Raw genomic sequence first — 61,116 nt, forward strand, 5'->3', positions numbered from 1 at the left:
TTCATGTCAATGAGTCACGCATATAAGTTCTTTGGCTTCTCCATTTCCTATACTATTCTTAACATCTCCTGTCTATTTTGCACCTAGCAATTATGCTTTTTAATTCTTGAGCCTTTTCCCCTTTTCTCCCCCTTCCTCCTCCCAGCTGATAACTTTCCAAATGATCTTCATACCTATGATTCTGTTCCTATTCTGGTTGTTTGCTTAGTTTCTTTGTTCGTTTGTTTTAGGTTCAGCTGTTGATAGTTGTGACTTTGTTGCCTTTTTAGTGTTCATAGTTTTGATCTTCTCCTTTTTGTTAAATAAATCCTTTTAACATTCCATGTAACAATGGCTTGGTGATGATGAACCCCTTTAGCTCTACCTTGTCTGAAAAGCACTTTACCTGTCCTTCAATTCTAAATGATAGCTTTGCTGGATAGAGTAAGCTAGGTTGTAGGTCCTTGCTTTTCATCACTTTGAATACTTCTTCCAGTCCCTTCTAGCCTGTAAAGTTTCTTTTGAGAAATTAGCTGATAGTCTTATGGGAACTCCTTTGCAGGTAACTCTGCTTTTCTCTTGCTGCTTTTAAGATTCACTCTTTATCTCTAACCTTTGTCATTTTAATTATGATGAGTCTTGGTATGGTCCTCTTTGGGTCCAACTTGTTTAGGGTTCTCTGTGCTTCCTGGACTTGTTCCTTCACCAAATGAGGAAAGTTTTCTTTCATTATTTTTCAAATAAGTTTTCAATTTCTTGCTCTTCCTCTTCTCCTTCTGGCATTCCTATGATATAGATGTTGGCCTGTTTGGAGGTGTCCCAGAGTCTTCTTACACCCTCCTCATTTTCTTTGAATTCTTGTTTCTTTTTTCTGTTATGGCTGAATGTTTATTTCTTCCTTATGTTTGAAATCATTAATTTGAATCCTGGCTTTCTCCCCCTCACTCTTGGTTCCCTGTAGATTTTTCTTTACTTCACTTAGTGTAGCCTTCATTTCTTCCCTTATGTTGTTGCTGTACTCAATAAGCTCTTTGTGCATCCTGATCACCAGTGTTTTGAACTCTGCATCTGATAGGCTGGCTATCTCCACTTTGTTTAGTTCTTTATCTGGGGTTTTGTTCTCTTCTTTCATTTGGGCCATATTTCTTTGTCTCCTCAATTTGGCAGCCTCTCTGTTTCTGTATATTTACAGCTGCTTTGACTCCCTGTAAAAGGCACCTGTAAATTGTGTAGGGTGGAGATTTAGGTAATTGACAGGGTGGGGCAACCCGCTTCACCGCTTTGTGGCTCTGTGTGGGAGGAGGGTTTGGAGAGGGGACTGTGCCACTGCCTGGCTTCTGGGGGTTGCCCCCCACTTGCCCTATGTCCAGTCCCCATGTGTGACTCTTGCCCTGGTTTTGAATCCCAGAACTGGTAGGGTTTTGTAGGTTTTAAGACTGTGCAGGCTCTTTAAGTTAAGTTCTCTGAAAATACAGCAGTTTCTTCCGCCACCCCAATTCCACTGTTTTTTATAGCCAGCAGTTATGGGGACTTATCTTCCCAGCACTGGAACTCTGGGTTGTGCAATCTGGCCTGGGGATGGGATTGCTCACTCCCAAGGTATGCCTCATGATTTTTATCCACCACACATGAATGTGGGACTGCCTGTGCCTGTTCCACCTCTCCATGCAACACGTGTCTCCTTGCCTCTTCACCCTGTCTCCACATCTCCACCCTTCCTACCTGTCTGGATGAATATGGCTTCTCAAAACTCCTTGGTTGTCAGAATTCCATACTATTTAATTTTCTGATAGTTCTGGGTGTCATCTGTTTTGAGATTAAGTTGTAATTCCATTTTGTAATCGCACAAGGAGGCGAAGAGTGTCTACCTATGCCTCAATCTTGATTAGAAGTCTGCCCTAGTATTCTGATGTTTCCAATGCCATCCAGATCATATATATGGCATTCTTTACTTCTTCACCTTTCTATCCCTGCAAGTTTAGCATAATAAGGAGCCTTCACATCAAGCCTTAGCTCCAGAAAGTTGCAATGGAACAATGAGAACCTAAACAAAGACATACTCAGTTCAAATACAATAATTCCAAGTGAGTATAGCAGAAAATGAGATATGAAAATCTGAAACCACAAATGAGGACTATTCGTGTGATAGTTTCATGACTAAAAGATTTCATACAAAATCTCAGAGATTTTCTGGGCTTTCAGAAATGAGCACTGAGCAATTTTTAAAATTATTAACTAACAGCATCAATTCTGTGCCCAACTACTCTAAGGACTGACTTAGAAGAGAAAGAAAAAATTATCATATTGTTTCAAAGAAATTTACAATCTACTTATGCAGTATCTCATTCAGTCTTCACAACTGCCCTTTCTGGTAGGTACTGGGAAAAAATCATCCTCATTTTAACTAAGGAAATTGCAGCACAGAAGATTGAGCACCTTTCACAATGTGATCTAAACAATAAAATGCTGGAGTTAGTATTTCAGCACCTAGGCTCTTGGAGTCTATTCTGTTTAACTATGCCCTACATTCCACCATAAAAGGTAGCATGAGTTTACTTTAAATGTAATACATAGTGAAGAAAAGCTGCTCCAGTTCAGGTCATCCAAATTGGAAAGGATATATCACTGTTTCTCGTCCCCACCGCCACCTGCCAACAGAGCCACTAGAACTACTCTCCCTGTCGCATAACATCACAAATGTCAGTGGATCCAGGAGGGAACTCAAATGGCTACACCTCGCAAAGAGAACTTGGACCATTCACCGTGACGACTACAAGTGTAAAAATTTCCAAGGCTAGGATTTCCCCCAAGGAGTATCTCTGGTCATCACCAAGAGAAAAGAAGAGAGCCTAAGCTGACCTAAGAGCTCTTCCTCATTCAAAGTGTATTTTTTCATGACTAAAGTGTTGACCAATAAGGATACATACTACCTCTGAGTGATATCGTGTGATCTCTGGCTGAGTTCCTGAATCGATCCATCATAAGGATGATGTAAGGATATCTCCCAATTGCCATGAAAACTAGTTTCAGTTCTCATGGCAATTGTCTCAACCAGCCTGGAAAATTTGCATACATGCTGTCATACAGAGAGAGAAAGTTACACTGCCTTAAACCCAACTGGTTCTGTAGACTACTGTTCTTTGAGGTAACATGGTATATCACATTAAAGTTCTGGAGGATTTCAAACACAACCCTGCTCACTAATCCTTGCACTTTCTCTCACTCACTGAGAATGGCATCCAGCTAAGGAAACAAATGAGAACAACCAAAGGAAAGTGCTGGTGGAGCTGAGTACTGAATTCCTTCCCTGCATGTTCTATAATTACCTTTTGGCAGGATGTTCCTGATTATAAAGGCAACGCCCCAAAGCTTAACCAGCTGAACTTCAGGTTCTGACAATAACCGACCAACCCTTCAGAATCTCAAGATTCATTTCTTCATCTGGGGCCCCAAAATCACTATTGCACATCGCATACTCATTTCCTCTTTGTACAACAGCATGTGCTTTCATGCTATTGCTGAATATCTGTATGCACTTCTCATTCTTTCCCTTCTCTCCTTTATCCAAAGTCGCCAGTCTGGGTTAGTATGCTTGGGTCGTCCATACTGATTTATGGGCAAATAGAATATATAATTTTCCAAAAGAGTGGCAGCTTTCCTTCCTGGAATCCTCACACAAAATGTAATTATGTGCTCAAATATGGCTTTGGAAAAGGCTTTAGTGGCAAAGGAATATCTCAGTTCCACAGTCTGAAACCAATATGTCTAGTTCAGTGGTCCCCAAACTGTAATCAGTATTACCCAAGGGTACCTTGTAAATTCACAGAAGTGCTGTGAAATATTAAAATTTTCCATGGATACATAGGATACTCAACATCTGTTGAATAGTGCACCAAGTCAGTGTTGTTCATAGTGTCAAATTAGACCATGCCACATTCTTTTCAATGATGGCATATCCTTGTAAAGCCATATTTTCAGCAGTTACTGTGATAAAAAGCAAAACAAATCAGTGTGGGACAGGAAGTGAAGGTAGTAGTGTCCACACTGATTTCAAAGGCAGAGGACTTGTACAGTGCCCAAAAGGTGCACACATCCATTAGCAACTGAATAATTTATGAACATGATAAAAAAACATTTTTCTCTCCATTTGTGTATATCATTTTTTCAAATGTCTACTAAAAAGTTGTTAGGACATAAAGACTTATTAAGTTGCTGTATCTAATTACTTAATAAGTGGAATTGTTAGATATTCATTCTGGCCTAAAAGTGCCATGAAAAATACTCACTAAGGGACTTAGGGCTCAGTAAACTGAGATGGTTTGGAATGTCTGGTCTAGTCAGTACTGTTTTACAGTTCCCAAGGACCTCATTTCTGTCTGATCTTATTGCAAAGCATTTTTGGGTCTTGTTTGGTTGTCCTGGCTGTTTTTCCACCTGTCAGTGCTAAAAGTGCCCACAGCATGGGACCTTTCTAACCACAGTGCCTGCTTTAGCCTCGCTGGGCATCTCTGGCCTCCTTTTAGTTCTGCAAACACATTAAGCCCTTTCCCATCATGGGGACTTCTTGCTTGCTCTCCTCCAATCTAGTTTCAGGTCCTATCTTAAATGCCATCAGAAAGGTCTCCTCTGGTCTACTGTAGCTCGGTCTGATATTCTGTGTCTCACTCCTTTTATTTCCTTAATAGTATCTGTCCTCTGCACACAAATATGTATCTCCATGGGCCCAGAGTCTCTGTCTGTTCTGCTCACAGCTGCACCCATACGACTTAGCAAAAGACCTAGTACATACTTGTTGCTCAATAAATGTCAAATAAATGAATGTCTGTTTAAGTCATACAAAGGTATTTTGACTGTGGCCTTGTCAAGCCCAAAGCATTCAGAAGGCTTTTCTGGCAAACAGCCCTTCAGATAGAAATGTGGGCCAATTGCATCACTAGCCCTGGGCAGAAGTGGTCAAGGGTAGTGTGTGAGAGCATGAATGCCAACTCTGCTCACTCCTGGCTAGCAGACCTTGGGCAACTTATTCATTCTGTCTCTACCCCCAGCGTCTTTGCTTGTACAGGGCTGTAGCAAGAACTAACTGTAAAGCTCTTGAATGATGTCTGAAAGAAATAAGCAATCTATATAAATGTTAGCTGCTACTCTAAGGACAGTATTCAAGGACTCCCCATTAATGCTCATAGATCATTTTCAGGGGAAGTTTCTGCCTCAGAAACAGAGTCTTGTTTGTTAGAGAATATATGGATCACTGCCAGTAGCGATACTTGAGCAATGAATACCAAATTCTGTTAGTGTTCCTGGCTCGACTCATAACTGGAACCCAAAAGAATCAAAATGGAACTTTGATTACTCAATAGGATGATAGAAATGGAGAGTATTTGTTGAATTATTGCCTATTTGTCTAGACTTGGCTGACACTACAGCCCCAAGTTCATGGCTGACTGTGTTTGCTTGATCCCCCAACCCATTGCTTGCTTCCGCTTAACCAGCCCTTCACATGTTCAATGCCTAAAAGTAAGCCCAGTGCACCCTGGTATCTGTCCAGTGGTATGTGGGGAGCTCACAGCTATAGAAGCGAAGTGCCCTGTCACTCCCCTCTTTGTAGTGGGAGGAAATGTGAGTGCTGTCTTCATCCACTCACACTGCATTTCCTGAGCCTTCTGCCCCCCGCCACTCCCCACCTGTCTCCCTCATATGTGGAGGCATCGTTGTCCTTTCCAGAGCTATCTGCACTGCTATTTCACAGGTACTCAGAAAACCACTTATCCCTTTGGCCTCCTACAGAAGGCTAGGTAAGGACAATACCTTTCCTGCTACTCTGAGTGGCTCTCAATTTATAAACACAACATAGGGTGGCACTGCATGACAGTGGCACTGATGGACTCAGTCACATGATATGTCAATCCTAGCTTCTCTACTTACCAGTCACATTTGCTATGGCAAGTTAACTTTATCACTATGAGCCTCTGTTTCCTCATTTGCAAAGTGGGCAAGACAGTTTCTACCACAGTTTTGTTGTGAGTACTAGATGAGAAAAACCAAGCCTTTGATTACCCCCTAGGAACTGTGATGATGTCACTAATGGGAACAGAGTTCCTCCTACACTACCATAGGACCTGGCATGAAGTAGCAGCTCAGCAAATATCTGGACAAATGAAAAGTAATCAATTTAAAAAATGACCAAGTAAAGACAAATAATTATCAAAACTTTCCTATGTTATATGACTTAATAATTGTGCATGTAGGGGGATCAGAGACTCACTTCACAACCAACCACATTCACTTTATTATATTATTTAATTTTAATAACAGTTACCATCAATTGATCCACCTGCAAGGCAAAATGAACTTGGTCCTATGTCCACACCCTGAGGTAGGTCCTATCAGGAGCCCCATCTTCCTCAGATGAGGACACTGAGCCTCAGAGAGCTTCACAGAGTATTTTCCCCAAGATCATCCAGACGGTAGAACAGAGCTGAGATCCAACACAAGACTGTCCAACTCCAGAATGTTTGCTCTGGTGCTTCCAGGTATCACTGAGGATGCTGCTGTTCCTTTTAGCTAAATTTCTCAGGCCTCCCAAATATACACAGTGGCACTGCATTGTCATTGGTGCTTATACCCTGAACACAGTAATGCCTGAGGAGTACATTCACTTGGTTACTAATCACCCGCTACCCTGCTACATGTTTGTCTTGGCATCATTTAACTTCCGTGCCTTGTCAAGTCTTCCCAACCTGAGCGAAACCTAACGATGGCGGTGCCCATGTCTTAGGATTCTATCTGCCAAAATCTAAAGGAACATCTTTCATCAAGTCAAAATAAATAAATAAATGAAATTAAGTTTTGTCTATATGGTTGTTACATACCTAAGTAAAAAGGCTGGAGGGTCATTGGCAAATCTGCAGGGTGAGTTTAGGACAGCCTGAGTTGGATCTTGGTGTAAACAACTTTCACACCAGAGAATCTGGGAGGCACCTCAGGAAAACAGACACACTGAATAACTTTTATACTATTTGTTTTATTTTAACCAGGGGCATGAGTTATTTTTATATGTACCATCAAAAATAAAAACAGATAGATAGATAGACAGACAAGAATTTTAAAGCCAAAAATTAGAAATGAAAGGGCATGAGACCTGCATCAACAGTTATCTTCTAGACAAGATTTCTACAGTGAGATACAATAAAGGCCTGGATGAATATAAATCCCATGAATAAAGAAAAGAATGTAGCCTCTATGTAAGTACCAAACCAGCAGTCACAATGGGAGATGCTCCAATTCACAGGCCCTGATTTTGGGTCAAGCTATTTCTTGCCTAGCGAATTCTGTGCTCCAGGGTGAGTAGCAGCAGGAATATGCTTTATTGAATGTGGTTTAACAATTCATCCTACAAATGGGGTGGCCAGTTGATACGCAATAATTGTTTGTTGGTTAAGTTGATGTGGAAGGGACCATCAGACAGATGGTAACCCCAGATGCCTGTCCTCTCCACCTTGTCCCACCTTGCCTTGTTCTGCCAGTCTCTGCTGACAGCAAGACTAGACCAAATGTTTCCACACCTTTCCAGTGTAAACATTTAAACACCTAAGCAATTCTATAGCCTAGGACACACCCACTTCCTTCTGGTTGTCCACACACCCTTTTTTTTCACTAGGATTAACATTCATTGCATTTAGAGAGGAAGAGAAAAAGATTTCCATATGCAAATAAAAAAATCAGTATCAAAGTGGAACATTTCTCTTACTCTGCAATCCATCCAGCCCAAGCCAAAGATGCTGGCTTGGATGATGAACTTCAACAGTGACTGCCTCTGACATTCCCTGTGCTCTTAGCATGGGCGCAGGATGGAAGGATGACAGTGTAAAAATGTGATTAGAGTCATTGTTGAAGAGGAGGAGGTTGGTGAAGACATATTAGTCCCTTGAAAAATGAAAGTGACTTTAGGAGTCTTTTACAAAGGATTAAAATGAAAAATATGTACTTGAATGACACGTGAAAAATTTAATCAGATCACTTCAGGTAGTCCTCTGTCTCCTGGAAACACACTTAGGACAAATGCTTCTCCCTCTCCACTCATAAAGTACTGCCCTGCACCAGTGACTTGGTAACTTTCATTCCAAGAAGAGGTTATAATACAGGAGCATCAATTATATTTGAAATATGAATCTTGGTCTAACCTATGACTGTCTGGTTCTAGAATGCAAATTCCTAACCCTTAAAATTCTGTCTTTTCTGTGTACTTTATTCATCTCTTTTTTCAATACTATTTTTTCAATTAGAAAAGTAATACAAGTTCATTATAGACATTTGGGAAAATTTAGGGAATCACAGAAAAGAAAACAAAAATCATCTACAATGACATCCCTCAGACACACAGTTAATTTTTGGCTGTAGAACTTGCAGGGTTTTTCCCCCGTCAGAAAACACATCTCTAAGATGGCAGATGGGAGCCCCTAAACCAGAAGTATCCCTACAAAAACAACGGATCGTTTGTGTCCTCATCATCTACACATTTGCCATACTTCTTCAATTCATTGGCAGCACTAACCACTTGGGCTCATCTAACAGACACACATAGCCCTTGACTGCCTACCCATTCCTCTGGGATCCTGGTCTTCTCCACAGCTCAGGGGCAAACCTAACTCATCTAACACTTTCACTGCAAGCTCATTCTCCATCTCAGTGATCAGTTTGTGGGAGACCAGGGAAACTTAAGAAGACTATGGAGCTTTGGGATCAAGTCTTTGCTTCTAAGAGCAACACACAAGAAAAGTGGTCTTTTATTATACTGTGTGAATTGATGCCTGGAATTGTGAAGCCATTTTGGGAGCTTGAGAGAAGCTAACTGGAGAACAAAGCCTGACTGATTGTGATAGAATATTCCAGGTGACCTCTAGCAAGACATAAGAAGCCACTGGGCACAAAACAGATTTGCAGAAGAACCTATGTAGTACAATTTCATGTATTTACCTAGATAGATATAAGTACACAGAGAAGGGTTGAGAGCAGGCCAAAATGTTGGCAGTAGTGACCTGTGGATAATACGGGAATCAGGGCTTCATCTTTTTATTCTACATATAGTTGTACTGTTTGATGTTTTTGCAATGGTATGTGTATATGGCTTGTATACTCTTTTAAACATTTCAATTTTATAGACTATACGTGGCTTCTCCTTTATTTGAAACATGTACTAGAACCTCATTCTTTAAAAAAAGATCTCATGGTCAAAAAATCCTTCAACTTATTTTCAGTTTCTAGGGGGATCCACTCCATCTTACAGCTCAGCACACCTGCTCTTTGTCAGTACACCTTCCTTTCCCACACGAAGAGACGCAGGGAGACCCCTGGCTTTGGGTCAGTTTGCATGGGGTCAGGATATGGATTGTGAAGTGGAGCAAAGTGATTAAGCTCTTCTGTGAAGTCATCACAACGGATATTGATGGACATTGCCAGAGTGCTGGCCAGCCTTGTGGGGTTCCAGTGATTAGTAAGGCATAGGATGTATCTCCAGGCAATGAAGCACAGGGTCTGTGCAGTGTGTCTCAAAGTGCAGGCCAGAGGCCCCACATCAGAATCACCTGCTAGCACGTTAAAATGCAGGTCCCAGAGCCTTACCCCAGATCTGAACCACAATCCCAAGAACATGAATTTTTTTATATGCACATGAAATATGAAAATGACTTTCTCAGTGGGTGAACTGGTCTCATCAAAATAGTCTGATGGGATGGGTGCAGGTTCTTTCTCATCCTGGTTACCTGTATGCTCAGAGCCAAATTAGTGGCTCAGCTGTAGCCATGTGGTTGCGTGGTAAGAAGACTATTAAGAGATCTCATGTTAATTGTCTTCTTTCACTCCACTTGTCATCTTCAGTGTTCCCTAGTGAACTAAAGCTCTCTGAACAGGCAGGGCAAATAAGTAAATGAATAAAATCAGACAGTTATTAAGCACTTAGCCGGGATGCTAAGTGCATTACATCATGTCTCACTTAATCTCCACAACAAACCTATGACCAGATACTATTATTTATCCCATTTTACAGATTTGGGAGCTGAGGCTTAGAGAAGTCAAAGAACTTACGGAGCAGTGCTTGAATCCAGGTCACTAACTGCAGATTCCACACTCTTAAACACCTACTGTGTCCATGGTGTAGGTGAACAGTGGTAGCCCCACACTTTTCTATAAGACTGGCCTGCAGCTGCAATCTAAGTGAAAAGTGGGGCCAGGGGATTGATTACCTTGAAGCTTCTTTTGCATAATTAGCATACTATTTTTACTTAGATTTTATGTTCCAAATCAATTTTTTTGATTTTGAAGATGCTTTTATGAGCACATTCATAAAATGTTTTTTGTCTTATCTTATTTTATGGATATGTATGTATTTACCCAGGGTGGGGGGGGTTGCTGTTACAGAAGGGCTCATCTACAGTGGTACTATAGTGGTACTATAAGTTTAATGTAAATGAATTAAACTATCCCATGTCAATTTCATAATTAGTTTTCTGCTTAGTAATCTATGATGATTTGGGGAAAAACAAAGAGTTTTATAGAAATAACTCCTCCCTAATTTGATACATATTTTAGCAAGTGTAAATATCATATAGAACTGACCCTCCCAACAACATGGGTTTGAATTGTGCGAATCCACTTATATACAGACCTATTTTCAATAAATACAGTCAGCCCTGGGAATCTGCTCTTTTCAATCCAAAACAATATTTTGCATCAATGGTTGGGAAGCCTCATATGTGCAGGGAAGATTATATATCAAAGTTTGACACCATTTTATATTAGGGACTGAAGCATCCATGAATTGTGGTATTCATAGGGATTCTGGAACCAATCCCCAGAAAATACAGAAAACCAACTGTAGTTAAGTTTAGGGGAAGTCAAAAGTTACAGGACTGGGGGAGAAGGCATCAGTGCCACTAACCCGGTGTTTTTCAAAGGTCAACTGTAAAAAGGGAACAGTGGGAAGAACCCTTCCCCATCACTCAGGCATGAGCATTTTAAAAAGTGCATGTGCACTGACACACACACAAATGGTATCATACAACCAGTAAACAATGCAATCTACTTTGTTCACGTAATCATGTGTCTTGGATACAGGTTGTTTTGCTTTCTTGTGCAACCGTTTTACTTGAAGCCTAGGTGGCAAAATTTTGGGAAGCCAAGAGGACAGAGGAGATGGGAGAAGGTACTCGGAGCTGGAGGTAACGTCTGGGCTCAAGCCAGGGCACAGGGTCTGATCACCAGTGGGACTGCCAGCTAAGCGCCCCTCACTCCCATGCTCAGGACAAAGGGAGGGAGGAAGTGTGAGACTGGGAAGCTGGGCCGCTCTCGCCTAGGTTTCCCATTCTCACCACCCCCCACCTCGCACCCCCTCCTTGCACCCCCGCACCGAGACCGAACAGAAAGTTATCACGGGAATCTGCGCCCCACCTGAAACTCGCCCAGGCCCCAGGAACTTCCCCCTAGGCATGGACTGGGGTCCTGGCGCTGGGATGGAGAAGTTGCCTCATCCGGGTGAGTTCCCAGAGCTGGCCATTTGGACACTGCCTTGCAGCGGCGCCCTCTGTCGGCGGCTCTGGGTACGGCCCGTTTCTGTCGGCCTGCTCTTGGTGTCACTGATGGTTTAAAGACAATCTTCCACCCTTCTTGGTGATGTTAAATTCCGCTAGGAATTTCTATATAATTCAGCTAATATTGTGCATATGCATAGAGCTCCTGGAGCCACAGATCTTTGTGCAAATGAGTGTGAGGGTATACTCTAGGTGCCTATGGGGGTATGTCGAGGGTGGCAGGCATGAGTTGGCTCTATGTCTGCCTGTGGGTATTTCACTTTCTGCTCCTATTTGTCTGTATGAGCAAGTACCTATGAGTGTAGGCCGTGTCTCTTTACACATTTCAGTCTTATTAGTAATACACACATTTTTATCATCTCCCCAGGTCTGTGTCTATGTGAATGTGCTGGGGTGAATGTACGCATGCACGCACACGTGTGTGTGTGTGTGTGTGTGTGGTGTATGGAGCCACAACGTGTGGTAATTGTATATCCCTGAAATCCAGATGTTAAAGGAAAAATGTATGGTAGGATGCTCCAGATATACTAAGCTCTTTGCCCCTCATCTCATCCTCTTACTTCAAAAATACCACAGACTTTGCTTTGGGGCCCTCTAGCATAAAATTGCTCCATCTTGACCTGAACTCAGCCTCCTGTGTGACCTCATCCTTCTTCATGCCCAATCCTCTGCCTTCCTTCTTCTCTAAGCTGGGGAGCCCAGGGAAGTTGCCTACTGCTTGCTGTCTCTAGGCACCTTGGCTATGATGCCAAGCCAGAGAAGACAGCATCCTATCTCCTTCATTTTCCCCCACCCAAAAGTCATTTCCTCTTAGTTCATTACCTGGGATTTTGATGTTGTGTTCCTTCAGCATTATTAATACACACAGGGAAAAAAAAGGAACTTGTTGAAATTCCCCCAGAAGGTTTTGAGAGTTGTTTTCAGTGTTGCAACTTAGAACAAGTCAGTTTCTAGTTTAAGTTTCCATCAGAAAGCTTGGTAAGAGCAGAGTATATAAGCTCCAGTAGCAGCAGCAACAGAAGAGAAGAAACAAGGGTTTCAGATCCAGTGAACTCTGTGTCTCGGCCAGAAGCAAGGTAAGCACTTCCCTGGCCCCTGCCAGCCCCTCCACAGGACTGTACCATGACTGCTACCCCTCTGTCTGGCATTGTGGATGGGTGGATTCCTGGAAGCATTCCTGGTGAATTACCTGCCAGGACACTTTGGGGACTCATGTATAATGTATCAATTTAGAAAGTCAACTAATAGTAATTGTCTACCAAGGTTTGTGCACTAATGCACATTTTATAGAAAGGTTTGTTTTTTATCTTGTTAAAAAGTGGTATGTATATAAATGTGTTCCTCAATACCAATGCCCATCAGTCAATGTACTGTACAAAGTTAGAGTGTTGCTTGCCTTAGTATGGTAAACTTTTTTAAAGCCTTTCATTCATTAAATAATAATGAATCAATAATTGAATAATTATTTATTCAACAAATAACTGAATTCATACTTTTACCTCATAATTTATGTTACATAGCATACATGCTCCCATATTTGGGATGGGCTTATTAATCAGATTGATATCTGAGGTATCAGTTCAAGTGGATTAACTAACTTGAGCCCACTTAAAAAATGAAAAGCAACTGCTATTATTTAAATCTACTTTTTGAAGAACTTTAAAATCTGTGAGAAGAAAAAATGGTAATCTTTTCTGTGCTGGTGGTATCTTATACTTGCTCAAGTATATTGTGTGCAACAATTTCAGGTTAAAAATAATAATGATCTGAAAAAAATTTTAAATAATAATGATTAGGTTAAAATATCATTTCTAACAAAGAAATTACCAAACCCCAGGTGACTGCCCACTTTTTTCAAATATGGAATTTCAAGATGTTAGAAAGTGGCCTTTTAGATTTATTTTACTGGGACCTGAAATTTTATGATTTCTGTACATTTGTTGCTTTTTCTAATAATTCATGAAATCCCTATATGCTAAAGTCTGGGATACAGTATGAAAAAAGACAGACATGATCTCTAACATCAAAAAGCTCAGTGTGGCAGGGAAGTAACTATACATTAAATAAGTAACTATGTAATTGTAGAAAGTGCCATGAAATGAGGGGTGGGGCTCTGCGACAGCAAATGGCACCATCTGGACACTCTACATGAATTACTTCATTCACTCCTCACCACACAAAACACCCATTTCACAGACTCAGAGTTTGAGGATTCACAAGTGGCCTACCCAGAGTCACATAACTAATGAGTGGCAGAGCTAGATGCCGCTGCAGGGCCTGCCTGGCTCTAGAACCAGGGCCCTTTGAAAGTGCTATGCCTTGTGTGACTATGTCTTTTTGTTTTTCAATAATAATTCTCTCTTCTAATTAAAAAGTAATAAAGTAAAAATTGAGAAAGAGATGCCCAAGTGTTACTGTCATACCCATGTTTGGTACTGGCACAAGGGAGCCTTAACATATCAAAGGCCCTAGATTCCCTGCATCCTTCATACAAGGTTTCAAGAGTTTAGAAAACCTATGAAATGGCATGAAAAGAAAATTAACCCTCAAGCCTCCCGAACTTGGGATGCTGTGGGAGGCAGCCCCCTGCTATCAGCTGGTCCAGGGAACCACGGGGTAACTACAGGTTGGCCCCCTTTCTGTTTCCCCTGGGTCCCACCCCCTGCCAGTGATCTGCGGTTTAAAATGTAGGTGATAACCAAAATGAAAGCTGTTTCTTAGAACGGGCATCAGATCTCCCTCGATCCTAAAGTGCCATTTACCTGAATTCTCAAATGTATCTGAGGTACAGAAAGGAAGTGCTGGGCACATAATAGAAAGGAAAACCCCAGCTTCAAGAGAACATTCAAGGAGATGCCAGGAATCTCTGTCGTTTCCCTCCCCAGAGTGCTGAAATCTGGGTTTTACAGGCCTGTGTGATTGCAATACATCTATGACATTTCCCTATAGCCAGGCACAACTTTTTGTCTCTGCATTATGTATGAAACAAAGAGATGCCAACTTCCTTTTCTCTTCCTTTTCCCTAACCTCTTATTGGTTATCTTCCATAACATATCATCTCACTGCAGTTTCCCTTTGAGATGGGTATTGTGTCCATTTTATATATGAGGAGACTGAGGTGCAGAGAGTAATTTGACCAGCATCACGCAACTAGTGAGTGGTGGGACCAGAACTGAAGCCCATAGCCGCTTGACTCCAAGCCTATGAATGTACTAACTGATGCTCTGTAGCAACTCAAGCTTTGCTACAGTCACAGCTTGAACTAAACAGGCAGACGTGCCCCTGAAAGCTCCCTGCTGCAGTGACAAAAGCACTGACAGTGCATGGGAAGGCCTGCTTCTAGCCCTGTCTCAGCCTCTGCGATCAATGGGAACAGAGTGCATGGCAAGGTTTCCCTAGGATCAGGGGCAGTCCTGACACAGCCATGACTTGTCAATATTCAGTCACATCAAACAAGAGATGCTCATTTTTAAGGTATTGGCTGAAAATTTTGAGTCTTGTTCTTCATATGATTTAGACAGTGGTTTCTGAAACTATGTTGCTGCAGACCATGGGTGATCTCCAAGACAGATGGATGTGTTTCAGCCTGAAACTAAATAATATTCATCTCTATCTAATTCACAGGGCGTGGAGGGGTAATTTTCAGAGTCTAAAGATTTTCATAAATCCTGGGTACTAATCTAGATTGAGTTTCAATATAAGACAGTGCCTGATTTACTAGAAAATTACGTATTTCATTCATTCATGGTGGACATGTCACACTATGTTATGGTCTTCTCCCATGGAACATCTTGATTTTCAGAGGCCCCAGGAACCTGAACATGGGTTAAATAGTGGTTCAAAAGGTGGTCCCTGGACCAGCAACATCAGCTTTGCCTGGAAACCTTTTAGGAATGCGGAGTCTCAGGTCCCAACCCCAGAGCTGGTGAATAAGACTCTGGGGTGTGGGACTCAGCAATCAGTGTTTTAAAAAGTCTTCCCAGTTATGCTGACTTATGCTCAAATTTGAGAACCACTTGGTTACATTATGTGGGAGGGAGTAATCTTTCAGTTTGGAGCAATTATAGTCTAAACAAGGAGAGAAACTAAATCCCGACAAGGATTGGTGACCAGGTCATTGGCAGACTTTGAAAGATTGCCTCTATATTGCCTCTCCTCCCCGGCCGAAGTCCTTTAGCCCTGGTGTCACCGCACACACTGCCTTGTGCTACAGTTCAGTAGCTTATCTCTCCAACCAGAGGGCAGGCATTTAACACCCTGACTTAATAAATATTTGTTGAATGAAAGCATTTGCTCCTAAAAGGCACGATCCAGGTAAACACTTTTTTTACTTCCAAATGCTCTAGCTCAGTGCCCTTTACATAGTAAGTATCAAGTAAATAACTGCTGAATGTTGATCCAGACAAGTTCTTTCTCTGATCCTTAGGTTTCTTATCTTACAAATAAGAGGATTATATCAGAAGGCTGGCTTTAGATCTCTTTCAGCCTCACCTAGTCTATTCTCTGTTTGGAGATGTGCTTGCCCAGAGACTGGCATAAGGGTTCCTATAATTCACTTAGTATTAACCTGACGGTGTAGAGAAGGAAGTAGAAAATGAAGATTAAAGGCAATGTGCACAGAATGTGAATATGGTTTCTAATGGTAACTGAATAGTGATTGACAGTCTCTTTCCTCTTCTTCTCTTTTCCTCTTTCTCTTCCTCTCTTCCTCTCCCTCCTACAGATGCATCAGCAGCAGTTGGTCCTCTCCTGCTTGTCCCTGGTTTTCCTGGCATCTCCTCTCCTGGCCATATGGGAACTGGAGAAAGATGGTAACTAGACTCCCTATTCTCCAAGGAGGCCAGATCTAGGCCAGAACTCTCAGGCAGCCCCTGGGGGGGAAGGGAATCAGACTGAAATGGGCACCTGTGCTTTGGGGCTTCCTATCCAAAGTGATGACTCTAGGAAAACACGGGCCATGTGTCCTTCTTTCACTGGTGAAGGTGTTTGGCTTTCATATTAGATGGCAGAGAAGGAGCTTTCTGTGGACTGTGGTGGGAAAAGAGACAGACAGGGGCTTTGCCAGTGTTACTAAAACCAAATGTGTAATACAATTAAAATTCCAAAGTGAAGGATTTGAAAAGTTTAGCGATAGTGACTGTGCTCTATCATTTCCCACTCCACCACATGACACCGCCTCCTCGGTTGGCACCTAGACGACATACCTCTGACCATGCACTCCGGGGAAAGTATAGCATTTAGGCTCACAGTAACTTGGGTTCGCAGGCTGGTTCTGGCATATATTATGTGACTTTGAGGAGGGTCACCTCTGAGCCTGAGTTTCCTCAACTATAAACCAGGGGTTACAAAGTGATACATTCTCCGTAGACTGTTAATGTATTAACTGATTGTTAATTGTTTCTGAGAGATCCTCAGATGTTTCTTATTGAAGCCAACATAATAAGTTGACAATACTGTCTTTAATTGTATAATAATAATACTTAATATTTATTTGTACATACTATCTCATTTAATTCTCACAACAACCACATGAAATAGGGACTGTTTTTACCCCATTTTATAGATGTTGAAAATACAGGCTACAGAGATTAGGCAATTTACCCAATTTCACACAGGATGGTAAGGATGGAATGGGGACTTGATCTCAATTATGTCTTTCTTCAAAGCCTGTGCCCTTGTGCTTGAAGAAAATTTTAAAAGAAGGATATTAGTCATTGTTTCCTATATCCTCAGAGAACTGAGAAAAAAATAAGCATAAATTAAAATGAAGACTCTTCTACTGGTGAGCATAAATAACTGCTTGATAGGAGAGTACAAAAAGAAACTTTGAACTATTCCTCTATTCTTAATAATTTCAGGAAATCAAAATCCAGCCTTCCTCCCCTCTGCCCCAGGAGGGTTGCCTCCCTGAGGAAGAGCAAAGGTCTGAGCCAGATGGTTACACCAAATCCCTTCCAACCATGGGAGTTTTAGTGAGCTCGGAAACCTTGCCTCTTGCAGAGTTAACCCTTGGTTACTTCTAATTTGGTAAACCACAGAAATTTCTGAAAGTCAGTGTGAGAAGCCCTAGGAGGGCTTGTGACTATGGAGACCAGATGAGATGAAGCCAAGCACTACGTTCCAGAGGCTCCTCACCGGGCTCCCCGTTAAAGCTGTTTTCACCTACTCTTGAGCAAAGGTGCCCCAGAGCTTCTGAGTCTTAGTTATGACAGAAAATAGCCATGATGCTCAGTCATCAGTGGAATAGAGAAAAGCTAGAGAAAGTAGAAAGTGCCACGTGAGTTCATGCCACATAGCCAAAGAGCTGGGCCACAGACGCTTTTTACCTCCTGTCTTTGTTATTCATTCAAGAGTTGTAAATCCTAGCCCTGGCTGATGTAGCTCAGTGGATTGAGCGCGGGCCTGCGAACCAGACAATCGTGGTTCGATTCCCAGTCAGGGCACATACCGGGGTTGCAGGCCGGTTTCCTGAAGGCCAGTTCCCAGCAGGGGATGCATGAAAGGCAACCATACATTGATGTTTCTCTCCCTCTCTTCTTCCCTTCCCCTCTAAAGATAAAAAAAAAAAAAAGAGTTGTAAATCCCTTTGATGTAAAATGAGAACTTTATATTCCACAATGCTTTACATTTGAACACTAATAACAAGAGCCACCAGTTAAAGAGCATTTAAGGGCACTATGTTAAGCTCTTATAGGATAGGCTTGTATAATCCACATCTTAACCTTCTGAAGCAAGTACTAATATTTTGCTAATTTTAAAGACAATGATGCCAAAGCTTAGAATAACTGAAGGCCTTGTCCAAAGCCACAGAGCAGAATAAGAGACAGAGCTGACTCTAAACCCAGACATATGTGACTCCAGGCTCTTAATCCCAGGGACCCTCACGGCAGACATCAAAACCATCTGGAGAGCATGAAAAAACAGATCACTGGGCCCATCCCATAGTTCTCGGTTCCGCGACTGAGAATCTGCATTTCTAAGAGATTCCTGGGTGATGCTGCTTATGGTGGTCTGATGATCATGGTTCGAGAAGTGCCACATTGATTCTATTTAATTAATAACCAATGCATGAGTGGGGCTTTGATGTGAAACCCTCTTTGAAATACTATGTACTAAGCCATTCTTTGAGTGCCAGTTTAGATGCTGGCACTAGATACCCAATGCAAAGCCAAGGAGACAAGACAGTCTGAGATACAGCTCTCGTGCTTCTAACGTGTTGTAACCTTGCTTAGCCTCATGGTCTCAGTACTCACCTCTGTAAAATGGGAAGACTAAGACCTACTGCCTCATAAGAGTGTGAAATAGCTTTTACAAAACTACAGAGACAATAAAATTTCCATTGGTGAGTTTCACGTAGTAGAAAGGAAATACTAAAATCCCCATAGGAAGTGGTAAGACAGTTTCTCTGTGTAGGGGCCTGACCCTTTGGTCTATGAATAACAGTAACAACTAACACTGAGTTTACTGAAGCAGGCACTGTGCTAAATGTTCTATATACTTTTTTTTTTTCCATTTAATCCTCACTGTCAAACCTATGATGTAGTCCTCCAGCCAGCTAGTGGAGATAGGATCTCATTTCTGGTCAGTCTTTCTTGACATTCTGTGCCCTGTCTTATTTCCTATGAGACTGAAATTGTACTCGAAGTGTCTTATCTCCACCAGGCCTTCAGCAAAAGACTCTTGTGCAGTTTGCATTTTCCAGTGTATCAAGGCCTTCTTCATATGCCAGCTAATCAAATGTTGATTATTAACAGCAGCCTGCCATTTAACAAATCGATGGCGTCTACAAAACTCTTATTTTGAGAGAGAGGAAGGGAGAGAGAAAGAGAGGGAGAGAAACATAGGGAAACATTGATTGGTTGCCTCTCATACAAGCCCTGACCAGAGACCCAACCTGAAACCCAGGCATGTGCCCTGACGAGGAATTGAACCAGTGACCTTTTGCTTTGTGGGACAATGGCCAACGGAGCCATGCTGGTCAGGGATTTATAAAACTTTCATAACTTTGGGTCTCTCTTCCATAATTTTGAGCCCATGTAGGGCCCAGTACCAGAAGGTCATTTCAGCAAGCATTTGCTGCTAAAGGCAAGGCTGTGCTTCAGTAAAGCAGATGCCCAGGGAGTTCAAAGTACACAGTCTCAGAGTGTATGGAGCTTACAGCACAGCTCTCCACTCTCTGTGCTCCCCAGTTTATGTTGTAGAATTGGACTGGTATCCTGATGCCCCTGGAGAAACAGTGGTCCTCACCTGCGATACCCCTGAAGAAGATGGCATCACATGGAGCTCGGACCAGAGCAGTGATGTCTTAGGCTCCGGCAAAAACTTGACCATCCAAGTCAAAGAGTTTGGAAATGCTGGCCAGTATACCTGTCACAAGGGAGGCGAGGTTCTCCGCCATTCTCTCCTTCTGCTTCACAAAAGCGAAGATGGAATTTGGTCCACTGATATTTTAAAAGATCAGAAAGGTAATTCCATTCCCTTGGACAGTATCAGTTTTTTCTTTTTCTCCATAAGAAATATAAAAATTAAAAATCTTAAAGATAAGACACTATCAGTATAGCTAGTGAAGTAAGTAATCAAGTTCCTTACTGAAACCACTTAAAACCTACAACTTCCTTTGCTTTGGTTTTCCTCTGCTAGACACCTTGAGTTATCAGCCATCAAAATCTCATGTTGAGAGAGTTTCATGGTGAGTCTGGATGCTTTTACTGAGGTTTCTTTAAGTCACAGTGATATCACTGAGAGAGTAATGAAAGTTAGTTAACCAACATACACAGTGTATAATTCAGTACTGGGTTGACAGCCTTGAAAAAAACTAATACCCCCTTCGGTATGTTAGATGTATAGTATGCCCTGCAGAGTCAACTACCTATTGAGACTCTCCCAGTCCTCGCTGAACTGCCTGCCAGAGAGCAGCATCCTTTTCCATGGACTTTAGTGGAAGATCTTCCCTTTTGCAGTATTTGGTGGCCTGTGTTAATCATAATCAAAATCTTTCTTTAAAAAACCTCCAAATGTTGAATTGTTGTTCTTTTTGATTCCAGAGCCCAAAAATAAGACCTTTCTAAAATGTGAAGCAAAGAATTATTCTGGACATTTCACCTGCTGGTGGCTGACAGCGATCAGTACTGATCTGAAATTCAGTGTGAAAAGCAGCAGGGGGTAAGTGAAACCACTCTGGTTTCTTGGTGTTTTGCTAGAACTACTATTTCATTAAGAAAATAAAGGTGACCTAGCAATGGCCTTTCAGTTAATGCTAAGGGAGAAAACAAAGTCAAATCCATATTTTTTCAATGCCCACCCCCCTGCCTAAGGTGGGGACAGGACATGGAAATCTAAGCTGACTGCCTGAACAAATGTGTGCATTAGAACATGGACACAGCCTCAGCTGTGTTTGAACCCACTCATCCAAACTGCCTGGCAATGCTTCATTAGGGCTTATAGCACCTTGGGGAGGGATGAAAGGATAAATTGAAGCTATAAATGACTTTTGCCAAAACTGCACCTTGAATCAAAAATAGAAACAAAAGGTCTAGGGCACGGATGCACTGAAAGCCCTGAGGCCTCAAGGAATTTTCCCAGGGCCTCTGCAACAACTTCTTCTGCGAACACCACTCACCTCAAGTTCACTGTTTGCCCAGAACACTTGGACTGTCCCTGGGAAATCGAGTCCCATACTACAGAACCTATGTTAGCCCCTCTAACATGTGACCTTACTCATCATCTAAGTTCCCAAACAATGTAGGAGATGGAGTGAACCTGGGTGATCATCCTGGCATGGCCTCTATTCACCTGAGGAACCTCTGGGGTCTCACTACTCTATCTCTAGAATGAAAATGCTTACTAAAGAAATGCTTATTATACAAGTGCACAAAGACATAGAGGCAAACATTCACTGGGATGCTTCTGGCAATCAGCAGGGGAAAGGTCAAATACAGTGTGGTCTATTGCACTCTGCAGCTTAATGTGCTATCTTCAAAATAACTCAAGTGCCTATGGTCTGTCATGGAGCACTCCCCATAATGCCTTCAGACATGGAAAAAATAGTTACAAAAACATATATATATGTATATATATATATGTATAATTTTATCCTTTTATTTCATAAAAATAAAATCTGTTTATATAGACAAAAATGTGTACATATGCATAAAAATGTGAACATATAATTGCTTTGAATATTCACAGAAAAGTTCTGTTGGAATAGAAGATGTATTTATATTCAATCCCCGTTTTAACCCTAATCCCACTCCCCAATTATAAATATCACTTTTATATATTATATATGTATACAAAAACATAATATAAATACTATATTTATTTTATAACAATATATAGCATATATTTACATATAAATATATATAATACATATTTGCATATATGAATAATGTTTATATCTGGGGAATGAGAGTAGAGTAAAAAGGGGGACTGGGATTAAAAGAGGCACACAGGTTTCCTTTATATACATCTCTTTAATTTTTTAAAATTAGCATGTATGGTTTTGTAATTAAAATGGGAGAATGAAATAAAAATTTTAATCAGGAGATGTAACCAGAGGCTCCGGATCCCAAATCTCCCAGATTCATTTTGGCCAGCAGCATCTAAGTGCAGGGTTGTTTCTAGACATTTGCACTACCCCTGAAACACTTGTTCTCAGGGTGCAGGAGGGCAGGTTCTTACTGCCTGGGAGGAAATCAAATGAATCAGAGAAACTGTGACCTCAGACCATTACAACCGCTAGGAACTCGCCCACAACATATGACACAGGATATGTCTGTCTGTGATTTCAGTTCCTCTGACCCCCGAGGAGTGACCTGTGGAGCGGCAACACTCTCGGCAGAGAAGGTCAGAGTGGACCACAGGGAGTATAGGAAGTACACGGTGGAGTGCCAGGAGGGCAGTGCCTGCCCAGCTGCCGAGGAGAGGCTGCCCATCGAAGTCGTGGTGGATGCTGTTCACAAGCTCAAGTATGAAAACTATACCAGCAGCTTCTTCATCAGGGACATCAGTGAGTTTGCTTGAGTCTATGTGCTTCATAAAGAGAGATGACATTTGCCACATGTTCGCAATGCCCCGTGCACTGGGTTAAGGGGTTGCACACATTACCCGTTTTATTCAGCAACCCTCTCCCAAAGTACAATGTAGATACTGTCATCTGCATTTCAAGGAAGAGGAAACTAAGTCTCAAAAAAAGTTAAACAACTTGTCCCAGATCTCACTGCTAGCAACTTAGACCCAGATCTGACCCTCAGGAAAAAGCAGGCTCTTGGCTAAATGTCTGTTCTGCTGCCCAGACAGCTTCCGTGGTGATTCCAAAGCAGCCTCTTCAGCATGACATTCCTATGCAGAACCATTCCTATGCTTCCCTACCAACTTCAATGACTCCAAGCCCATCTTTCGCTAGCATTTGAAAAGAGAATAAAACCCCCTCAAAAATGGACATCATTATTTTTAAATTGGCAGATGGAGACTTTTCATTTCCTTTACCATTTATCCATTGAAATACAGAGTGAGAGAACCACAGAACTTGCTCTAGTGTTTGTGGAGAGACTGCCCTTGATGGGTTGGAGGAAGAGCACTAACTGGGAAATCTCTTACCTAATCTGCAGCAAGAGGCTCAGCTTGGTTCCAAGTCTGGTGCAAAGAGGGGGACTGAACAGAAAGGGTAGGGTGGTCCTTCCCCAATGGCTCAGATATGAGAGTCCTGTCTCTAAGAACTTCCTTCTGAGCACTATGGTGACTGGGTCCACAGCCAGGGTCCACCTGATTATGCAGAGAGGAGGATTCTAAACCTCTCTCAGGTTCAGCCCTGAAGGATGCAGCTGCCTTCCACAGGCACTGGCATGAGCACCAGCCACAGAAGAGCCTCATGTCTGCCAGCCACATGCTCAGAGAAGTTCAATACCTATCTTATGCCCTCACAGCTGGTCATAGGTGCAAGTGGTCCAGAACTCCTTCTCCAAAGTCCTTCTAGAAAAATAATGGGTGTTTTTATCTTCTCCCACAGTCAAACCAGATCCACCCAAGAACCTGCAGGTGAAGCCATTAAAGAATTCCCGACAGGTGGAGGTCAGCTGGGAGTACCCTGACACCTGGAGCACCCCACATTCCTACTTCTCCCTGACATTTTCTCTTCAGGTTCAGGGCAAGAACAAGAGAGAAAAGGTAAGATGTGATTCAGGTGCCACGTATTCTGTGGTCAGGTTTGTGCAGACCCAGCCGGGGAGGAGATGAACGGTGATAACAGCTAGTGTTTATCTAGTACCGTCTCTGTGCCTGAAACTATGTTAAGGGTTTTACACGTTTATCTCAACTAGTCCTCACAGAACTCTACAAAGACATGCAGTATTATTATCACAACTTCACTAATGACGCCAGGAAAGCTCAGAGAGGTTAAGTAACTAGCCCAAGGTCACACAGCTAGGCCATGACAGAACCAGAACACAAACTCAGACTGCCAGACACAAAGGCCATACACCTCCTGTATGGTTGGTTGATCATTGATTCTCGTACTCAGAACTGGCCCTGATGTAGAAGAGCTGGACTTTAGGGACCGAAAATTATTATTTTGACTGAGTAAATATAATGGATGATAGAAGATTTAGGCTATGTCTTGCCCAAAATGTATAATTCTTGGCTGTTCTTCATATTGTGAAGTTATTCTATTACACAGAATGTTGGTATTTATGTAGGCTAGGATGATGACTTTACAGTTTTCTTGCCTTGGCATCAATAATCCCAAGGCCCCAGGGGCACTTTCATTGAGTTTTAGCCTCCTCAGACTCCAGTTTTAAAATCATTGGATAAAGTTCTTATTTAGTATAGCATTTGGCATCTGGTAGAAACTCAGTGGTTCAGTTACTGTCTGAGAATTTTCTTGTAGGAACAAAGGTTATTCTGTAGTTAATTTCACATAAATATTATTTAAAATCTTGATATCTTCCCTTCTTAAAATCTGTATCATTAGCCCTGGCTGGCGTAGCTCAGTGGATTGAGCACGGGCCTGCGAACCAGAGTATCGCGGTTCGATTCCCAGTCAAGGCACATGCCTGGGTTGCAGGCCAGATCCCGGCAGGGGAGGCAGGGGACACATGAGAGGCAACCATACATTGATATTTCTCTCCCACTCTTTATCCTTCCCTTCCCCTCTCTCTCGAAAAAAAATTTTTTTTAAATCTGTATCATTAATAGGTAATATTTACTGAGTGCTTTCTATACAGTTAGAGATTTTTGAGCGCTTTCTATATGGTTAGAGATTTTTGCTATGAGTTTTAACATGATTATTTTAACTTTTAAAACTCTGGAAGGTAGGCATTATTACTATCCCTCTTTTATAAGTGAGGAATCTGAGACACAGAGAGCCTAAGACATATTCTTATGGGCACACAGTAAGGAGCAACACCTGGATTTGAACACGTTTGTCTGAATGTGGTATTTCTGAATATCCACAGGACAATTAGTGCAAATCTGCCCCAGTTCCACCATCAATCTTGTACAAGAGTAAGGGCACAAGGGCCCTTCATACAAGGTGAAAGCTGGACCAATTTCATCCTCACGGCCTGCAAAATACCTGTAGATAGAAAAATTGAATATGTTTAGAGTTTCTGTCAGTAGATGGCGCGAGTTCTACGTACTCCCCTGCAGTCCTGCAACCCGGTGTGCTTGTTTTGGGAGATGGTGCTTTGCAGAAATGTGCCCAGCCTGCCTTGTGACTGTGTTACCAAATATTTCTTGCTCCTTTGCAGAAAGATAGACCCTTCGTAGACAAAACCTCAGCTCACATCACATGCCACAAGGATGCCGTGATCCGAGTGCAAGCCCGAGACCGCTACTATAACTCACCCTGGAGCGAATGGGCATCTGTGTCCTGCAGTTAGGTGAGGAGGCCCAGCCCAGACCTGCATACTCAGTGTCCCCAGGTTCAGGGAAATAGTGCGGGAGGACGGTGCAGGAGAGGAAAGAGGGAATGCCTGGCACAGGTGCCAGAGTCAGAAACATAAGTTTGTTCATTAACAGATACTTATTTGATGATCATATTGTTCCAGGCACTATGCTGGGCTCAGGGATACTGCAGTAAACAGAAAGACATTAAGTCCTGCCTTTCTAGAAGGAAATGCAAAGATGAGAGAGTCAGCCAAGAGTCAGAGCAAGGAGGATTGCAAGCTGTTTCCAGAAATTAGAACCTCATCCAAGGGGAGATGTGGGGGGGGCCACTGAAAGACTTTCAACAAGGAAACGACATGATCAGACATTCTTTTAAGAAAATTTTCAAGAGAGTCTCTAGTGAGCAAGGCACCAGCCAAATCCCAGGCCACATAAGGAAGGGTTGGACCTTTCTGACATGGAATCCCCATGGCTCAATTGCCCAGATAATGTGTCATGTGAAATATGAAGGGCCTGCTTCTACCTTTCTAATCCTCATAAACTTGGGGCATTCTTTTTCAGATTCTGCTCCCAGGATGAAAACTTGGAGGAAAAAAGGAAGACATGCAAAATTTCTTAAAGACACAATGCAACAGACCCAAAGAGATATTTTCTACCTAATTTGCTTTTTTTTTAAGGGTCATAATATATTTGTTGTATTTTTTATATTTAAATGCTGTCTCCTGAAACAATCAGATAATTTATTTATAGAGTTTCCAGCTAGCACATTGCAACTATTATTTAAATATTTATGTATTTATTAATTTATTATGGTTATTTAACATTTTTGCACCAAGATCTGTGTGTTTCACCCTCTTATGACCTGATCCATATGGAATGGGTCCTATTATGTATGCAAAATGTGAATTTATGTGTCATTTATACTGACAACTTCTCAGTTGAGGCTGCAAGTGCCTCAGTTTTAGGACAACCAGTAAGAACACAATGTTCTGATGCCAGTGCCATAGTGTATTTGTGATGGATGGGAACACAAGAGATAATCAAACAGAGAAGGGAGACAGGTGCCCACTGGAGGAGGTTGTGGAAAGATGTTTGTTCTCATATCCATGAAGATTTACTTGAAGTGGTGTTGACAATTCAGGGCCACCTGCACTTCTAAGCAGGTTTAGTCTTTGGATGCCTGAATTTAGAAAGGGTTAAAATTTTTTTTAAAAAGGTAAAATTCAGCTTCAGCGTCGGCAGCAATCCCCACCCCATCTGTCTGTGAGACGTGGAAGAGTGACGCAGGGACATCACAAGCGTCTGGAAGGTAAAAAGATGTTATGATTCAAGAGGAAGAATAAGTGTAGTTATGGCTAAGGTCATAAAATTGTCAGAAGTGCCCGTTATTCCTGAATACCCATACAAGAAAAGCAGACAGATGCAAAGAAATGATCAAGAATCACTCTTACAGGTCAGCGTGAGTGAACCTGACAAGCAGATATGACCAAAAGTGCTGAACCACTTAAGTAATGGTGCTACTTTTAAGTAATGAATGTGCTTTCTGTAAAGTGATTCCATTTGTTTTTATTTTTATATTCCAACTGTGAACTAATAAAAATGTAATTTTCCTTTGGCATAATATTTTGGGCTTTCTCAGCTGACTCGGGTATCCTGTCCCAACATTTACCAGGGCTGCAAATTTTTCTCCTACCAATGAAGAACTGCCCCTCCTTGTAGCAATTCCATTTGCATTTTTGCAGAGTTGCCCTTTCCCTTTATAGGATTCCCAGAGTCAGTGTCTTGCTGAGCTCAGGGACCGTTCCTGCGACCTGACTGTGGGGAACTCTACAAGGACACTGAATTGTGTCATGCCCTTTTTAGGGACTGGATCCTCTTGCTTTTACTTTCTTCATCTCTTATCCTGGAACCACTCTCCAAGTTTCCCAAGCATCACGAAGTAAAACATCAACCTGGTAAAGTCATGAGCCCCCCATCTCATAGGTCCCACTCATGCCTACCCCTGGCACAGCTTATAAGACAGAGCTGAAAAGTTAACTTCTATACCAGTACATGCTAAAATATTTTGTATATATGGTACCCTGGGGGGAGAACAAAGGAGAAGGATCAGTCTGACCTGGAATCACCCGGGAAGGCTCCACAGAGAAGGGTCAGTGGGCAGGGGCTGCCTATTCCCTTCTGGTGCCTCCCACGGAAAGAGCAAGTGGTAGGATCAGCAAGAGTGGAGTCCGTTGTCTGCTATCTCCAAAAGCCAGGTGTGCACATCTGGGCATCCTTGCAATGCCAAAGTAGTCATTATAGGGATGTCTGTTTACATTCCTTATTGTAAGTGTCCCCTGAAACCCTTACTATATTCTCTTCCCAGCCTACAGGATGGTGGGAAGTTACTGTCATCGTACTTAATCCAACAGTGAAAACATGTCATGTTGTGTTATAAGCCCATACTTGATAGCACGTGGTTAGTTAATAACCATTTGTCTCCTACTGGGTCTTTCACTAAGAGATATCAAAACACATTATTGGGGATTGAATGAACAATGCTAATCAAGAAGAAAATGGTAATTAATCACATTTCATGAGCACTGGGACCTGGGGACCTTTCCCAAAACTGCCGACCAGCCTGAGGCAGAGCTCAGATGTTCTGGCCCCTGCCAAGCCCAGTGCTTTGCTGACCTGCCTTCTTAGCATTGTGGTTAATTTCGGTATGCGCAATGGAGAGTTTTTCTCTTAGATTTTCTCCGGGATGGTCTTTTTTCATTGGGAATCTAGCCACCACAAAATGTATCAAATGTCCTGGCAAAAGAGCTTAGAACTGGAAACCAGGAGACTGAGCTATGAGCCTGGCCAGCCCTGCTATGTGACCCTATGACCTTCAGCAGGACTCTGGACATACCTTACTGGCTGTCTGATCCATACCCACCCCCAACTTCTTCTGCCCTAATGCCTCTCCTCAGTTCTAAGGTTGGGAAGCTAAGAATCACTTTTTCCAGCCACCACTGCTACCCAGCAAGGCCACAAGACCCAGTTCTGGCCATTGAGATGTAAGAAAATTCTGCTGGGGGTTTCCAGGTAAAAGACACAGTCATGGATAACATCACCTTTTCCTTCCTCTTTCTCCCTTGAGCAGATAAAATTAAGGACTCAGAGAATACTTTGTACCCAGGATGAACACCTTCATGCTAAGACTGTAAAGACAGAAAGTCTTGGGGACTCTAGTGACATCAAGGAGCTAAACCAATCCCTGTAACTACCGACCCCAGACTTGTTATATTAGATAGACCCATATTTGTGCTTTTTTAATAATTGCAGTAAATATCCATAACATACAAGTTACCATTTTAACCGTATGTAGGTGTAGAGTTCAGTGGCATTCACGACATTCCTACTGTTGGGCAACCATCGCTACTACCCCAAACAGACTCTGCACACATTAAATAATAACTCTCCCCCAATGTTTGTTTTTAAGGTAGATAATAAGCCAAAAATCAAACAAACACATTCTCCTAAACAACCAGATCCCCATTTATAAGAGGCTGCTGGCTGAGTCAGAAAAAGGAGGCAGGCCTGCCCAGGAACAAACTGGCATCGGGACACCTGGCTCTGCCCCATATCGCTGGCATGACCGTGGAGAAGCCCTGGACTACTCAAATTCCAGTGATGCCAGGTGGGGTCCTGGTGATAGCCTCACTTGCTGGTAGACAGAACAATGGCCAGAAAGCCTGTTCCAAGAGCAGTCTGAGCATCAGCAGGACTCACTGGTTGGAAAGCGGGGCCAGGCAAGCAGCTCCCAAAGTCACCACCTCTGTGCCTTCATTAATAACAAACATTTCTTAATGTACTACTCTGTCCCTAGCACCATCCTCATCTTTCTGGATAGAGAGGTGAACAAGACCTTGCCCTCACATGGATTTTAGTATTCAAAGAACAAAGTGCTTGAAATTCTAAGCCCTGGAGGTCTTCTCAAGGGTTAAGGGCATGATGAAATTAGATTGTGGGTTAAATGTGATTGTCACAGCACCTGGTCCACGGTGAACACACAGTAAACAATAGCTATTTCCACTGATTTGCTCTGTGACCTTGAGCAGTTACTTAAGCACCTGGTCAAGCTTCAGTGAGTCCATCTGTAAGATGGTATAATAACAGTGCCTATCTCACAAGGGTAGTTGTGAGATTAAATGGAATAACACTTAGAAAATGCTTAGAAAAATACCTGACCCATAGTTAAGTACTATGTACTCAATCAAGGCTTATTGTTAATATTCATATATTACTTATAACTGGAAAGAAGTATAATTCTGGACACTGTACTTTTAGGGGGTGGGGAAATAAAGGGGTCACTGTTAGCAGGTCCTAATATCGCTAAGGACTGGGTTGAGAGGGGGAGGAAAGGGGTGGCTCGGTCAGTTAAGATTTAAAAGCCTTTTCAGTGTAGAACCCCTTTCTTATGAATAAAATGCAAAAACATCCCCATGCACAGAAATACCAAGATGCAATGAACGCAGTGCGTGCCCTCAGGGATGTACAGCCTGGTGAGAGAGAGAAGGGATGCAAATGTGATGAATAGACTGAAGTATAGCCTGGCTGGGATAAGGGTGTGTGCACCCTGAATATTTCTTTTAACAAAGATTTCCAGCTCCCAGGAAGACCTCTTTCGTTTCCTTTTACCTTCCTGGGTACAATAATTTGGCATGAACCTACCAATTCACCTTGCCTATAAATCATACTTTAATTATCTCTATTTTATTTCAGTATGGCCCCTCTTCCAGGACAGAATGTGTGAGCAAAATCTATTTGGACAAGACTTTCTCCAGAGGGTCATATTATACCAAGGAAATGAATTCCCTATCTCCAGCTCATAAAATGCAAAAATAAAATCAGCATTCTAGCTGACTGGCGCGGGAACCAGGTGCTCACACTGACATTCCTCCCTCTGCAGGAAATGCACTTGGGGAGCTGATTTGCATTTACCTTCACGCAGGCCTGGGTTCCAGAGGCACAGGGTGTCCTGCCAGCCCACCACCACGGGCCCTCATGGACAGCCTCCCCCCACTCCCCTCCCCCCACCTATGTGGATGTCAGTGTGTGATGGGCTAGAAGACAATGCAGCTGCTTGCTAATCTCCCTGTCTCCTTCCAGTAAGGAACACAAACTGTCTCTCCCCTGCCCTTCTCTCAGCCCACGTGGCATCTCAGCCCTGGCTGCCTGCAAAAGGACCATTGCTAACCTGAGTGCAGGGGGATTCCAGGAAACCAACTGAGCATTCTGCCAGTGGCTCTGAGGTCTGGAAGACAGGGAAAGTCAGGGGAAAAATTTTAAACAAACCAGTGTCCAGTCAGCTTCCTGCTCCCCACACACACCACCCATACACGTGGCCTGGAGCTCAAATGGCAGCAAGCAATGCCTGGGAGTAGTCCAGAGCACAGGGATGCACCAGGCCCTGGAGCAAGACCTGCACTCCAAGCCTACTCCCCACTTACCAGCTATAGGCTGTTAGGTAATTCCTTAATATCTTTGTGCCTCAGTTTTCTCGCTTCTAAAACAAGTAAGCTAGCAGTGCCACTACCTCCCAGGAGGATGCTGGGAGGGTTTAAGGAGACCAGGCTCACAGTACAGCACCCAGCCCCTTGCCAGTACACTGCAAATGTTAGTTGCAGTTGATGTTTTTCTAAAGTCAGACAAAAAAAAAAAGACAATCCCATTTCATCTTTCCTCCCCAAGGATATTGAGGGCTGTTTTGGGACATGTGCACAAGCCTCAGGAGAGGGCTGGTGTGGCTCAGGGTACTGAATCCAATAAGTGACCTACCAGCCAAAAGGTCACTGGTTTGATTCTTGATCAGGGCACATGCCTGGGTTGTGAGCTAGGTTCCCAGTTGGGAGCATGAGAGAGGCAACCGTTTCTCTCACACATTGATGATTGTCTCCCTCTCTTTCTCCCTCCCTTCCCCTCTTTCTAATAAATAAAATCATTTTTTAAAAAATTACAACCAAAATATAGGACAATCATCACTCAGAACTGTCAGAAACCGAGTTGAATGGAAGTCTAACAATTACAGAATCAGAGAAATAAAATCCCTCCAGGCTGAGCCAGCAAGCTAGTGCCATATCTGAGACTCCATCAAATTGGCAAACACTGTTTGACCTGTACTGAAGATCCCCAGAGATTCTATCCCACCCAATTTATGGGCCTACCCAAGCTGCTTTTCCATATGAATGGCTGGTCTTGGCTCATGCTTCACAACTTCCTAAATTCTATCAAACAAGCAACAGACTCACTGAGCCCTAAGACCCAGCATTAGCAGTTGCCAGCCTAGATTCACAGCTTGGTTTCACTTGGGAATCTCTAAGCCCTGCACAAGAAGCAGCCATTGCAGATTTATAGCTCAGGCAGGGTGGTGCTGGACAAAACACAGGTGGTGGCTGACCTTGGGCTGTACCATCCAAGGAAATCCCAGGACCAGCACACCAAATGGACAGCTACAGACCTCACTGGAGCACCACTACCCTGCTCCTACACAGCTGATCCTCCACAGAGGGTGGAGGCTTACCAGCAGTGGTCACAGGCAATTCTTGCAGCTGACTGGCCTGGGTAAATCTCTTCCATTGGTCTGCCAACAGCAACCAAGGCTCAACTACACGAGGAAGGTGTACTCAGCCCACAAAAGGGTGTACCTCAAATACCCAGGCAGGGGTGTCTTTGCCAGTGAACTCCAACAGGATACCTACTATATTAGGCCACACTACCAAGACACGGATCAAAGTAGCTCTAACGAACTAATTCATAGAAACAAACACAGGGAGGCCGCCAAAATGAGGAGACAAAAGAAAATGGCCCAAATGAAAGTGCAGATAAAAACTCCAGAAAAAGTTAAGTGAAATAGAGATAAGCAATCTATAAGATACAAGATTCAAAACACTGGTTATAAGGATGCCCAAGGAACTTAGCGAGGACCTCAACAGCATAAAAAAAAGACCCAGTCAGAAATGAAGGATATACTAATTGAAATAAAGAACCATTTCCAGGGAAACAACAGTAGAGTGGACAAAGCTGAGAATCAAATCAATAATATGAAATATAAGGGGAAAAAACCCAACCAATCAGAACAATAAGAAAAAAGAAAGAATAAAAAAAAAGAGGATAGTGCCCTGGCTGGTGTAGCTTGGTGGATTGAGCATGGGCTTGCAAACCAGAGTCACTGGTTCAATTCCCAATCAGGGTACATGTCTGGGTTGCAGGCCAGGTCCCCATTGGAGGACGTGTGAGAGGCAACCACACACAGATGTTTCTTTCTCTCTCCTTTACCCTCTCTCTAAAACTAAATAAAATCTTTTTAAAAAAAGAGGATAGTATAAGCAGCCTCTGGGACAACTTCAAGTGTTCCAACATTTGTATCATTGGGGTGCCAGAAGGAGAAGAGAAAGAGCAAGAAAATGAAAATCTATTTGAAAAAATAATGAAAGAAAATTTCCCTAATTTGTTGAAGGAAATTTCCCTAAAATGTTGAAGACATGCAAGTCCAGGAAGCACAGAGAATTCCAAACAAGAAGGAGGCAAAGAGGCCCACTCTGAGACACATCATAATTAAAATGCCAAAGTTTAAAGATAGAATCTTAAAAGTAGCTGGAGAAAAGCAGTTAGTTACTTACAGGGGTGTTCCCATAAGACTGTCAGCCAATTTCTCAAAAGAAACCTTGCAGGCCAGAAGGGACTGGCAAGAATTATTCAATGTCATGAAAAACAGGAACCTATAACCAAGACTGCTCTACTCAGCAAAGCTATCATTTAGAATCGAAGGTCAGATAAAGAGCTTCCCAGACAAGAAAACACTCAAGTTCATCATCGTCGAACAAGTTCATTATGTGAAATGTTAAAGGGACTTATTTAACAATCAAAACTATGAACAACAAAATGGCAAAAAATACTAATGTATCAACAACTGAACCTGAAAATCAAACTAAGACAAAATCATGGATACAGAGAGCATTTTGATTGGTAGATGGGAGGGGGTGTGGGGGAATGGATGAAGAAGTGAAGAGGTGAGAGGATTAAGAAGTAGAAATAGGTAGTTACAGAATAGCCATGGGGATGTAAGTATGGGGATGCTATAAAAAATGGACAGTATAAGAAATGGACTAGCCAAAAACTTATACCCATGACCCATGAACAGTGATGGGGAGATTGCCTGAGGGAGTGGGGGATGCTAGGTGGAGGAAGGGCAAAGGGGGGAAATTCAGGATAACTGTAGCAGCATAATCAATAAAATAATCTGTTTAAAAAGATGAAGTCCCAATGTACACAGGCCTGGGGAAAATGGGGTCAAAGGGGATTTAATCATACCTGCAATGTTCTGATTTCTTAAAGTATTAATAGATATTAATAATGTAATGTATTAATATATTTCCTGCATAATTAAAAACATCTTATTTTATGTATTAATACATCCATATATGTTGATATATAATATAATTATATTATTTTCTGCATGATTATTAATTGTGCAAGGTATATTAATATATTGCTATCTTAATATTAATGTATTACCAGCACAATTAAAATGAATTTACTATATTATTTTATATAGTAAAGATATATAATCTTAGAATATATTAATATATTTTCTGCACAGTTAAAAACAGTTTTATGAAGTTCCACATATAAAACAGATATAAGCAGAGCTGCTCTAGCTGAAGGCCACTCAGCTAGCGGCCACTCAGTTCCGCCTCCCTACTCACCACTGAGAGCCCTGAGGCCACCTCAACACCCCTGAACTCTGCAGAGTGCAATTTGGGAACCTCTAGCTTCACACATAACGACCCTGCACGCCACAGGAGTCTGGTCCCTTGCCCAAGCACTGACAAACGCAAAGGCTCGGACCTGAACCTGGATTTCCTGACTCCCATTTTGGCCATTCCTGATACGCTGTCATAATTCCCAGATTTTTAAAAGGATAAGCCTGTGGCCCAAGAGGGGAAGTACAGGAAAATCTAGGAGCTTTCCCAAACACGGTCATACTAATCAGCGTCTCAAAACAGTCGCCCAGTTCCTTGGAACAGGGCGTACGTGAATGTGCTCGCTTGCTTGCTCTCTTCTCAAAACATTGTACAGTACTCACCCTTCTTGTGATGACACAAGGCCGACATGACGCAATGAAGTGAGTTGAGTCGTGTACGTTGTGGCTTAGCGGTGGGCTACTATTGACCTGACAATGCATTGGTATCAAGCTATGACGTCATATATTTCCACCTGCAAGTGCAATGTCTTTTCCATCCTAATGAAGCGCTTATCAGTCACACACTGCTGCCCTAATTTTTGCAGTTTGAGGTGCGACAGCAAAACTAGCAGTTTTGTTTTTCTTCACAAATAGAAGATTCGTTCTTACTGTAGATCTCAGCAACTTCCGGCTACGATATTTTTTTCCCCTAAATCGAGAAATTTCACCTTTGCACTTAAGGGAAGCACTTTCCAGCTTCTCTGTGGCACATCAAAATCGCCAGCAACAATACCCTTGGGCTTTTGGGCCTTCATAACGCAAAAACAAGGGTGACTTTAACACAAGCACGTCATACGTCGACAGTCACTCTGACCACCAAAATGGCGACTAACGGCGGAGGCGCGTCGGCTGCGTGGAGACGCCGGGCGAGGAGACGCCGCCGCCAGGCGAGGAGACACCGACGCGCCGCCGGGCGAGGGGCCCACTCTACGTACCGGGCAGGTCCCAGCAGCGCTCAGGAGATTTCATCGCAGCTCCGAATGGCCGGCCGCTGAGAAAATATGCATTATCTTTGGAATTTTCCATGTGGTATTTTTGGACCACCATTGAGAGCAGGTAAGGAAAGCACAGAAAGTGAAACCCCGGATAAAGGGTAACTACTGTTTCGTAAAGACGACCTGCCGTTTCACCAGAATATGCATCTGAAGGAAGTCATTTGGCTCTATGGTGTGTGCCACGTACGAGGAAAACTATATATAACTTCAGGATGTGCTCAGTAAGTTATGAAATGCAAAGACAACCCCCAACTTCCACACTCTGTGAATGTGCTAATAACACAAGCACGGCTGAGCTCGGTAGGCGGACAGTGTTGTCTCAGAATTGTTTCATTTAGCATACCAGCTAGTAATACTTGGTTCGGGCACCACCTAATGGCAAAAATATTTTTAATCCTGTTTTTCGTCCTGAGGCTTGCCAAATTTTGTATTTGTTTATATTTAAGCAATGTCTGCTTAAAGAATTAAAGAAAATACCTGTTTAAAATATCTGTTTAAAGTTTTGTGATTTTCTCTCTTAAAAAGATTAAGCCTTTCCTGTGCCTACTTTGCATAAACTGCCTTTTACAGTGGGAAATGTACCGATGAAATGAATATTCTATTCATCTTTAAATATTTAGTTTCATAATTAAGAAACCCTTTAATTGAATCATTTTAATTAAGGGTTCTCAAACTCTTCTGCACCATATACTCTAATAACCTGTCACAAAGAGAAGTTTATCTTTGTGAAAACATGGTGCTTATTAGAATTAAATAATTTAACAGTTGCTAAAACCAATTCTGAATTCATGAATAGCATACTTTTATAATATTTTATTTATTTTTAGAGAGAGGGGAAATGAGGGAGAGAGAGGGAGAGAAACATCCATGTACAAGAGAAATGATTGGTTGCCTCTCCCACACCCCCAGCCAGAGACCTGGCCTGCAGCCCAGGCATGTGCTGTGACTGGGAATTGAACCAGTGACCTTTCCGTCCACAGGCCAGTGTTCAATTCACTGAACCACACCAGCCAGGGCTAAAATACACACTTTTAAAACCACAAACATTTAATTTTTTTAAAGAGGTCCTTCCCTGGACCTAATGTTTTGTGATTCAACAAAGGCAAGTACTGTATTTGGGATAACACAGAGCAGATAACAGTATTTTAAGAAAAGGTATTTATTATTTACACCACTGAAACAGTCCTGTAAGAATATACACCACGTTCATTTGAAAGGATCAGATTCCTTTCAAATACAAGAACTGTACAAAGCAATACTGTCAACACAAAACAGTGGTCACATTACATATCTGCAGGCTTAAGCAATGCAAGTAATTTTTTTAAGTTTATGGCTAGATATTTTTTACTGAAACAGTGTTTGCACTTAGACAAGATATAGCTAGAACAAAACAATAACTTTTTGTTCATGCTTTTTAGTGCTGAATCAGTGATATGTCCCATTTTAAAATGTATTGTCCTTAACTGCTTGTATGACAATGGTTTTAGGAAAAATGTTTCTACTTAGCCACCAAAAACAAACATTCTTGTTGCTTAGTTCTATACTTCAATCTTACATTTCCTTTCATACAATGACATCAGTATTACAACCGACATTTTCCAGTTTTTTCTCAAAGAACATTGACACACATACAACCAACTCAGCTCAGAATTTAGAGATGTAGATAGTGGAATAAGAAGGAACATTGTGCCTATGACAAAGGAATTTAAAAAAAAAAAACCTCTTGTAATATTAAGCATACTAAACTAGGTTCCTTACTGAGAATAAATTTTTTTTAAAGTCAAAGTTGTAGTTTCAAGATGGGTTTGGTCTTAGATTTAGTCAGACACCAACAAAATAAAGCAGGAGCACAAAACATAACTTGTTTCCAAAGTCACAAAATTACACTGCGGAGTGTACATTTTTGTCTATTTTATGTGGGGGGGCAGGGTCAGGAAAAAGCTCTGTACTCAATGCTGGAGAAAATATTTTTCAAGAGTAACAGTTTATTCATATAGGGAAAAAAGATTATTTTTAGCATATTGCTATGATCTTCAAAAAATATAAAATTAAATTTACAAAAACCGGAAGACCAAGTATAAGCAGTCTGGTATTTGCTTCAGTGTCCAGCACTATTATAATGATTTCTAGCATAAAAGCAAGAGTTCATGGATCTCAAGTATCAATAACTGCCAGCATAACTTGGAACTACTGTCCTTGCTTCTTTGAGAGATACCTGCAAGAAATAAAAGAAAGATGTCTAGGCCATATCATGCTAAAGTCACAATAACAAAGGAAAGTAGTTTATTTTAGTAACAAAACTTTAAGATGAGTAATAACTGTGCATAATCACTACCATTTTTTGACTATGTGCCATGCTCTGTTCTATTACATATTCTAAGTTCATTTAGTCCTCACAACAGCTATATCAAGAGTTTTCTATTAGAACTTACTCCTATTTTACAGAAACAAAGAGGTTAAGCAAGGTCATACAGCTAGAAAGTGACCGAGCTCAGATTCAAAATAAGGTCCTGGAGGCTGCACTCTTATCACTTTATATTGCCTTCCAAATAATTAGTACTGCAATTTCCCCCAAATCCCTCAATCTTCATTTAAAGATCTTATTTTTCTTGCACAAAGACAATGGGTCAAAGTTGCTAAGGGACTCTGATCAAAAGTGCAAAGATACAAAGATGCAAAGACATTAATTTATGAATCAAACAAATTTTCCTTCATATTTTATAGAAATGTACCACTAAATTAAAACTTCTATATCTCTATTTCTCATATTTATAAATTACTATATTCAGTGGTAATGGGGTGAGAAAAGAGTTCTTAAAATCATAACACCTGGATAAGTTTCAATGATGCAAACCTTGTTCCCTTTGTGGCATTGTGGCATTTGTCTCCATCACTTAGTTACATCATCTACAATGTGGAGATGGAGATAAAAATCCGTGCTTACCTTCCTAATAGGATTACAAGACTCTAATAGAACCTATATGTCAGACTGGTATGAAAGCCAAAAGTAAAATTTGAAAAGCCAAAGTGTCGTTTCTACACGAACAATTTTTTCCTGTGGCTATATTAGTGAAATTAAAGATCAAATTCCAAACAATTACTTGTAGTACATAATAATCCTGTCCACTTCTCAGAAGGTTTTTCCTTGCTTCAAAATCTTGATGTTTATATGCAGTTTGTACATATGTGTTTTAAAAAGGCTAGAAGACACCAAGATGGTAATAGTTTTATCTTTGGAAAGGAAAATCAAAAGTAATTATTGTTCTAGTAGAATAAAGTTGTCTAACTTTTCTGCTATACAGAGATTATTTGTAGATTAATTTTAACAGGAAAACTTTTAGTGTATTTTATGCTGACATTATTTTACAGTATGAGAATGGAGATTACATTCCCATATGATTAATAAAAGAGTGACTATTATTAACTAATGTCAAAAAACAATTTACAGGTAGCATCACAAACACGTACCAGTCTCTCAGGCCCTCTCTGTTAGAAGTACTAAAGATTTTAAGATGTGGGTTTCTAAAGAAATTAGAGGTTAAGACAAAAGGTAAAACACTTCGGGGGGGGGGGGATATCAGAGGATTAGAAAATATTCTTAGGATTTACCCATTTTAAATAAAAATTAAGAGTTATGTGTATAACTAGTCACCAATTTTTTCATTCATTAATGAAAAAGGAAATAAACAATTAGCACTTACCTTTCCCAATATTTATGGTTTAGGTCCAAAAAGTCATCTAATTTTGCTATTTCCTTGAGGTACTGAGTTAATTTTAGAAGTTCTTTGTCTTTATCTCGATTTAGGTGCGCTTTCATAAAAGGCCTTATCTATTCAGAAACAAGCATTATCCAACATTTCACATTACAATACAGAAACTAGGGCGAATCTACACAATTCTATTATTTAGAGTTAACATGATTAAAATATCACCAAAGATGTGAATACTAGAAATTAATTTTATATTATCTCAGTTCCATAAACTGACAGTTATGGTATAATGTTTACAGTACAAGTTTAGAGTTCTTCCACCTAATTTACCAGCTTTCTTATAGCACTTGAACCCTACGTGGCTTTTCTTTGCATAACTCCTTAGACTTTTCCCCCTTCTGTCAATCCAGCTGTTTCCTACTCATTGAATAATTTCACTCATAAAAAGTTAACCCAACTACAAGCTTGATCTAACAAGGGAGATAAATTTTAATATTGATGATTTTCACTTCAGTATTATTTCTATGAAATTTTTATATAGCTAAGGTATATATATTTGTAACCTGTTTCCTCTTTCATTTTATCTTAAGCATCTATCATTAAAGTTTGCATAAATATTCTTAATTATCCAAGAGTTCTCCCACAAAAAGTCATAATTTCCAAATTTTACAATTGGTATATTTTATGATAAGAATTTTAAGGTAGATATATATTTTTATTCATTTTAAGTCAAGATGGCAGGCAGGGTGGAGAACTGTAATCAGTAAAGGATATTATATCTCGATTGGCATTATATGTTACCTTTATCACAATTGGCTAAACTATGAATTTTAGTTTAGAAATAAACTTTTCTTTGTTACAGTTCCAATAGAAAGTTTTGCTTTTTTAAATACATTAGCTCAAATAGCTTTATATAACTCAAGATAACCTTCAAAATTTTTATATTAACTTTGCCCCGACCGGTGTGGCTCAGCTGGCATCATCCGCAAAGCAGAAGTCACTGGTTTGATTACCAGTCAGAGCACAAGCCTAGGTTGTGGGTTTGATCCCTGGTTGGGCACATACTGGAGACAACTAATTGGTATTTCTCTCTCGCATCAATGTCCCTCTCCCTTTTTCTCCCTGTCTTCCCACTCTATAAAAATAAATAAAATGTCTTTAAAAATAGGAAAATATTTTTATATTAATTTTAAATAAAATGGTATGTCTGGAATTTGCTTCAAAATATTACAGAGGGGAATGTAGGTAGGTACAGAGCAAACACACTCATCCATGAAGTGATAAGTTGTTTAAACTGGATGATGTATACAAGGAGGTCTTGTTACACAATTCTTTGGAGTTCTATTTATATTTGGATTTTTCTATTATAAAAAATATTTTAAAAACATCTCACATGCTAATGAAAAGCCCATGTAAGGACTGAATAAATAATATTTAGTAAAGTATTAATGGAGCCTTACTGTGATCCAGAGAAAATGCAAATGGGTCATTGGTTGGTTGTTTTACACAGTAACAATGAAAAACAGGCAGCTGTCAGTCTGTGCGGAAGCAAGCACTTGTAGGAGATCCCACTTCCAAACAGGCAGCGTGGGCAGTGCTGTTTCACAACAGCAGTGGACATGCGGAGCCTGGCAGAGCCTCGCTTAAGGGCTGGAGCTGGTAGTAAATAGGTGTGGTACCATGATGTAGTGCAGTAAGTATATTGTAATGTTTTAATGTATTCCTTCATTCAACAAAAGGCAACATATTAACTTTTAAACTATTAATGTACAATGTACCAAAGTGATTCCAAGTTTAAAGGCAGGAAGGAATTTAAACTGAAAGAGAAAATAGAGTCCAGTGGCGGGTAAATAAGATTTTCAACCCAAGGCCCTGATGAGTTACTTTTACTGCTAAAGCATTTGGTCCTGGGCACCATTAAACAACAAACCTCGAATATACAACAATTCTGAGTCTAAAAGTCAATTGACCAGTTAAATAAAGAAATCTATTATTCACCTAATGCACTTCCACATTTCTCCAGTACAGTCACTGCTTACCATACCATTCTTCAAAAATGATCCAAGGGCTCACTAGCAGTACAGGCAACATATGGCCATTGTCACACACACCAAAGAACCATTTTTAGGAACCTAAGAATATCTAGATCATCTGAATTCTTTCATATTATCAATTCCTTGTACAGATAATAAAAACGAAGTTTTCAGAGTATCAACTGATTTATCCATGACCAAAACTCAAGTTCTTTTAGTTCAGTACAATATTCATGATTCACAATGCCTTCTATATATTTTAAATCTTAAGATTAGCAAGCTTACAGTACTAGAAGTTAACGATTTTTAAAATAAGCAGTCTTATGTTATCTGAACTCTGAAATCTTTGAGACTTCTACCAAAAGCATTATGAAACCATGAAAACAAAACATAGTGCTTCAGAATATTTCTCAATTTCAAAACTGCCCTGTCAGTGTGGGCAGATCATTAATAACTACCTTCTTAAGACAGGTTTTCAAAAAGAGACATTTAAGAAGTTCTTGTAGATTGCTTAAAAATACCTTTCCTGAATTAGAATTTGGGAAGTGGAGACTTATGTACTTATAGGAATTCTTTCAGTGATTCTACTGAGATTCTACTCTCATTTTTTTTTAAATTCTGCTCTAAAAACATAAAGACCTAGAAACGTGTATTACATCTCTGCATCCAAAGATGAGGAGGGCCTAAATGTTGGCTGGGAAAATAAAGATTTTGTAAAACAGACATGAAACCAATTACACACACACACACATACATACATACATACATATTTAACCGTCACCCGAGGATATGTCTACTGATTTCAGAAAAAGACAAAATGTGAGAGAGAAACACCGACCAGGTGCATCCAACATGGGATCAAATAAAGCCCAACATGGGATCGAATAAGCACTCAACCTTTTGGTGCAGGAGACTACATTCCAACCAACTGAGCCACCTGGCCAGGGTATATATATATTTAAAGTTAAAGATCTTCTCAAAAGTCATTCCTTGTCTCACTTATATGTGGAATAAGAAAATTAAAATAAAATAAAAATAAACCACCAAGCTAGTTCATAGATCCAGAGAAAATAGACTGGTGGTTGCCAGAGGCAGAGCCAGGGATAGGAGAAAGCTAGTTAAAACTAAAATACCTGAATGAGTTAACTAACCAAAGACAGAGTGTTCAATTTTATACAAACTTTTCTAAATATTTAAGCTTTTCTTGTGCAACCACAAGAATATAATAGTTTCAAAAATTTATGAAACTCAACAATGTTGAAGTTCTACCACGTATTCTAGGTTACATAAGCAAAGCAAGTAAAATTATGTCTTACCTTTAGTCCATTTTGTGGGTTCATTAGAAAATTTCTTCCTATGTCATCAAACATAATGGTGTTCTTTTTGCTGTAAAACTCTGAAAACTTTCCCCATATAACACCAAGCGGCTTTACCTTAGAATAAAAGTTTAGATTTAACTCGAATTGTATCAATGGTTCACCCTTTCTTAAAAGCAGAAATAATGCAGAATGCCCTGCAGAACTACGCAGTATGTCTCTCTTCTCTGTAAGACAGGGACAGCTGGCTGTGTGAACGGACCAGAAATGAGATGTAATGCACTTTAAAGCAAAATGTAGCTAGAAATGTTTATTTCCAAAAAAATACATTCATGTCTAACTGAACTAAATCACATGATAAGACTTTTCCATAATTTCAACATGAAGATTTGGGGTCAAAGGAAGTGTAATTATTAATTTTTTATTATGCAATGATTTTATAATTAATTTCTTTTTATTTTTAGCTCTCATTTTTTAATCAAATAATCTAAAATTCTTTTTTACCCCATTACCATTTAGTCCCCTTACATCCCTCTCCCCCCAGCAATCACCACACTGTTGTCCACGTCCATGAGTCCTATTTCCTTTTTGCTCAGTCTCTCCAACCTGCCACTGGCTGTCGTCTGCTCTTCATCTATGAGTCTATCAGTAATTATTTAATTTAAAAATTCTCAGGCCCTGGCTGGTGTAGCTCAGTGGATTGAGCAGGGGCCTGCGAACCATACAATTGAGGTTCGATTCCCAGTCAGGGCACATGCCTGGGTTGCAGGCCAGTTCCCAGCAGGGGACTCACGAGAGGCAACCATACATTGATATTTCTCTCCTCCTTTCCTTCCCTTCCTCTCTAAAAATAAATAAATAAAATCTTTTTTTTTTTTTTTTTAGATTTTATTTATTTATCTTTAAAGGGGAAGGGAAGGAGAGAGGGAGAGAAACATCAATGTATGGTTGCCTTTTGCATGTCCCCTGCTGGGAACTGGCCTGCGGGGAACCGGCCTGCAACCCAGGCATGTGCCCTGACTGGGAATCGAACCTCGATTGTCTGGTTCACAGGCCCGCGCTCAATCCACTGAGCTACACCAGCCAGGGCAAATAAATAAAATCTTAAAAAAAAAAAAATTCTCAGACTCCCAGCCAAGATGAAGGCACAGGTAGACACACTGCCTCCTCCCACAACCAAAATAAGGACAGCAATTCAGAAACAAAATAACCAGTACTGACAGAAAATTGAACTGTATGGAAGTCAGACAACCAAGGAGTTAAAATAGATACATTCATCCAGACCTGTCGGCAGGGCGGAGTCAGGTGGCCGAGCAGAGGAGGTCACGGCACAAAGAGCAGTGGCATCGAATGCACAAGGCACACTGAGTGCACATGATGGCAGCGGGCAGACCCTGGGCACGCAGATGGCGGCTAGCAGACTCCGGGCACAGAGTGGCAACAGGGAGACCCAGGGAGGTGGTGATTGGGAAGCAAGGCACTGCAAGCAAGGTGGCTGACCGGGCGGTCCCACATAAATCAGATGAAGATAAACCAGGCACAGATAACCAGGCGCAGATAAAGCAGGCAAAACTGGGGAGCAAAAGAGACTGCACAACCCAGAGTCTCAGCACAGGGAAAGACTCCCAGCCTCACAGGAGAGTGTATTGGAGAGTCCCACGGGGTCCCAGGATGTACACATGCCCACCCACCTGGGGAACCAGCACCAGAAAGGCCTAGTGTGGTTGAGGGAAGAGGAAGAAGGGACTGAAATTCTACAGAGACCAGAGCAAGCGCCATTGTTCCCTCTCTGACCCCACCCCCACCTACTGCGTCACAACCCAGCAACTGGGTTGACCTGCCCTGGTGAACACCTAGGGCTCTGCCCCTCATACATAACAGGCACTACAAGACCAAAAAAAAAAAAAAAGGCCCAAATGGAAAAACAGATCAAAGCTCCACAGTAAATACAACTAAGCCACAAAGAGATAGCCAACCTATCAGATGTGCAGTTCAAAGCTCTGGTGATCAGGATGCTCACAGAATTGATTGAATTTGGTTGCAAATTAGATGAAAAAATGAAGGCTACACTAAGTGAAATGAAGGGAAATGCACAGGGAACCAATAGTGATGGGAAGGAAACTGGGACTCAAATAAATGGAGTGGACCAGAAGGAAGAAAGAAACAACCAAACAGAAAAGAAGGAAGAAACAAGAATTCAAAAAAATGAGGAGAGGCTTAGGTACCTCCAAGGACATCTTTAAACGTTCCAACATCTGAATTATAGGGGTACCAGAAGGGGAAGAGGAAGAGCAACAAGTGGAAAACTTACTTGAACAAATAATAAAGGAGAACTCCCCCAATCTGGCAAAGGAAATAGACTTCCAGGAAATCCAAGAAGCTCAGAGAATCCCAAAGAAGGTGGACCCAAGGAGGAACACACCAAGGCACATCATAATTACATTAGCCAAGATTAAAATGAAGGAGAGAATCCTAGAAGCAGCAAGAGATAAGGGGATAGTCATATACAAGGGACTTCCCATCAGACTGTGAGCTGATTGCTCAAAAGAGACCTTGCAGGCAAGAAGGGGCTGGAAAGAAGTATTCCAAGTCATGCAAGGCAAGGACCTACATCCAAGATTGCTCTATCCAGAAAAGTGTTCATTTAGAATGGAAGGGCAGATAAAGTGCTTCTCAGATAAGGTCAAGTTCAAAGAGTTCATCATCTCCAAGCCCTTATTATATGAAATGTTAAAGGGACTTATCTAAGAAAAAGAAGATAAAAAAAGATGAACAGTGAAAGGACAGCAAACTCACAGTTATTAACAACCACACCTAAAACAAAAGCAAACTAAGCAGGTGGCTAGAACAGGGGCAAAGCCACAAAAATGGAGATCACATGGAGGGTTAGCAACAGGGGAGTGGGAGGAGGAGAAGGGGGAAAAGGTAAAGAGAGTAAGTAGCATAGATGGTAGGTAGAAAATAGACAGGAGGAGGGTGAGAAAAGTATGGGAATGTAGAAGCTAAAGAACTTAAGACAAATGGACACAAACTAAGGGGGAGGAATGTGGGTGAGAGAGGGTGTAAAGGGTGAAGGGGAATGAAGGGGGGAATGGGACAACTATAATAGCATGATTAATAAAACATATTTAAAAAATTCTCTATAATTGTATAGATGTCTGTTGAGCAGTCATATAACTTCCTGGGCAAATACTACTCCCCTTAGAGTCCGAAGGTCACATGAGTCTGTTTTTAAAGTAGCTCAGTAGATTGAGCGCAAGCCTGTGAACCAGAGGATCACGGTTCAATTCCCAGTCAGGGCACATGCCTGGGTTGCAGGCCAGTTCCCCAGCAGGGGATACATGAGAGGCAACCACACACTGATGTTTCTCTCCCACTCTTTCTCCTTCCCCTCCCCTCTCACTAAAAATAAATAAAATATTAAAAAACAAAAACAGGCCCTGACTGGTGGAGCTCAGTGGACTGAGTGCGGGCCTGCGAACCAGACAATCGCGGTTCGATTCCCAGTCAGGGCACATGCCTGAGTTGCAGGTTGGTTCCCTGCAGGCCAGTTCCCAGCAGGGGATGCATGAAGGGCAACCATACATTGATGTTTCTCTCCCTCTCTCTTTCCCTTCCCCTCTAAAGATAAGTAAATAAAAAATCTTAAAAAAAACAAAAACAAAAAAAACGAAGAACCTTAGTGATGGACAATGTACCTGGCCCTTTTAATACATAATTTAAATATTCAAATATTTTAATACAGAACTCAAATATTACAGAAAATTGATTTTGTTTTTAATTCAGTGGCACAGGTGCATAATTTCTAGGGCATTGGATTGCTTAACTTCAAAACACCACAATTTGTTGAGTTCTTGTTTTTATTTCTGAATACTTAAAATGAGCCTTCAAAAAAATTAATTCCTTTATACATTCATATCTGTTGGTGCTTGCACAAGGTCTATAAGACCACATAAGAAATAAAACTGATTTCCTGTGGGAAGTAGAATTAAGTGGCTAGAGGGCCCAAGTGGGAGGAAGACTTCTCATTATGTACTTTATTTTGAATGTGAATGTATTTTACACATTTAGAAGAAAGTTTTTTAAATAAACTAATTTTTAGTGGCAAAAGGACATTTTGATTAAGAGTCTCATTTATAATATGATGCATATGGTAATACTAATTATATGAGATTAAATGATAATAAGTAAATGGTGCCAAGGGCTGTCATTTAAAAATGTTATCTTGCCCTAGCTGATGTAGCTCAGTGGATTGGGCACAGGCTGCAAATCAAAGGGTGCCAGTTCAATTCCCAGTCAGGGCACATGCCTGGGTTACAGACCAGGTCCCCAGTGGGCGCCAGGTGAGAGGCAGCCACCACTGATGTTTCTCTCCCTCTGTTTCTGCCTCCCTCCCTCTCTAAAAATAAATAAAGTCTTTTTAAAAAATGTTTTCTTTTTCTCCTTCTATAATTTATTTTAATGTGAAGAAAGCCTATTTTCTTCTTTGTGCTCTATGTATGACAAAAATGTTATTGAAATATTTTAATTTTACTAAAATTGTATTTGCCTGAGTTTATTTGTACTACTTGTTTACCACTGAAACAAAACCCTCAAATACTTAAAGACAAATATACAGGAGCTGACATAGAAGCCAGATTCTTGGTTTTCTTGGCCAACAAGGTCTCAAGAAATGTGACGAGCTTTATGACACCTAGGGTTAGGAAACCTACATCATCCTAAATAGTGTTGTCATTTTGTGTTTAGGTCAAGTACCAGTTGTTCTCCAAACATGGACTACTTTTTCTTAATTAGAGAAGTAGAATTGTCAACTGTAGAAAAAAATCAAAAACACCTAAAAGCTCAAAAGAAAATTTGCCATTATTTATAATCCAGTCAGTACCAAAGATAACAACTAGATACTCTGATAACATTATTTACCTTCAGCCTTTTTTATAAACAGCAGCAGCCACAGTTAAGCTAATGGGGAACCTGAACCAAACAAAGGTTAAGAACTACTTTCTGCATCATATGATTTAGCTGTATCCCATTATATAAACGCAAATTTACATTCCAATTTCCTCTTGTCAGTATAGTGAGAATTTTTACTCCTGATTTGTCATTATTATAAACACTACTAAGTTTAACATGTCCCAAACTTTTTACCATTTAGATTTTGTAAATGTACCATCTCATTTATAAATTTATTATTCACTAAGTAATAATTATATTTCCCCTTTGATATATATAGTATATTTTCCTTTACTAAACAAATCCCCATGCACTTAAATCTTCTTATTCATGATTTTGACAATTTTAGTACTGCCTCCCCCTAAGCTTTCCCAGCATGCTAGGTTCTCCCCAATTCCTATCAGTCTGTGTTTCCAAAAGGCACGGACCATGTTTCTTCCTCTCTTTATTCCCTGTGATAGTGCCTATCACAAGAACTTGCAGATGGCAGGAGTTCAATAATATGACTGACTTGACAAGTAAATAAAGTGAAGAACCCTAATATTTTTAGCCCAGTCCGTTTCTCTGATGGCTCTTGTTGCTCTTCTCAGGGGCTTCACACACATCACCCCAAAATGCATGCAGCATGACATGTTTTTTTTTACTTATCAGTTTCACATAGGGCAGGACAAGCATGTTTTGGTTTGTTTCCAGTATCTCCCTTGAGGACAGTCAGTATTTTTTCTCATCTACTACTCTGTCTTCAGCAACCCTGTGCTGTCATCATCATGGGACAATTATCCATCACCTTTCTTGACCTTTCCTACATCAAGACCCTTAATTTTATAATTAAAATTCAAATGTAAAAAAAATAAAGTCTACTAACCTTAAATTCATCTTCCCATGTCAAAACTCAGATACTCTGCTGACCACTCAGATGTAGTTCTAAACTCTATAGTTTATTCCATCAACATAAATACAAAAGTACACTGGAAAACAGACAACTTGTTAAATCAAAGGAAAGTGACTTCTTACATCTATTAATCCTCTCCGTGGTGTGTGCACTGTTATCATAGCAGCACTGTCCAACATGAAGGTAATCTTATAATTTGCATTTGTACTCACTCCCAGCTCCTATAAATACAAATATTCATGTGGTTAAAATATAATAATGTGGAAAATCCAGGCTTTCTGAAAATTCCAGCTATAATTTCCCAGAATGCCAACTTTCTATCCCCTGGCCACCACTTCTTACTTAACTGGCCAGTATTTTAGTTGCACTTAGCTGAGTCAATAAGTGGCTGAGTCAAGTCATTACCAATGAAAATAAAGTAAACATTACTTCCCCATTCACTATTTCAAAAGAGCACCACTCCTTCAAGTATCAAACAGCAGAACAATGGAAAGGAAGGCACTACAGTGAAAGGAGAGGAAGGAGAACCAGGAGCTCTGCTGTGCTTCTTCCTGAAAAAGGCGTGGTGCTCAACCCCTCCCGCCCGTTGGACTTCACACAGGCCTCTACCTCCTGACACTGTCCACTGAATGCCCTCCGATGAGAATAAAAGTAATTCAATTAAGAACTTTTAAAAAGACAAATGCAGTTTCAAAGCATTCATAAATGGATTATTTTCTAACACTTACTTTCATTTTAGCTTCAATCCACTTCATATTTGTGGCAGCTAAATCATGAGGAATGATAATACAAGACATGAATAGCTTGAATTTCATTTAAAAAACCTTTCTTCTGTATATATAATAAGTTTTCTAAGCAAGACTGACTAAAAATTCAGTAAATTATACATGTATGGTAATTTTAAGTATTTATAAAAGTAAATTTATTTTAGCATGTTTTCAAGACAAAGTTTAAACAACTTGTATCTAAAAAATAGTAACAAATGCTCAAAACACTCTGAATTTAGGAAATTTATAAATAAACACCTAAATTATCTAAAACAGCTGTAGTACTATTCTGTATCAGTTCTAAACTTAAAGTTAGGGTCTCTGGATTCCCATATTCTTCTATCCAGCCAATGCACAAATATATATGTCAATATAAGCAGATTAATACTGTGTTGAACCCTGGCCAAGTAGTCCAGTTGGTTACAGTATCTTCCTGATACACCAATGTTGCAAGTTCGATCTCAGGTCCGGGCACATACAAAAAGCAACCAATCATGGATAAATAAGAACAAATTGATGTTTCCCCCTCATCCCCGCCTTCTATCTAAAAATCAATTTAAAAAAAGACATAAATATTGTGTAGAGAGTTACTGTTAAAGATTAGCTAGGCTCCATGAATTCTGCTAAGCTCAGCAAGCTCAGTGTTCATTGAGTGTAGCAGCTTTTAACAGAGGGTCTGAGACAACTACATTCATGAACTAATGCATGTTGTGTATCTGCTCATTATCAGACACCAAAGAGTTTTGAAATTGCTGATACTAAAATTTAACCCTCAGCTTTGTCCGACCTCCTGTTCTCAAGTTACTAGACTACAAATTACAAATAGGTATTACAAAGTAAAATGTTTAAAATGGGAAAAAGGAGTTCAATTTTTTTAAATGTGTATTTTTAAAAAGATTTTATTTATTTTTAGAGAGAGGGGAAGGAAGGGAGAGAAACATCATCAGGCATATATATGCCCTGATTGGAAATTGAACCGGTGACCCTCTGGTTCGCAGACTGGCACTCAATCCACTGAGCCACACCAGCCAGGGCTGTAGGTGTATTTTTAAAGAGCAGTAAAGGTACCTGCCTTCTCAAGCACACACACACAACCACCAGAGGAATCGCCTCCCATGCAAAACTGGCCAGCTAACCTAACAGTTTAGAGAATGATGCATCTACAATGACAACAATCTTGAGATGAAAAACAATTTTTAAATTCAGTATATATTTTTGTGTTTATGTTTTTTAGATGAAAACCAAAAAGATTTACAGATAACAAAATAGGTTTCTAATTATTAAGTAACTATTACATGCCAGACACAGTATTAGGTGCTATACTGGTATTTTCATTCTTACAACTACCCTGTAATATAGGTTTATTTATCTTCATTTCTCAGATGAACAAGCTAAGGTGCAGACAGATTAACTAACCTGCCCAGGATCACATAGTCAAAACAGAGCCAGAATTAAAACCCTACTTTATTTAGCTTTGAGGTGCCCTTTCAACATATAACCATGAAATATCATAATTTATAAAAATAACATTTTAAACATATTATTATAAAGTTCTCTAATTTTTTAAGTTTATCTTAATAATGTAGAGTATAAATTTTTTTCTCAAATGTCATCTCAGATATCAGAGTTACTGAATAAAAATCTGTGTCACAGGAAGCTTTCTTCTGTGTCTTATAAGCCAAAAAATTAAGTATTTATTCTTTATTTTATTACTGTTCTTTTAATCCTCACCCAGGGCATATTTATAGATTTTAGAAAGAGGGAAAGGGAGGGAGGGAGAGGGAGAGAAACTGATGTGAGAGCTGCCTCTCGCATGTGTCCTAAGGCCAAACCCGCAACCTAGGTATGTGCCCTAGGGAATCCAATCTGCAAACTTTGGATTTACCAGATGACGTTCCAACTAACTGGGCCACAGTGGCCAGGGCAGAAAATTATGTATTAAAGTCATTAATCTTAGTGACTGTGAACTCATATTATCACGAAACAACAGACATAACTCTGATTACAAGGAAAAATACAAAGAAAATTTATAGACTACAATACAACCATGTGGCCTTTCATAAAAAATCCAGTACACTTAGCCCTGGCCATTGTGCCTCAGTTGGCTGGGCATTGTTCCACAAACCAAAAGGTCATGTGTTTGATTCCCAGTTGGGGTACATGCTTGGGTTGTGGGTTTGGTCCCCGATCGGGGTGTGTTTAAGAGGCAACCAACTGATGTTTTTCTCTCAAACCAATGATTCTTTCCCTCTCTTTCTCCCTTCCTTTCCTTATTTCTAGAATCAATAAAAAAAAACTGTTTAGCCCTGGCTGGTGTAGCTCAGTGGATTGAGCATGGGTTTGAGAACCAAAGGATCATGGTTCGATTCCCAGTCAGGGCACATGCCTGGGTTGCAGGCCAGTTCCCAGTAGGGGACGCACGAGAGGCAACCACACATTGATATTTCTCTCCCTCTCTCCTTCCCTTCCCCTCTAAAGGTCAATAAATATAATCTTTTAAAAAATACACACTTGAAAAAATTGAACTCGAAAAAGGAGTTTTCGAGTTTTCCCATTTTAAACATTTTATTTTGTAATATCTATTAGGTTTATTTAGTCTAGTAACTTGAGAACAGGAGGTCAGATAAACTGAGGATTAAATTTTAATACCAGTGATTTCAAAATTTTGCTTCCCTTTTCAAGAAAGTCTTACCACAAAAAAAAAATTGCCATTTAAACTAAACGGTATGCTCAGCAACATAGTAAATTGACTTTTTGGAGCCAATTCATTACCTTTATCTTATCACAGACCTGTACGTCCCTGGAATAATCCAGAGACCACAGTTTGAGTTAGACTACTTTAGTCCATTCATTACCTTTCCTTATGCAGTATCACACTGCCTCTCTTTATTTCTGAAGAACCACATTACTCTGATTTTTAAAAATATGTAACTTTCTCCAAGTGTTTTGAAAGCAGAGTGAGAAAGAAAGAAGAAAGCAACAATATCCTAATATACTGAAGCACCAAAGATTCTACAGTAAAGATTAGAAAGGTTCCTAACCCAGGTGGGGAGGGGTCTTATAAAAATGAGGACATTTTACTCTCAAACCATAGTCTACTCTCTTCCCATATTTAACTATTTCAGTGGTATTTGGCAACCATATGTACAAGCTTATATTATGATACAAGAAAGTCAAACATGATTATCAAAAATTTGCTAAAATGAATGAAAACTGTCTCATATTTAAAAGTAGGTCATTTTAAGTGACATTTTATTAAGGCAGAATAACATAAGGAACAACCTTATTTCCATGAAAATCTAAACAAAAAAAATGTGTATATAGCTTACACCAAATAACAATGTCATAATCCTCATATGCAGATGTTAGGAATTCATGAAGATATGGCCGCATTAATTCTACCCCGGTCTCTGCACAAGACCTATGGTCTAAAAGGAAATCAGTCATAGATGAGTATTAGTTCATTATAGTGGACAAGTACCTAATGTCAATTAAGCATAGGAAATGTAATACAAACACTCAAATGTAAGCTACTTACGAATAAACTACATACATTGGCTGACAAAGATGTCTTCAAAGCACAAAATTTAATACCCTTGGGATCCAATTTTAATTGATTGGCTCCATTCAATTTGTGAAGAGCAGAAAAGAGAATTCAGGCTTACACAGTGAAGTGTAAATTGTTTTTGTCATCTAATCTTTAAAGTGTAGATGCTACTTTACAGTTTGAAAAACAAACTAGGGCAACTTACACTCACTTTTAGCCATTCACCTTCCAGATACAATCACATTTCACCAAAACGAGAGGTCCAATTAACTTATAATCAAATTTTAAAATAAGCGTACACTCACTTACAACATGTACTCAAAGATTAAGTAGAATTAGAGGTAAGTCAACTGATCATTTATTGACAATATCAGAGGATGTAATGAACATCTTTCTCTGTTGAACATGAGAGATTTTAAATTCAAGAATCTGCCCTGAACATAATACAACAGAAAACCAGAAATGAAATATCAAAAATGATGTGTAAATAACCCACATTAAAATTCAAATGTAAATCAACAGGGAAGGACTTGGTTAAATTATGACACACCCATAAACTAGAATTCGGTGTGATTAAACAATATAGATATTTAATCCACAATGAATAATATTAAATGAGTAAGATGTTCAGTATATCATTAAGCAAAAGTAATAAAGGTATACATACAAACACACCCTTGAAAATACACAAAAATAGGTCACCGGGTAGCTCAATTGGTTACAGCATCATCCTGATAAGCCAAGGCTGAGGGTCTGATCCCCAGTCAGGGCACACACAAGAATCAGCTGATGAATGTATATATAAAAGGGACAATAAATCAACATTTCTCTTTCTCTCTCTCCGCCCTCCTCCCTTACAGTCTCTCTCTAAAATCCATAAATAAAAAATTTAAGAAGTAAAAGAAAAGATATACAAGAATATTAGAGTGGTCACTTTGAGTCTTGGGATTACAGATGACTTCTTTTTATTCTTGTATGTGTGCTCTACAATCAATGATTTACTTTTGGAATAATAGGAAAAGCTTTCAAATATTTCATAATGCAAGGAAAACATAAACAAACAAAAGGATAACAAAAGATAAAGCACAATTTTAGCTGACTTACCAAATAATGTATAATCAACATCTAGTACCAAAAGCTTTTTCCCTTCCCTGGGTGGATTCAAAATTTCCACTTTGTACTCTTTTACTCTGCGAGAAATTTTCAGGAGGTTTTCTTCCCTAATGAAAAAATAAAATCAGATGCAGCATTCACTTTTTCTCACATTACAACAACCAATTTGCTTTGGTAGTGAAAAGCACTTACCTATTTTCTACTTCAACCACTTCATCTTCAATATCAAAGTCATTGACAACATCATCGTTGTCTGGAGGCGGACCTAAGACGTCTTCCTATGAAGATGAAAATGTCTTGTTTTACTACGTTATCTTTAACATAACAAATACATTCATAGTAAAAAAAGCAAATGAGAGACTGAGTATAAAAGTTTTTTAAGCACACACCATGGGAAAAGTTTCACATTTCATAATCTGCTATATTCATTTACTAGGCAAATTTGCCATATTCAATTTGACCATTTGCACTACTATACTTACAGCGGCCACTTAGTAACAAGTTCCCCAGTGTTTGTTTCCTGCTGAGTTAATACCACAATCACTGTGTAGATTTTATTTTTTCATTGACTTCTAAACTGATAATTTTACCACAATTAAAACTATGGTACAGAAGTGTAATGGAAATCATATCTTCAAAGGGACAAATGGTAACAAAAGTAAACATTTACCAAGCTCTCCTCACGAGTTCCCATCATCATGATTTTAGTATTTGGTTTCAGTTTGAGAGCTCCAAGCTTAACATCATTTTCTGCAGGTTTGCCTACAATACAAGCAAATGACTGTTTTCTCACTAAAGTTCAGGTGCTAGTTTCACTATCCCATTATACAAAACCCTAACATTAAAAAGTTTGGAACAGATCCCTCAGCAGGGTTTTTTTCCCTGTAAATTAACAAACTGATATTGCTGAATTAGGAATTTCTAACACACTAAGAAGTACCAACTAATAAAAAGTTTGATTTTTCCCCAACTCCATCTTAAAGAACACACTTGCTTATTCAACTCATGAAACAAAGTAAATTCATGGTTTATTTTGTTGTTCCAGATGAAGATAATTGTTTTCCAAAAAGTCTTGAAAACTGCGCACCTAAGATCATTGTAGATTTAATGCTACTCAAAACACACCTTTCAATAATATGACAAACACAGACACCATGAAAGTCCCTTTTAGACTGCATATAAACACTGCCTATAACTGCTAATCATCATTTTAAATCATCTAATGACTCTTTCAAGTCAGAAAAGATAATTTGGAGAGAGTACAAGGCACAAGCTATAATGAAAAGGCAGATGCCAAAACTTACATTGTTCTACCTGGGACTTCCGTGCCAACTATAAGAGGCATCAAAAATAATCTTAATCTTGGTGGTATTTTCAAGTAACATTTAATATTTTTTCTTATATAATAAAACAATTTTAGAAATAGCTCTATCAAAGAAACTTCAGAGACATCTCCAAAGAGAAAGACATATTAAAGAGAATAGATAATAGCTAATATAAAAATTTGTATCAACGTAAAAAAATCTGACATGAGGAGAGAACTACCTTTAACTTTAAGTCCAAGTAATTTCTGTCGTTCTGGTAGCACTCCTGTAAGAGTCCTGAGAAACTGTTTGAGATCCAGCACAGTATCATCTTCTGAAAGTGTGGTCACTGAATATTCCTGTCCACCCCATTTTACGATGATAGGGAGAGCCATCCTTGAAACATATGTTGAGGCAGATCTTGTTCAGAAAAAAATACCTAGGAGGAAGGCATATACAAATAAGTGAAAATATCTTAAAGATGTATCCAAACGTGTAAGTTTTACAAGCTGTACAGTTTTGAGTTCTATTTTACATCCTGATGGTAGAGAAACTGGTTTTTCTTACAATAATGTTACCCGAATACCAAAAGTTGGTAGGACTCAAGGTTAAAATGCCTCTACCTTCTCAATTTTTGGCTTAGAATCACTGCTTCCTGATATTCTATCAGATTCTCTCAGTTCACCTGAAAAGCTGCAATAATTAGCTATCTATCCCTCCCTCTCTGTTTGATCAGGTTTATGCTACAGACAAGTTTCTCCATGATGGACCACTGTTCATTTCACATTTGAGAGCTGGTGAAATGAGTCATTAAGAGCACAAACGCTAGTCAAATTATCTGAATTCAGGCCCCAGCTCTCCCACTTATTAGATATCTTGACTTTGGAAAGTGACTTGAGTCTTAGTGCCTAAATTTGCTCATCTGCAAAACAGGGATGACAATACAAGCTGTATCTCAGGGTTCTTAGGAAGATTAAATTAGTTTGTATTTATAACTCACAGGAGCTGGCATATGGTAAGAAGCATTATATAAGTATTGGTAAAATTAAATTTTTAAAAACTGACGTATTCCAGGCACTGTGTTAAATAAACAGTAAATGACCATTACTTGTTTCATATTTATACACTAGACAGTTTTTTTGTGGAGATAATCTCAATTAGCAAGCTTGTTGGTAAGAACTGTCCCACTTTTATAACTAAGGAAACAGGCATTCAGACAAGTTATATCATCTGTTCATGGGCATATAACTGGTAACAGAACAGGTCGTGACTAAATTTCATGTTTTTTCCCCCAACACCTTCTCTCTTGAACTGGACCTGCAGACATCAAAGATCAATAAATACAAAACCCACAGGCACATCATAAACAGTTGTGAATAGTTCTCACCAACAAGAGCATATAGGTCTCCTCCTCCATAAAGCTTTCTAACAGATTTCTTAAGTTTTTTCCCCCTATAGACTGGAGAAATGAATTTTCTAATTTCAAAGTTTTGGTATTTACAAATGCTGTCACTTATTTATTGAAACCTTTGTCCTCTTCATGTGCTACAACCAACTGCAAGAAAGGCAGCAAATTCTGAATCTTAAAAAAATAATTTGAACTTAGGGTGGCAGGTGTCTTCAACATGCCCATTAAAAGAAGAGCACCACAAATCCACCGATATTTCCTCTCACATGTTTACAACCTGCTCTACTAAAAATTTAAAGTGTGTCACTTCAGAGCAATGTGTTTCATTTTGGACAGAACCTGCTCTAACAAATGTTACAATCCTCAGTAAAAAAAAAAAATGGACCTTCTGAATCAAATTTAAATAGTTTTAATATTATTGTACATCTAATATTATTAGATGAGAAAACTCAAGTAAAACAATTTGCATAAGACTACATGACTAAAAAGTATATTGCAAAGGCGAAAATTTGAAAATAACAGCAGCAAAAGTTAACCTCTTGGGAATCGAGGGGAGGGGGGTTAACTTTTCAACAAGCCTTGCAAAAGGTATGTGAGGTACCACTGTCAATTCCCACCCAGGACAGCACCACGGCGGCAACTGGGGCAGTGCAGAGGCGAGCGCTGAGGGAAGGGGCTGCAATGGAGCAGCTTAGAAAGCAGGTGCAATAGAAGCCCCAAAATCCAAGTGGACCGGGTGTCAATCCGGAAAACGAGGGGCAGAGATGCTCACACCCCAAAGGGAGAATGAAGTTTGGGGACATAAAAAGCCCACTGGGTCGCACGAAAGCTCTATTAGGCGAGGGGGTCCGGATGGGAGGGCAGCTGCCCCTGCTACTCGCAGGCCAAGGCCGAGGGCCTGGGCAGCAGCCCAGGGCAGAGGCGCCCCGGGGCGCGCACAAGCAGCCCCCAGCCCGCCACGGCCGGCGGCAGTGGAGGCCCAGAGAGCAGCAAAGCAGCTGCCTCCCGGTCCAACGGTGACTCCGCGGGCAGGACGCCGGGGTACTCCCAGTCCCCTCACCTGGAGTACTGCGGAACCAGCGGTAGCAGACGCAGGAATCGGCCGCAGTAGAACGAAAGTCACCGGAAGTGAAAGGCAGTGTTGGGAACCGGCCGACGAACCGGAAGTTGGGGTTCCAAACGGAAACGTGCTGGACACAGCACGGCTGCTTCCCTTTGTTTTTCTTTGGGTAGTAATACGTGATGGCTGATACCAGGGATTTCCTCGTAGCGACCAGGGAGCCACTCGTTACCAAGACTGTGACCACTGTGCGGAAGCCTACGACCCCCTGGATGGCCGCTGGCCCTCGCCTGTTGTGCGCATGCGCCAGTCAGGAGGGTCCGCGCTCTGAGGGTGTTTTGGGGATGTGACGTCTGTGGTTTTGCGGGCTGTGAAGTGGGTTGGAGGTGGTACGCTGGCTGCCCCAGGGGTGCCGACATCTTCAGGAAACTCGGGAGGAGGACTCGGCTTTGTCCACGTTCCAAGTGAGGTCTGAAAGCGGACCTTTGAGGACCGAAGACTTGAGATATTTTCTTGGCACCAGGGGTTACCAACATTCGTAACTTCGGTTTAGGATTCTACCTATTTTACCCAGTCCACGGGGGAAACAGGATTGTTAGGAAAAGAAAGGAGCAGGTCTAAGGGACTCAGAAAATCAAGGAAGTAAGTCTCAATGTAAGAGCTGCACTGAAGATTTTAATAGCATTGTACCAAATTCTCCACCCGCCCATCCCCGCCTCCATTCCATCTTCGCTCTAAGAGGAAAACCAATTTACAAACCCTGACGAAAGAATTTCAGACTTTAATGGAAGTTCAGAGCATTCTCTACCTGGTTCATGCAGCCAACTCCCAACGTGCATCACTTGCTGTCGGCCAGAATATGGGGGGAGGACAAGCTAATTGTTGTATATGGCGCCAAACAAAACCTAGCTTTTGAAAAGGAAGACACTACAATAATATTGCCCCCAAACATGCACCAGCCCTTGAACAAGCTGTGTTTTCCCTTCTGTTTGAAAGCAACGTAACGTCCATGTGTCCATGTGTCCTGTTAGGGAAGAGAAGCAAAGAGCCAAGTTTTGTTCCTTAACAATGTTTTAGTTAAGACACACACTGTTTTACACCCCCTTTCCCTTTCTTGGTAATTTTTACTGCACTGATAATATATGGGTATCTGCTCCTTTTACAAAAGCAAAGCATATTTTCAGAAAAAGTATGCAATCTTTTCTTTAAAAGGGGGAGGGATCCCGAATTAAAGAATTTGTACAAAAATCATGCATTAGCAGTCCAGCCAAAGAAATGGTCAAAAAACAAGGGACTGGCTTCTAGGATGAATTATAATTTTCAACCTATCATCTTCCTTGCCTTGTTCACATGCTAACCACATTCTTGGCCACTTTATATATATATATTGTTAAGGTCACTAATTCTAAGTAACATTCATAAAAAGTTTCTTTTCGATAATGGAATAGTCATTGTACAAGGGTCTGACAAGTTTGGTATTGCTGGAGTATAGATAATTTAATAATTGTCAAGCGTTGAATAGTAAGTAGTATTTCTCAGAGAATAATGCTAGCAGAGTATTTTGGACAAACGGTCCATTTAACAGAGGATTTTTAAGTTATCCTTTGCCCAGATATTGGTTCCTCCAAGTCTACTTCTATTTAGCTAAATATTCAAAAGCCCTTGGAGTAGCTTGAAAGATACCACTTGGATACAGGAACTCTTGTTCCTGGGCTCTTGTTAACTAGGGACAAACACAAAGTGGACCTAAGGAGGCTCATGGCAATTCACAACTACCAATAAGAAGAGAAAAATTAAGCTGCCTCCCGTTGCTTACTGGAGCCTCTTTAATGCACGGAGGGTGTTATCCAGTGCCTCACACTTGTCTGCGGCAACTAAAGCTACCTGGTAATTCCATCATAGGGTTTTGATAGATTGTCCAATCTAAGAGACTAAAAGAAATATGGAACCAGTTTCACAAAATTGGATGATAAATGCTATCACTGTGACCCTGTTTGGATTGGAAGACGAAAGGACATTCCTGTGCCCCAACCAGAGATCCACCACCACCCTGCTTTTATCTCCACCTTCCCTGACCTGTTTTTTTCCTTTCCTCTTCTCTCTCAGCCCATTTTCTTCCTCTTTTTCCAGTTGAAAAACAATCCCCTTTTTAAAAAAAATTATTTAACTGTAGCACTTTATTTCTCTGTTTTAATACCTATACAACACTTGCGTTTTCCCAGATCGCAGTCAGTGAGCCGAAAGTCAACAATCTGCCTGGGCAGACTCTACAGGCCCCTAATTCAGCCTGACACGTTTACCTTTTTCTGTGGAACATCCTTTCCCAAATGACTACTCTAAAACTGCCGCTTTCCTCAGACTTAAGATCTTAAAATTTATATCCTTGCTCTTGGCAGACGATATATTTTCCTAAGAAAATAGGTCTCAGAGAGGAATTGCCTCAACTTCAGACCCCTTAATCTACAAAGTTGTATTAGCACTTGTCCTCAATTTGCTTCTGTTGCAACGTGGCGGTTTCCTTCTACCTGAAGGCAACCTTTATATTTGCGCTCTGGCTCCTCGAGAAGCTTTCTATAAACCCAGCATCTGTCTCTCTTCTTGTATTTTTAACCTCTTTCTACTGGCTCATTTTCATCAATGATAAACATGATATCTTGCTATCCTTCCCTTTCACAGTTGTGTATTTCAAACAAATGTCTAAACTTGACACAGTCTATAATGTGTTTTGTTTAGAAAATGTGTTTAGTGACAGTTTCTACAATTTCATTTATTTAATAAATATTGAATGTATTTTATGGTGCTATGAGCATTTTGGTGTGTATTTCAAAACTTTCCTGTGTTCCAGTCATGATATAAACTATAAGCATTTACTAATATATATTTATTATATGTATAATATGTGTTATTATATAATAGGCTTTCCTGACATCCTATTCATTCATTATTCACCCATTCAGCAAATATTTAGTAAGTGCCTGCTTCAACAAACATACTAGGCTCTGAGATTGTACTGGTGAATAAATCAGACATGGTCTGTTTTCTCACAAGGCTTATAGTACAGTGTGAGACTGTCACTAAACAAGTTTTCTGAAAGAAAATTCTTGTAATAATTCCAACATCTCATGTTGGTGTTGGTATCTTGTAACAGGGTGCAGCCAATGGTGGGGGACAAATAGGGATTTGTAATGGGGTCCAGAACTCAGTGTCCAGGAAGTATTAGAAAAATACATATATATAGGATGTCCTGAGCCCCACAACTCTGAGCTGGAGGATGGGACGCATGGAACAGGGAGCAACTCAATGGAGAGTTGTTTTGCATAGCAACAGTTTTGCAGCTAAATTCTAGGACAATCGGTTAACATATCTGTAACCTTTAACTGGTTCCGTAGAAATGTTAAACAGCTGTGGCCATGCCTTGAGCCAGGGGGATGGGAGTGACTGTAACCCATGATGTAACTGGGAGGCAACTCCCCCAGGTTACAGAGCCTGTATGAGAGCATGGAGATGATTGGATTCACACCACTGGCTATACAGCCTGAACTTACTGTGGCAACCCAATAAAGCTGGACAAATATGGGAATACTGGCCTGGGTGTGCAATTGTGGGAGGAGTCAGAAATGTGCAGCAGAGGAAGTTTGGCGCTGGGATTTAAACCCAGGCACTGCAGCTAGGTGGCGTCTTTTTGGGACCATGCGGCTTGGGCAGAGAAGAACCCAGGGCTTCTTTCTTTTTCTGAGATACAGTACCCTAGACTGGGCAGAGGGGGAAGGAAGGACTGCATGTATGGGTGTTCTAAAGGACTTTGG

At 40.4% G+C, this 61,116-nt stretch overlaps 2 protein-coding genes across 3 annotated transcripts; one reads left to right on the forward strand and one right to left on the reverse strand.

Annotated features, from left to right (window-relative positions):
* Positions 1-12,606: 12,606 nt before the first annotated feature.
* IL12B (interleukin 12B) lies at positions 12,607-26,084 on the forward strand. The gene is made up of 8 exons (XM_037152266.2): positions 12,607-12,637; positions 16,285-16,372; positions 19,751-20,026; positions 20,606-20,723; positions 22,352-22,569; positions 23,569-23,726; positions 25,307-25,438; positions 26,007-26,084. The coding sequence occupies exons 2-7, from the start codon at positions 16,285-16,287 to the stop codon at positions 25,436-25,438; spliced, it is 990 nt and encodes a 329-aa protein (XP_037008161.2). The 5' UTR covers positions 12,607-12,637; the 3' UTR covers positions 26,007-26,084.
* Positions 26,085-36,351: 10,267 nt separating this feature from the next.
* UBLCP1 (ubiquitin like domain containing CTD phosphatase 1) lies at positions 36,352-57,587 on the reverse strand. Of its 2 annotated transcripts, XM_037152246.2 has the most exons (11): positions 57,311-57,587; positions 55,084-55,281; positions 54,209-54,300; positions 53,731-53,816; positions 53,530-53,645; positions 52,208-52,306; positions 48,840-48,877; positions 48,234-48,332; positions 42,270-42,386; positions 38,912-39,039; positions 36,352-37,425 (listed from the first exon to the last, which is right to left on the reverse strand). In XM_037152246.2, exons 2-11 carry the CDS (start codon positions 55,235-55,237, stop codon positions 37,398-37,400), a joined length of 957 nt encoding a protein of 318 aa, XP_037008141.1. In that variant the 5' UTR covers positions 55,238-55,281; positions 57,311-57,587; the 3' UTR covers positions 36,352-37,397. The 2 variants fall into 2 exon arrangements, with proteins under 2 accessions (XP_037008141.1, XP_053521895.1); XM_053665920.1 differs by lacking the exons at positions 54,209-54,300; positions 57,311-57,587 and having other exon boundaries at positions 55,084-55,265.
* Between the last annotated feature and the right edge of the window lie 3,529 nt (positions 57,588-61,116).

Source organism: Artibeus jamaicensis, unplaced genomic scaffold (assembly GCF_021234435.1).
Source record: "Artibeus jamaicensis isolate MK-2021 breed Jamaican fruit bat unplaced genomic scaffold, CSHL_Jam_final contig_432, whole genome shotgun sequence".
Classification (NCBI taxonomy): domain Eukaryota; kingdom Metazoa; phylum Chordata; class Mammalia; order Chiroptera; family Phyllostomidae; genus Artibeus; species Artibeus jamaicensis.

Bases quoted from the DNA above. Each gene is read 5' to 3' on its own strand.
- UBLCP1 (XM_037152246.2), bottom strand. From the start codon at position 55,237: ATGGCTCTCCCTATCATCGTAAAATGGGGTGGACAGGAATATTCAGTG. The intron at 53,817-54,208 runs GTAAATGTTTAC...TCATCTTCATAG, and splicing joins GAACTCGTGAGGAGAGCTTG to GAAGACGTCTTAGGTCCGCC. The intron at 48,333-48,839 runs GTAAGTGTTAGA...TTGTATTTATAG, and splicing joins GGATTGAAGCTAAAATGAAA to GAGCTGGGAGTGAGTACAAA.
- IL12B (XM_037152266.2), top strand. From the start codon at position 16,285: ATGCATCAGCAGCAGTTGGTCCTCTCCTGCTTGTCCCTGGTTTTCCTG. The intron at 20,027-20,605 runs GTAATTCCATTC...TTTTGATTCCAG, and splicing joins TATTTTAAAAGATCAGAAAG to AGCCCAAAAATAAGACCTTT. The intron at 22,570-23,568 runs GTGAGTTTGCTT...CTTCTCCCACAG, and splicing joins CTTCTTCATCAGGGACATCA to TCAAACCAGATCCACCCAAG.